The 70,242-nt window shown below is 48.9% G+C and overlaps 2 protein-coding genes across 7 annotated transcripts in view; both read left to right on the forward strand.

Annotated features, from left to right (window-relative positions):
- ASCC1 (activating signal cointegrator 1 complex subunit 1) overlaps positions 1-21,902 on the forward strand; it is a 116,711-nt gene extending 94,809 nt beyond the window's left edge. For 2 of the 3 annotated variants that reach the window (XM_025395767.1, XM_025395768.1), the window contains exon 10: positions 21,008-21,902. In XM_025395767.1, coding sequence (XP_025251552.1) covers positions 21,008-21,124 — 117 coding nt within the window. In that variant the 3' untranslated portion in view covers positions 21,125-21,902. The remainder of the gene's footprint in view (positions 1-21,007) is intronic. The other variant, XM_025395769.1, reaches the window with a different exon arrangement.
- A 7,384-nt stretch (positions 21,903-29,286) lies between these two features.
- SPOCK2 (SPARC (osteonectin), cwcv and kazal like domains proteoglycan 2) lies at positions 29,287-59,220 on the forward strand. Of its 4 annotated transcripts, none has more exons than XM_025396511.1 (12): positions 29,287-29,373; positions 29,755-30,227; positions 45,467-45,475; positions 45,825-45,870; positions 46,115-46,229; positions 48,242-48,356; positions 50,359-50,473; positions 50,928-51,047; positions 51,541-51,759; positions 54,150-54,212; positions 55,104-55,241; positions 55,374-59,220. In XM_025396511.1, the coding sequence occupies exons 2-12, from the start codon at positions 30,039-30,041 to the stop codon at positions 55,517-55,519; spliced, it is 1,275 nt and encodes a 424-aa protein (XP_025252296.1). In that variant the 5' UTR covers positions 29,287-29,373; positions 29,755-30,038; the 3' UTR covers positions 55,520-59,220. The 4 variants fall into 4 exon arrangements, with proteins under 4 accessions (XP_025252296.1, XP_025252298.1, XP_025252297.1 ...); XM_025396512.1 differs by having other exon boundaries at positions 29,368-29,754; positions 29,844-30,227; XM_025396510.1 differs by lacking the exon at positions 29,287-29,373 and having other exon boundaries at positions 29,374-30,227.
- Positions 59,221-70,242: the final 11,022 nt, after the last annotated feature.

Here is a 70,242-nt window from a genome sequence, read left to right on the forward strand (position 1 = left end):
TATTATGTACTGTTTTTGAAAATTATTTCTTTGTCACTTGGCTCTTCTTTAGATTTTTTTCTCAAAACTCAAATTTCTCAGAAAGTCTTTCCTTGATTGTCTATTGCTGAATGTCTCATTGCACTATTATAGCAGGATATATAACAGCAAATGGAATTTAGGATAAAGTTATTGTCCCTTGATTTTCACCATGGCTCTTGTGCCTTTTTTACTTAGTTATATTTCTATGACTGGACATTTTAATATTGTTTAAGTAAAATCACTAGCAGATGTCACTTCTTCTCCAGGCTTTTAATGCTAACATACAAACTACAGTTCAGTTGGCCATACTAATATTTTATAATAGCGTTTACATATAGCATTGAAAGCAATTACATTATTCTTGACAATCATGTGAAGTAGATAATTGTTAGTGAAACAAAATACAACTTTCTGAAGAATCATTTGGAAAGTAAAAATGTTATTTAAAAGGATCAATTAGAGAATGAGAGAGTCCTTGGAGATTACATATATGCACTCACATACACATATATTCAATCAAAGATTGGAAGAAAGAGTCAAGGAAATCTCTGGCAAATGGCAAAGAGAAAATGTGAGGGGAAAATATGACAAAGAGGGTTCTCAATCAGTGCAAAAATTAACTATTAGGGTTCTAAAAGAAGGAAGTAGACCCTAAGGTCTTGAATTTGGATGAAAAAGGCTCTGAACTGGTAGTGCTCCCAGGCATATGGCAGTAGCAAACAGAAATCTCTGGAAGAGGGTACCATCGTCCTCTGTCTAAAAATATTCCTCCAGGGAACTTTTTCTCCAAAAGTGACCAGTACACAGTCAAAGGTGATTAGACATAAGAGGAAACCAGTCACAATAAGCAAACAGACTTATAAAACTCATAAATATATGATATACTAGAGTTATCAGACTTGTACTAAAAACAACTATGCTTACTGTGTTCGAAGAAATCAAAGCCAAGCTTAAATTTGTTTTTTAATTCTTAAAATTTAAAAAGCCAAACATGGTGGCTCACGCCTGTAATCCCAGCGCTTTGGGAGGCTGAGGCAGGAGAATCGCTTGAAACTGGGAGGTGGAGGTTGCAGTGACCTGAGATCATACCACTGCACTCCAGCCTGGGCAACAGAGTGAGACTCCATCTCAGAAAATAAAAAAATTAAAATACGGAGATGAGGTCTTAACTATGTTGCCCAGACTGGTTTCGAACTTCTGGGCTTAAGTGATCCTCCTTCCTTGGCCTCCCAAGTGCTAGGATTATAGGCGTGAGTCACTGTGTCTGGCTGGCAAGCTTAAAATTTTTATTAGAGAATTGGGAACTATTAAAAAGAAAAACCAATATAACAGTTCTGAAAAAGAACCAAATAGAAATGCTAGAACTGTAAAAGGCAATAACTGAAATAAAGAGCTCAATGTATGGGTTTAGCAGCAAATAAAACATAGCTGAAGAGGGAAATAGTGAACCAGAACATCAGGAGAAATTATCTAGAATGATGCATAGACAGAGATAAAAATTACAGAAAGAGAACAAGACATTCAGGATAGTAAGTGAGAAGATCTAACATATATTTAATTGGAACCTCAGAAGGAGAGAATGGGGCATAGTTGGTGAAAAACATCAATCTAAAGATTAAAGAAACCCGATGAATTTTAAACAGGAACTCTGTTAAGTGAGCTTATATTGTACTTTGCTTTCTTACAACTTGTGGCTCAATCATGGACAACATTAACTAAACTACTTGAGTCCTAACAGTATTTAAACTGATGGCCAAAATTTAATGGCAATATCTACATTACAAAGAATAAAAAGCAGGAAATTCAGCCAAATAATGCATTTCTTAAAGTAGATTATTAAAAAAGAAAGAAGAATAAAAGTATTCAGGATTCCTTTTACTATTCTTATTACATTTCAGTAAGTCTAAAACTATGTTGAAATAAAAAGTTTTATAAAGAAAGAAGGACAGACAGACATGCACTTAGGAGCTTAGTAGGACATTTAACCATTTGGGGTGGGTATGTGTTTATATAGCACCTTCCAGAAAAGTTTGTTGATTCTTGGCTATATCTTTTTGCAATGTTTACAATAGATGAACCTTTTATTAACTGTTGATCTTACCACATAAATTGGGCCATTTGACTTCAAAGAGTGTAAGAATTTAATTGGTATAAAGAACAACTTTCTGATTAGAGTGTTTCATATTAGAGCAATTTACTAAAAAGGTAGCTGCATCTTTCATGGGAGTGTTTTTGTTTTAAGAGAGGATAACCCATTTCTCTAGTCTGAGTAAGCACTATAAAGCCATTCTTCCTACCACCATCCCTTTCAGACTAGTCCCTATTTATTCTCCCCAACCTGTCTGTCACCTCTATCATTATACCAAAATAGCACTGTAAAAAGTCATTGATAGCCCCTATTTGTTCAGTGCCTTGATCTACTTTTACTTTTTCCCCAGTATCCGCATGGAAAGTGTTAAGCCCTTTTCTCCTTCAAATGCTTTCTTCTCTTGGCTTCAGGGGCAATTGGCTCTCCTGGTTTTCTTCCTGACTCTGGAGCTGCTTTTTAAAAAATTCACTCCATAATATGTCTATTCCCTAAGGTTTTGTCCTTATCTCTGTGTTTTTCTTTTACTTCAGTCTTCGTGTATTCAAATGATACTTGTTCTTCAAAGTCTAATACAGATATTACCTTTTCCTTAATGGTAAGAGCCGTCCAAATCAATGGAGCTCTCTCCATCTCTCAGCGCCCCGCCTCTCCCTACTTTGATTGTTCAGAGACCTCTTAGGTGCCTCTCAGTGCTTAGCAGTGTGTCTTGTACCTGGCAGGCACTCAGGAAACTTTTTTGGAAGTGTTTTCTACAGACATCAGATTTTGGAAGGAGAGGAGAAAAAGATTTTTTCTTATGCATCAATAGAACACTGGATTTGCCAGAGAGGATATTTTTTGCCTTGTACTTCATATAATAAACTCTTAAAGCAGGACTTGGCAAACTGCTGTTTGAAGGCCAAATGTGGCGCACCACCTGTTTTTTTTATGGCCCTCAAAGCAAGATTAGTTTTTACATTTTTTAATGATAATAAAACATCAAAAGAAGAATACTGTAATACTTCATGATGTGAAAATTATGTGAAATCCAAATAAGTAAAACTTTATTGAAACACAGCTTAGCTCATTTATTTACACACCGTTTGGCACAGTTGAGTAGTTGTGGTGGAATCCATGTGGCCTCCTGGCCTTTTAAAGAAAAAGTTTGCTGACTCCTGTCTTAGAGGTTAGAGTTTAGTTTTTCTTTTATTTCATCAAACACAATTTTGCTTTATGATTAAATATGATGCACTTATTTAATAGGCCTTCAAGATAAACTAATTATGTCATAAAGATTTAGTTAATAATAGTCAATCCCATTGAATTTCTGTTTATTTTCATTTCTAGCAAATGTTTATTTCTTTTCTTTTTTTTGAGATGGAGTCTCACTCTGTGGCCCAGGCTGGAGTGCAGTGGTGTGATCCCTGCTCACTGTAAGCTCCGCCTCCCGGGTTCACACCATTCTCCTGCCTCAGCCTCCCAGGTAGCTGGGATTACAGGTGCCAGCCACCACGCCCAGCTAATTTTTTGTATTTCTAGTAGAGACGGGGTTTCACCGTGTTAGCAAGGATGGTCTCCATCTCCTGACCTCATGATCCGCCTGCCTCAGCCTCCCAAAGTGCTGGGATTATAGGCATAAGCCACCGCTCCCATCCGTTTATTTCTTTTTTAAAGTGAGGTTACTCAACTCAAGAAAAGAGAGCCACAAACTGAATATACCTATAGCTCATACTCACAATGTTTCAAGTTCATTTCTCAATTAAATTTGATTGCAACTTTATTATTACACATAGCAACACTCAGCTGATAAAGATAATAATGAGCTTAAATTTACATTTAACTTTCTTTTATTTCAAAATACATCCAAAACTAATTGTGTGCTTCTCTGTGGTGTGCACTAATTAACTTGAAACATGGACAGTGATTTTGTTTGCAGCTTCATTTATGCCTTATTACAGAAGCTATTAATAAAAAATACTGAATGAAAAATAAAGTGCACTGAACTTGCAAGTGAATGGTGCTAATTTTACAATTAACATGAATGTCAGAAAAATGTGAAAGCTTAGGAAGGAGATTGTGATGAGACATCTTGCTAGAATATGGTGCTTTGTTAGTGATAAGATAGGGCTCTGCCTCCCTTCTTTGATGGTGAAAAATGAAACTCATAAAAATAGGAGATTGCAGAAGATTATTAGGGGCTTTTCATATTTTGCCAGCAATAGAAAAACAATAGACCATGTTTTAAAGGATCTGAAAGACTTCTGACAGGTGATTGGGCAGTTCCTTAGAGCATCAGATTTATAAGGAAAAAGTACAGTTTGAAATGCTTCAGTTTGGTGTCGTAGCTTCTTATTTCAGTCTGTTTAGGGGGTGAGGGAAAGGAAAATTCAAATCTAAGCTGTGTTTCACCATAACTTTTCCTCGGAATTTTTTAATGTGTTTTATGTGTTACTTTGCCTGGACAGTGAAGTCTAATGAGAGCATCTGAAGATATGGCTGTCAGTGAGGTGAAACCATTGTTAACATGGAACTGAAAAACAAGAAATTGGCTGGTTTTCGGCAAAAGCCAGCATTTATTCCAGGAAGATGTACCTTCCCTGGTCTGTGGCTATCTGTTTCTATGTGATGTTTTTTGCTCTCTTTTGAATTCATGTTCACAGGTTATTCCTCTTTGCAGTGGAACTGGAATACTTCCATGTGTTGTTTTGGCTCAGGCAGGAAATGATGCAGGGTTTTTGAAAGGGCCCAGCCAGCACAGTAACAAGAAATAGGCCATGGTTTGGCAAAGGCAGGGAAAATAGAAAAAAATTAAGAGGTTAGCATTGCCTTTCTTAAAATCATCTCTTGTTCTTATCAGAATGAAAATAAATATTGGGTAATGTTTATTGAATACCTACTAAATATGAAACACTAAGCTACATGCTTGCTTGGTGCATTTGAGGGAGGGGGAATAAATATTCAATTGTCTGTGGCTCCTGTGATGTCATTCTTATGAACTCTTTGAATGGGATGTCTGTTCTTATAGAAAATACTCATCTCTTTTATGTGTTCATTTCTAGGACTGTTCATATTATTTTGGATGTAGTTCACTGATGAAATGAGTTGTATGTTGGTTTTTTTTTTGAGACAGAATCTGGCTCTGTTGCCCAGGCTGGAGTGCAGTGGAGGATCTCAGCTCACTGCAACCTCCGCCACTTGGGTTCAAGCGATTCTCATGCTTCAACCTCCTGAGTAGCTGGGATACAGGCGCATGCCACCATGCGCAGGAAATTTTTGTATTTTTAGTAGAGATGGGGTTTCATGTTGGCCAGGCTGGTCTCGAACTCCTGACCGCAAGTGATCCATCCACCTCAGCCTCCCAAAGTGCTATGCTTACAGGTGTAAGCCACTGCGCCTGGCCGTTGTTTTTTTAAATTGTGGTAAAATATACATAAGATTGGCTATTTTAACCATTTTTAAGTGTACAATTCAGTGGCATTAAGTACATTCACATTGTTGTGCAACCATCATCACTATCCATCTCCAGAACTTTTTCATCATTCCAAATTAAAACTCATTTTAATGAACAACAACCCCCCATTTCCCCTTCCCCTTGGTAACCACCACTCTAGTTTCTGTCTCTATGAATTTGACTACTGTAGGTACCTCATGTAAGTGGAATTGTACATTTGTCCTTTTGTGTCCAGTTTATTTCACTCAGCATAACGTTTTCCAGGTTCACCTATGTTGTAGCATGTGTCAGGATTTCATTCCTGATTGAGTCTGAATATTATTCCGTTGTACATATATTCTGCATTGTGTGTTTTTAGCTACAGTATAAGCAAACCAGTAGCAGAATATAAATCTGAACGCAGAGATGGTGACAGGGCACTGTCTTCTTTGAAGCAGCCCTTTGTTAGAGACCAGACCAAATGAAACTATGTTCTGTAATCCCAGCACTTTGGGAGGCCGAGGAGGGCGGATCACGAGGTCAGGAGATCGAGACCATCCTGGCTAACACAGTGAAACCCCGTCTCTACTAAAAATACAAAAAAATTAGCCGGGCGTGGTGGCAGGCACCTGTAGTCCCAGCTACTCAGGAGACTGAGGCAGGAGAATGGTGTGAACCCAGGAGGTGGAGCTTGCAGTGAGCTGAGATCGCACCATTGCACTCCAGCCTGGGCTACAGAGAGAGACTCCATCTCAAAAAAAAAAAAACAAAAAATGCTCTCTTCCCCCATATCCCAGGGATGAAACAATTTTAGAATTAATACTCAAATGTGAACGTTATTATTACAAATTAAAAGTGAGAAAACGGTATAAATCAACCAGAAATCCAATTCAGAGTTTACTCTCTCAATTGTAGGTTAAAACTTTGATTTTTTTTTTTTTTTTTTTCTGAGACAGGGTCTTGCTCTGTCACCCAAGGCTGGAGTGCAGTGGCGTCATCTTGGCTCACTGCAGCCCCAATCTCCCAGGCTCAAGTGACCCTCCCACTTCAGCCTCCTGAGTAGATGGGACTAGAAGTGTGTGCTGCCACACCCAACTAGTTTTTGTATTTTTTTGTAGAGATGTCTTGCCATGTTGCCCAGGCTGGTCTCAAACTCCTGGGCTCAAATTATCTACCCACCTTGGCCCCCCAAAGTGCTGGGATTGCAGGCATGAGCCACCACGCCTGGCTTGATAGCAATTTCTTAAATTGTAGTGGCCTTATCACTGTGACATGCGTGGAGACAACCCTCTCTCTCTTCCAAGGCATTTTGCTTGTTTGACATCTAGCCCACACCTTTGCAGAGGGCAAGGAGGGCCATCTGAATTAGATTATAGAAAAGTGTGTGTTGTAGTTTATAAAGTTACAGTGATGCTACTCAAGGTGTGTTTCCTTTGGTTCTAACAGAGGATGCAGTATTTCATGTCTTCCAGTCTAATGAGGTAACTTAGTTGAAAATAACTTAGATGATAACATGTGGCAGCCTTTCTCCCCTCTTCTAGGGAGCCATTCCAAGGCCAGCCGTTATTTGGACTGCTGTTATTTATATGTATGTGTACTCTTTGCATTGTCTGATGTTGCCTAGGGACGTCTGATTTGCTTTTTTTTTGAGACAATAGAGTCTCGCTCTGTTGCCCAGGCTGCAGTGCAATGGTGCGATCTCAGCTCACTGCAACCTCCACCTCCCCGGTTCAAGCGATTCTCCTGCCTCAGCCTCCTGAGTAGCTGGGATTACAGGCAGGTGCCACCACGCCCAGCTAATTTTTGTGTTTTTAGTAGAGACGGGGTTTCACCATGTTGGTTAGGCTGGTCTCGAACTCTTGACCTCATGATCCACTCGCCTCGGCCTCCCAAAGTACTAGGATTACAGGCGTGAGCCGCTGCACCCGGTGTGATTGGCTCTTTAACTTCTGGATGCTGCCTTGTTGGTGGAGAAGTTGGAGTAGAGATGGGCTGAGGCTGGTGACTGGTTTCCTCCATGCTGCTCCTGAATCTGTTGCCTTGGCACTATAGTCAGCCCCTTTGTGCCCAGCCTCCCAAAAGCGGGGGACCAGGAAGAAACCCTGTTGTTGTCTCCTGTGTATTCCCCTCTAAGGATTCATTTCTGTTGACTTGATCTTCCTTTCTACTGTGTGATATGGAGACCAAATATTTATCTTCTATTGCATTTGTTTGAGGGACCATTATGAATAATACCCGAGGGAAGATGACCACACCAGAAATAAGAGCAATAAGAAGAGGCATTTTTCTAAGGGAGATAATTTATCTGCAGAAACATCATCTAGGTTAGTTCTGAAAGGGCGCCTGCCCTTAGGGTTGCTGGTCACAGGCTTGAAGAGTCTCTGCTAGCCATCAGCCCCAGGGGCAGTTTTGTCCGGTAAAGCAGTAATATTCATGCCCTGTGGCAAGGCTTCCTTGGGAATAAATCATGCAGCAAGTTGAACTTTCAACTCTCATCTCTGAGGCTAATTCTGCGAGGTAATGTGGAAACGGGCAGAGTGTGCCTAGCCTGTGCGGAGATTAGGTATGGGTTCTCCAGCCGTGTCAGTGTAGCCTCTTTTCTCCTCCACCTCCTACCCCCACTCATGTTTTTTTTCTTGCTACTTTTCAAAATTGAAAGACTGCAGAGAGGGGAAATCCCTTGGCATTTTGAATATTGAGGTGCTCAGCAGAACTGCCTGGCATCCTGTTTGTATATAGCGGTTTTAATTTGCCCTTTAATAAGTCATTTGGCCTTACTAGCAGTCTTAAACTTGATAATCCTTACATCAGCAGTGAGCCTCAGGCCAAATTCCCAAAGTGCATCCCTGAGTGATTATTTGAAGGAAGTTTTCAAACCTTCCCTCCCTGGCTCTGTTTGTCTGCCTTCTGCCAGCACATCCTTAGGTCAGGCTAATGCTCATTTGAGCATCCCTCTTGCTCACTGCAGCAAGACAGGCAGGTGATTTGAGAGCAGGATGAGTGAGGGAAGTTCCTGTTCCCATTCTGTGCAAGGAATGCCATCTCAGTCAGTGGAGAGGGGATTTGGGCTCTGGGGAAACACAAGCCTTTTGGTACTATTTTAATGGAGACAAAAACAGGAGTGGCCTGCTGATGGGTTGAAAAATCACAGCTGTTCTACTGACTTGACAGCCTTTTTGCTGCTCTCCTCACAGGGGCCACGATGATGATAAGAATTGCTCCTCTCACAGACTGCCCTTGACCTTGTTCCTTGCATCTGAGGTGCCCAGGCCTTCTGGAAGTGCATTATGTCCTCTCTTTTATTGGCTATTATTAGATACTATAATATTATTGGCTCTCACACCACTGATCACTGCAGTCTGATGTTTCAGATTAAAAGTGGCATCTTGGGCAGAGTTAAGGCTGTATTTGGAGATGACTCTAGGATAGTCACTACCTGCCAATCTCGTTGTCTTTTATTCTGAAGTAGATGTTCCTATTTTGATCTTTAAAAATATTACAGCCCTATGAGACCAGATAATGATTGCAGAGCCTGTAAGCTGTCAGAGTACCTGATAAACCTTCTCCTTTTTTCTTTTAAGGATACTCTGCATTTTGGTTCCTGCAGTGATGCATTAGAGATTATAGTCAGTGAGTGACAATAATAATCAGAGCTCAAAATTTCATCTTACAATTTATCTTACTGTAACTGCAGAACATCCTTGTAAAGGATCATCCCTGTTTAAAGATGGAGAAATTGAGGGGAGGGAGTGGGTCTGTAGTCATTGATAATGTCGACCAACAATAATGGAAAGGATCAGAACTCAGCTTTTAAAAGTTTGTTCAAGTGAAAAGCTGGGAATGGCCATTCGGGAAACAGGGACTTCCGAAAAATGAGGTCAGTGCTTAAAGTTAAAAGTTAAGGTCCTGCTTATATAGGCAGAAAACAAAGAAATTTAGTAGGTTTGTAACATTTTCTATACAAGGTTGGTTTATGAGCTATAATTTCGTTAATTACAGTTTGTTTTCTTTTCTGTACAGCTTGTTTTCACTTCCTTTCCAACTGAAGAGTGTAGGACCTGGCATGGTGGCTCACGCCTGTAATCCCAGCACCTTGGGAGGCAGGGGTGGGAGGATCACTTGAGCCCAGGAGTTTGAGACCAGCCTGGGCAACGTGGAAAAACCCTGTCTCTACAAAAAATACAAAAATTAGCCAGGCATGGTGGCACGCACCTGTAGTCTCAGCTACTCAGGAGGCTGAGGAGGGAGGATCACTTGCACCTGGGAGGCAGAGGCTGCAGTGAGCTGTGATCATGCCACTGCACTGCAGCCTGGCTGACAGAGTAAGACCTTGTTTCAAAAAAAAAAAAGAAAAGAGTGTATGTAACATACCATCCTAGATGACGTGACAGTCTTTTAAGTCTCTGTATGAGAAGTGTAAGAGGGAAGTTTAATCTGTTATGAAGACCAACAGTTAAAAGGGAAGGGGTCTTCTCTGGCACCCTTTATTCATTTACAACAATTTACAAAACAGTGTAGGTGAGGCAAAAGGCTAATCTATAATCAGAAAAACAACACTTACAGCTGCCCAGGTTACAGCTACAAGTTTAAGTGACCCACATAATCACATTCCCTTAAGTCTTACAATATGTCAAGATTCCAACAGCTTAGATTTTGAATTACATATTTTCACAATAGGAAAGCATTAAAGTCTAGTCCGCCCCAAGAAACTTTTTGTCCCCTTTCTTCAGTAGAAAAGAAATTTCTATTTTTTGTACCTAGGTGAACGTATGTGTGTCTGTGTGTAGAGGAGCATGACTTACCTTAGGATAAACAGGCTCAGTTACATTCTTTTGTGATGATATTTAGAAAGAATCCACTTGGGCAGAGCCCATATGAATATTTTTAAAGTAGATGGAAGGTTTTTTTGTACCCCGGATGTGGTGGATCTCCATTTCCTTGTTGCCTCTTCGTACCTCCCACGTTTGGTCTCCTCAGAAGTAATCTCACAGGTGGCCCAGAAGACAAATGCATTGTATTTGGCAGAAACTCAGAATCTTTTTTTTTTAGGTTTGAGGAATTTTAATAAGCATAACTGAAACAAAATTTTTTTTTGGAGGGTGAAACTTATTTGTGAACTTAATTCTTTTTGATGACTTAACTCCCAATAAAGTGATCTTAATTCTAAGTGAGATTAGTAACATAACATATGAAGAACCTTGATTTTTTTTTTTCAAAATCGATTATATTTTTAGTCTGTTATTTATATATTTCTGTTTGCTCTCTGAAGTCATACTAGTCCTGTACCTCGATGCCTCTTTTATGAGGAATGCATCTGAAATATACCATTATTTGTTTTGATGTTTTGCAATTGGGATCTTCCAAGGGCTGTGATGATAGCTTTTCACATCATTTGCTTCTCATTCTTCGCTATCTTTTTGTATATGCACAGCCTAAGGATGGACCTGCTTCCCCTCTTGGCATTCTTTGGTACATGCTTGTTAGTGGAATTGAGAGGCACATACACAGTGCCTTGTGGACATGGCCTTCTACTGGCCTGTCTCCTAGGCCTCATCCCAGGAACTCTTAAATTTCTCTCACAGTATTAGTGGTCCTAGCTTGTCCCTGTTTCTTATATAAATGGCGATAATAATGCTTAGCTCTGGTTTATATCATAGCAATTTTTTGCAGTTAATGAGCTGGGCTTTGTAAGACACTTTTAGATCCTTAGATGAAAGGTGTTATTTAACCACAGCAAGGCTTCACACTGGGAGTGCCTTCCCAAAGAGCTCAAAGTACTTGTCAGCCTGTCTTCTATTCATCCTCATACCATCCCTGGTAGGGAGGTAGGTGGTTAAGCATTATTATTAAGTACAAAATAGTGTTGTTACTGTTACTTTTATCTATAAGTGGGATAATTGTGAGAAATAGAAGTTGGTAAAACAGACTATGGAAGAAAAACACTGGGAAAACCTCAAAGTAGCATGCATTTGCTATTCCTATTCACTCTGCTTTGAGTTTCAAAAGTCTGATTGCCATACATGATAACAATAGCATCCTTTCCTAGAGAGAAATATGACCTAGTACATCCTTCTAAATACTTGAATTAATTGAACCCCCTGCACTTACTTTTAGTTGCTCCAGATTACATCCTAAGGGTTGGTTTATCTCATGTATGTCAAAAATGATTATAAATAGCGTAAGACTTGAATATTTTGAATTTTCGTTTTTAACTTCAAAACGGAATTTCTTCTTATTCAAGTAGTATTGAGACAGCAAATAGTTCACCGAGACCACCAGCACAAGAAGTAGATTTTCTTAAGAGGGATCTTGGAAGAGAGTAACCATAGCTTTGTCTAAGATTGAAGAAAAACAGTGAGCCTCATTTGGGGAAGCCAAGTGAGCAGGGATCCCCAGCAGATTGTCACTGTGCTGTTGCAGACTGGTCATTCGTTCGGTTTTGTAGCCCAAGGTCACAGATATGAGAAGAGAACGCCCCTCTCCACCTTCCTCCCCACCTGTGTTTGAGATTGCCGATTTCATTTTGGCAGCCTTGTTGAATTTGGAGTTATTTCTGGTCTTTGATGGCTGTGTCACAGGGCAGTGGGGAAGGAGTAGAAGGTTTGAAACGAATGCAAGGAAAAATAACCACAGTGAGCCCTTAAATCTTGCTATTTGTTTTCTTTCAGTGTATACCACAACATTACCAGAAATCAATAATTCCGTCTGTGTTCTCCCTAGGAAAGAAACATGTACAAACTGAAAATGGTAGGCTTTACAGATCATGTGAGCAGGGGACAGCAGGATGGTTGGATTTTATCTTGCCATTCTTTGTCAGGGAAACCTTTATTTTGACCAAAAACCTTTCATCAAAGGTCCACATTTCTCTCTTACTTGGTGATAGGAAAAGTTTGTTTAATTTTCTAAAGATATTATTGATGCAGGATTTTTCTTGACCAGTTCGTCAAACTTGTGATGGGGGTGGCCCAATTTATTTGGCTCTCTGTGCTCAACCCTTGTGGGAGGGAGCATGTGAGCGAGTGAGTATGGATCTGGCCGGCCATTTTGGGTGCTGACAGAAGCAGGCTCCGTGTGGGCCCTGTGGCAGTGCCCAGGTGAGGGTGCCAGCGACCTCCAAAGCCCCAGAGGGCGTGTTAGAATGCTCTTTTAGTCCCACTGTCCATGGACAGCAGTGTGTGATCAGCTCAGTGGTACCCTTGCCTCGTCATGTGGGGTGGCTGCCCTCTGCCAGTGAGGGCAAAGGGCCAGTGTGACAGCCTTTTCTGGGTACCCGCACCCAATGGGTCCTGAACTCTTGTCCGGAATCCAAGAAGAATGAGGTTGCCCAGACACTTGAAGGATATTGAAGGTGGAGAATTTTATTAAGCGATGGAAATGGCTCTCAGCAGACATGGGAGCTGGAGAAGGGACAGGATGGGCAGGTAATCTTACCCCAAAGTCTGCCTGTTTCTGGCTGGCTATTCCCGCAAGTCCAGTCATCTCTCTTCCGGAGTCCAGCCATCCCTCTGAAGTCAAGTCGCCTCTCTCCAGTCAAGCCGCTTCTTTCCCTCTACCAACTGAATCTGGGGTCTTTATAGGCACAGGATGGGGGGCGGGGTGAGCTGTAGGCAGTTTTGGAAAAGGCAACATTCAATTGGTAAAAAGACGTGATTTATGAAGAACCAATCGGGAGAGAGTGGGCAAACAGGGATAGAAGTTCTCACTTTGGTCTGCGGGTTTCAGGCTTCTCAGCTTGAAGGTGGGGTTTTGCTGGGGACCTGCCCCTGTCTGCCTAGAATTTCTCAGCCTCCTGTCTCCGTCATTATGAGTACTCAATAGAGGATAGCAGCTGTGTGCATAACAGTTTTCAAATGTCATACTTACACTTACTTAGGTTTTACATTTCTTTTTTTTTGAGATAGGGTCTCACTGACTGCAACCTCTGCCCCCACCACTCGCTCAAGTGATCCTCCCACCACAGATGCACACCATCACGCACGGCTAATTTTTGTATTTTTTTGTAGAGACTGGGTTTTGCCATGTTGTCCAGGCTCGTCTTGAACACCTGGGCTAAAGTTATCATCCCATCTCCGCCCTGCAAAGTACTGGAATTAAAGACATAAGTCACCATGCCTGGCCTGGTTTTAAATTTTTTTTAAATCGTCCAAGTCAGTACTTATTATTTACCAATTATATCACAGCGATTGGCAGTTTTAATCCTATTTCCATTTCCTCATTAAATATTTGTAGTTTTGTGTACTGTTCGTTGTTATGTTCCTTTATAGCAGGTTTTAAAAAATACTGACTTCCATAACAACAGGGCTGTGTGTGTGTACATGTCAGGGAAAAATGTTTTCAGAAAGAAAATGGTTTAGGTTTCAAAATCCCCAAGGGAATTGTTATAAAACAACAGGAAAAAAAATTCAATGTGATTCAGACACCTTAACTAGATGCTTTTTCAACTTAAATTTTTCCTGTTAGGTCTGTTATTTTCCAAACAATACAACACTTTGCTCTTCATGTTTAGTTCAGGTTCAAAAGAGCAACCAAGTTTCTTTTTTAAACTTGTAGTTTAAGCTTTTTCTTCTTTCCCCATTCAAATACCAAATTAAATATAGTCTTTTAGTTGACTCGTGCTTATTTTCATCTAGAATTCAATTAAAATGCTTCCAGCTGAGCTAGAGCCATCCGATTCTTAAACCAGGTCCAGGAAAAGCAGTGGCAGTGAATATAGGAACAGCAAGGGAAAGAACATGTTCATTTCAGTCTTTGGGAGTTGTCTGGGTCAGCGTTCCTCACCGTGGCTATTTAATGGGGCTGTGTTTCAAGGGGAGCCACCCACAGTAAGGGGCAGTAGAGTAGAGGAATCAAAGGGCTCAGACTCTAGAGTGAGGCTGTTTGGGTGTGAATCTCAGTTTTTTACCTTTATTTTGTAGGAGAGGAAAGATTTCTTCTCTCGCCCATCACTTGGTTCATGGCTGAGGCCCCTGTAACAAAAGTCAGATTAATAAGAGAAAAGCATACAAATTTATTTAATACAAGCTTTATATGACACGGGAGCCTTCAGAAATAAAGATCCAAAGGAAGAGGTAACTTGTGTATTTTTATAAGTAGGTTTGATAAAGGTTTTATAAGTAGGTTTGATTTTTATAAGTAAGTTTGACTGTCATGGAGAAGTATGGTTGGAGAACAAAGGGTATGGTCTAATGGTAATAAACTGAAAGGAGGCTTAGTAAGGCCTGTTTGTTCAGATTCTTCTCTATGCCCTATATCTTCACAGATAAGGATATTTCTTTCCTCTGGGTAAAGGGAGGGTACCTGTCGAATGAGGGTCTTATGACCTGCTTCAGAGGAGAAGAGCAGGAGGTCACAGGACGGCCTTCGTAGGTTTTATCATCTGCTTTAGGGAAGAAGGGCTGTGGAAGGTAAGAGAGACTTTCCTGCTTCTGCTGTTTGCTCAAACGCCAAGGTGCCATATTTTGGGAAGTCCTGAACACCATCAACTTTGTGTGTGTTTTTAGGCAAGTGACTTAAGCCATCTAAACCTAAGGCTCAACTGTAAATGAGAATTAATCATAGGATCTATTTCCTGGGGTTGTGAGGATGCAATGAGATAATGCTTGGCACAAGTGTTTACTTAATAAATGTCGACTGTTGCGATCTTTATTAGTGTTGTTGTCAATACCTACATACTTTTGGTTCACTTTGATCTTTTTTTGTTTTGTTTTGAGATGGAGCTTTGCCTTGTTGCCCAGGCTGGAGTGCAATGATGCAATCTTCGCTCACTGCAACCTCTGCCTCCCAGGTTCAAGTGATTCTCCTGCCTCAGCCTCCCAAGTAGCTGGGATTACAGGCGACCGCCACCACGCCTGGTAAATTTTTGTATTTTTAGTGGAGACGGGGTTTCACCATGTTGGCCAGGCTGGTCTTGAACTCCCGACCTCAGGTGATCCTCCCACCTCGGCCTCCCAAAGTGCTAGGATTACAGGTGTGAGTCACCACGCCCAGCCAATCTTTTAATATATAACTGTTGGCATTAGGTAACTTTGTTTTTAAAATCTGTTATGATAAATGTGGGTTCATAAAAATTAAAGTTGACATGGTAAATACCATCATAAGCAGAGTCAAAAGACAAGTTACAAACTAGAGGAAATATATGTATGTTTGCAACTTGTGACATAGACAAAAAGTGTTCATTTCCCTAATATAAAAAGAACTACAACTCAATAAAGAAGGGATGATCGTAAAGCCTTTTATGGTGATCTGTTTCCACTTAACTGTGCTACAGATGTCTCTGATGTGTATTCTCAGAGCCTACCAGGAAAATCCTAGAATCGAGAAGGGCTTGGGACACAGAGAGCTAGTGGGTGTGATACAGCCGTGAGTATGCAAACACACCTGAACTTGTTGTTGTTTTCCCCATGAAATAGCTCCCTCTCAAAAGTGTTCTGTTACTATCAATGGCAGCCTCATACACACCCATTTGACCCATCATCACTGATTTTTCCATCTCCTTCTCATCCAGAAAGTCACCAAGGCATTTCTATGTTTCTTTTGTAATTTTTATTTTAGGTTTGGGGGTACTACATGTGAAGGTTTGTTACACAGATAAACATGTCACGGGGGTTTGTTGTACAGATTATTACATCACTCAGGTATTAAGCTCAGTACCCAGTAGTTATCTTTTCTGCTCCTTTCACTCCTCCCACCCTCCACCCTCAAGGAGGCCCCAGTGTCTATTGTTTCCTTCTTTGTGTTCGTAAGTTCTCATCATTTAGCTCTGGTCTGTTTCATTCATAGTTTCATTCATGGCTTCATTTATTCATTCACATCTGCTCCAGTCTTTCCAACTATTGCCTGTTTGTAGTTGAGACACTCAACATCATCCTCATGACTGAATGACTACCATGGTCTCCTTTCTTTTCTTTCTCTTGTTCCCTTCTCCAGTCAGCACAACACATCATACCCAGGTTCATCTCCCTAAAACATGGTTTTCATCTTGCGCCACCAACCTACCCTAAAGCCTTCAGTGGTTCCCTACCGTGTAGGATGAAGTATAACTTGTGAACTTGAGCCTCAGGTCTCCCAGACACCCTTAATCTGATTCTCCTTCCTTCTGTCTTTCTCACTGCTTAAGTCTAGGAACCTTCCAAACATCTAAACTGTTTGCCTGGCCCAGCCCACCATGCCCATTTCTGCCTTCGTGCTGCCTTCCCTCCTCTGTGTTACACCCTATACTTGCCACAAGGCCCAGCTCAGGTCTGGTCTCCTCCAGATGGCTTTCCTAGGTCCGCAGCCCTCAGCATCCCTTGTTTCCTTACCTCCTGCTTTGTTTATTGATGGCCTATACCTCTCATCTCACACACTTAACCTTTACTGCCTATATTGTTTTAGGTAAACTTTTTTCGTTAAAGTAGAACATACATACAGAAAGCTACACAGATCACAGAGTAAAGGACTCAGTGACTTTTCGTAAGGTGGACACACCCAGGTCATCAGCATTTCTCTCTTCTGATATGCACTCTCCCTAACGAGATGGTAAGCACTTGGGAAACAGAACTACTTTCCTGTGCCTCTTTGCATGAAAATGTATAACATCAGGTGCTCAGCAGTATTCCAGATCAGGAACTGAAGCTAAGAAAGAGATCCAGGTTTTTTACAAATAAGAAACATGTAGAAATGTCCCCTGCCCCCTTGATTTGAAGTAATACAATTTGGCAAGTCCTGTTCAGAAATTCCTTGGTGGGAATCTATACATTAGACCTTTAAATCCAGTCTAGACAACTGCATGTCATAGTTTTCTCTTTCCAGACTTGGGGATGTACATAGACATCTGCAGCATTCGTTTTCATTGTCATTTTGTCCAACAGATATTTATTGATCAGATGCAGTCTACTAGATAATGTTTGTTACAGTACAGTAGGATCCAGCTTCTTCCTCTGTAGGGCTTATATTTTAGTGAGTCATTAGAAATAATTGATAGAACTAAAAGAAAGACTTAAGAACAAAGATACGGCCAGGCGCGGTGGCTCATGTCTGTAATCCCAGCACTTTGGGAGGCCGAGGCGGGTGGATCATGAGGTCAGGAGATCGAGACCATCCTGGCTAACACAGTGAAACCCCGTCTCTACTAAAAATACAAAAAAATTAGCCGGACGTGGTGGTGGGCGCCTGTAGTCCCAGCTACTCGGGAGGCTGAGGCGAGAGAATGGCGTGAACCCGGGAGGTGGAGCTTGTAGTGAGCCGAGATTGTGCCACTGCACTCCAGCCTGGGCGACAGAGTGAGACTCCGTCTCAAAAAAAAAAAAAAAAAAAAAAAGTTACATTGGCGGGATGTGGTGTCTCATGCCTATAATCCCAGCACTATGGGAGGCCAAGGAAAGAGGATCACTTGAGCCCAGGATTTCAAGAGCAGCTTGGACAACATAGCAAGACCCTGTCTCTATTAAGAAAATAAATAAAAAGGGGGAAAAAAAAAACAAAGAATAAAGATATAACAGGCCGGGCATGGTGGCTCATTCTTGTAATCCCAGCACTTTGAGAGGCCAAGGCAGGCGGATCACCTGAGGTCAGGAGTTCGAGACCAGTCTGGCCAACATGGTGAAACCCTGTCTCTACTGAAAAATACAGAAATTTTCTGGGTGTGGTGGTATATGCCTGTAATCCCAGCTACTTGGGAGGCTGAGGGAGGAGAATCAATTGAACCTGGGAGGCAGAGGTTGTGTTGAGCTGAGATCGTGCCACTGCACTCCAACCTGGGTGACAGAGAGAGAATTATCCGTTACTAAATAATTGTAAACATATAGAGAGGACAAGAACAGAGGTAGGAAGGGTGACATGAAGATTGGCACTGGCACTAGGGTCATCTGGATGAAAAATCCATTTGTTGTGATATTATCAAAAGGTATGAAAGAACATGGCAACTTACGAAGGTGAAATAAATACAAGGGTAATGATGGCAGAGAGATATTTTAAAACATCATAAGAAATACCATACGGAAATACCATATTGCTACGAAAATACCAATTTTCCATAGCACTTTACAGTTTACAAGGTACTTAAAACCCTGCTCAGTGAGCACACAAGGTACTTGTACTGGCTCTTTTTTTTGGTTTGTTTTTTGGTTTGTTTTTTTGAGACGGAGTTTCTCTCTTGTTGCCCAGGCTAGAGTGCATTAGTGCAATCTCGGCTCACTGCAACCTCCGCCTCCCAGATTCAAGCAATTCTCCTCCCTTAGTCTCCTGAGTAGCTGGGATTACAGGCATGTGGCACCACGCCCGGCTAATTTTGTATTTTTAGTAGAGACGGGGTTTCTCCATGTTGGTCAGGCTGGTCTCAAACTCCTGACCTCAGGTGATCCGGCTGCCTCAGAGTGCTGGGATTAAAGGCGTGAGCCACTGCGCCTGGACTTGTACTTGCTCTTATGAGGTCTTTGCCCATTATGATCTTTTGCCCCTGTTGTGGTTGGTGCAGTGGGTGGTGTCTTCTACCCACAGTCACACAGCTTACACGTCTGGGCATACATTTAGAATCCAGCAGTCTTTCCACAGCCTGCTCTTGCCTTAGTGGACGTGAAAATTTATGTTCAGTTATCTCTCTCAATTTTTCTGTTACTGCATTGCAGTCACATCCCAGCTAACTTCATGATTGCTACATTTGCTGTTTCCTTAAACCTGGAGCAGGAGACTATCCCTGGCAGATTGATGCTGTCTGTAGGCCATCTGCATAAGGCAAAGTTAAGTCATGGGTGGGTCACTTGCAGCTCCTCACGGCGGCCTCCCCACTACTTGAAAACATGGGCACAAAGAGAGGAAGGTAGAGAACCCACAGGCTGCCAATCCTTAAAAAGTAACTTGTTGAAAGTATTATGAGTTTCCTTTTAGTTTTCTTTTGTATTGTCTTTTATTGCCTCTTTGGTTATATGCTTTTCTGTACCTAGAAGGCTTCAGTTTGCAGAGCTATAAATCTGTCAGTCTTAGTGACGTGTCTTTCACTTCAAATTAATGTTCAGCAAAGGGATTAGCAGATAACCATTTCAGGCCGAATTTCTTTACATAAAAGGGTGGAAATGGTTTGAGTAGGCTGCCAAAGCCAGGAAGAGAAGTTAATTGTGTAAATCAATGCAGGCAAGAGCTGATCACCTTTCTGAAACACAAGACAATGCAGCACACAACCTCTAAATAGATCTTTGGGGTCAAGTTGATGTCATGTTGAAGAATCAATATTTACTGGACTTTGTAAAGTTAACCTTTAATGAACCCTCAGGCGTTTTGCTAGGCCATTAATTGCAGGAAGAGGAAAAGCAATGGTGGCCAAGGTCCGTGTGTGGAGGTTGTATAAAAATAAGTGAAAAGACAATCACTTGCCCATGTGCAAAGGTCCCCTCAAGCATCGTTGGGGACGTGTATCGCAAGGCTTTCTTGGGACCAGGTATGGTGGCTAATGCCTGTAATCTCCGTACTTTGGGAGGCTGAGATGGGAGGATTGCCTGAGTTCAGGAGTTGAGGCTACAGTGAGCCATGATTACACTACTGCAGTCCAAGGTACTCCAGCCTGGGCACCAGAGCGAGAGACCCTATCTCTAAAAATCAAGCAAAGGCTTTCTTGGGATTGTACTGGCATTTTAAGAAAGAGCAATTCCTACATCCTAACAGAGGAAGGTACATTCTTTACTCTTTGACAGTCCTTATTCAGGCAGTATGGCTGCATTTTCCTGGGATGAATTATGATGTCATTTTGGGTCCTGCCTTATAAATGTGGTAATCACAAAGTCCAGTCCCTCTTGAAGTATGTGTGGTTCATCCCTCCCTCTGACACACTTGACAGCTTTTATAAAGTACAGGATCATAGTAAAAAGTGTTTATTTTAGGTTGCTGGCTTGAATCCAAGTCTAATAAAGGTATTTGATAAGTAATCACTTGTACTTGTTCTGTTGGCAAGTAAAAGTGTCCCTCGGGTTGTTCTGTGTGTGTGTGCATGTTCTGTGCCCCTCAGTGGCTAGTCTAAATCACTTGTGAGTCAAGAGCCTTATCTTCTATTTATTTTAGTCAGCGCTCCTAACAAATGGCGTTGATTAGGCATATGTTATGTCAAATTTAACCCTGGTGCAACAAAGCCGGGATCCCTGCATGGTCAGTCACTGGAAGTCAGAAGCAGCCTGGTCAGGCTCTGTGAGTCAGGGTGTGGCCACGGGGCGTTTGCTACAAATTCTTGGTCATATCTGGTCAATAGATGAATATTGGATTTGACTTTTCAGAACGTCTTTCTCTGGTGCATTTGTTAGGGGAGACTTTAGAATTAATCAGAGAGAAGAGCTGGCTGTTCTTTTCTCACTCCCACCCCCATCCCTCCTCTCCTGGATCATTATTCAGAGTAAACACTGAAAAGAAAAAGCATGAGAGGTTTGTTGGGAGTGTTGTGGTTTGGTGTTTTTACAAGAGAATCTGATGTTTAATACTTTCATCTATACTTTAAATATTCATTCTGGGTTTTTATTCTTTCTTTTTAGTTGTTTGAGAACTTCTACTTTGGCTCCCTGAAGCTGAATTCAATTCACATCTCTCAGAGGTTCACCATAGACAGCTTTGGAAACTACGCTTCCTGTGGACAAATTGACTTCTCCTGAGGTAGATCTTGGAAAGCACTAGAAACTGAACATCCTCACCAGGTGCTGAAGAAAAGTCTCTTCATTTTAATTGCCAAGCAGAGATGTGCACATTTGGATGGTGACTTTCCTGGGTGGTGCCTCTAATGGTGTCTACAGCCATCAAACTACCAGCCGAGATGGTGGTGGGCATAAAGAGAATTTGTGCCTATAACCCTTAGTGTGTTCTGGTTTTTTTTCTTTTAATTTTTAAATTGTGGTAAAATACTCATAAAACATACTGTCTTCACCATTTTTAAGTGCACAGTTCAATAACATTAACTGTTAATACGTTCATATTGCTGTGCGGCCATCACCACCGTCAATCTACATAGGCTTCTCAGCTTGTAAAAAGGAAACTACCCATTAAACAGTCATTCCCACTGCTCCCAGCCCCTGCAGCCACCATTCTGCTTTCTGTCTCTCTGGTTTTGACTATTCTCAGTATCTCATATAAGTGGAATCATACAGTGACTTGTCTTTTGTGACTGGCTTATTTCACTTAGCATAATGTCCTCAAGGTTCATCCATGTTGTGTCAGGTGACAGGATTTCCTTCCTGTATTATACATATAATGGAATGTTCCATTACATGTGTGTACCACACTCTGTTTCTCTATCAGTGAGCACTTGGCTTGCTTCCTCTTGACCATTGGGAGTAGTGCTAATACAGACAAGGGTGTCTCTGCCTTTAATTCCTTTACCACCCAGAGTTTTATCTTTAGCAAAATAACTATTAAAGTTTTTTGCCTTTTACTTTGCTTGATCTATCATTTTCCTACCAAAGTTTGTCCTCTTTATATTTGTTGGATTCCTGTTCCTTCACCCCGTCCCCACCCTCATCTTCCCATGCCCCTGATGGAGTTGCAGTGTTGTAGCCCTTTTGTGTTTACTTTTCAAGGCAGCAGCAAAAGAAACTTATGATATCAGCAGGACTGTGCAGAGTTCCCTGGAAGAATGTCAGCCACAGGAGGCACTCACTCCTCCCTCACCACGGACCAGCAGAGGGAGAGGAGAATGCTGGGGAGCCCCAGCTTCCCACTCCTCCGTCCTCACATTCTTCCTCCTTCCACGCCCTCTCCTCCTCCTTCCACGCCCTCTCCTCCTTCTCCTTCCTTATTCTTACCTTGATTCTTTCTTTCTTTCTATTCTTTAAGTCCACTTCTGAACTCTGTGTTAAGTCGCTACATTGTGAGGACTGTGTCTAACACTGAGATTTATTATTGGGACTGCACAAATCACTTCTGAATAAAATGTTTGACGGTTTTTCTGTTAGTATAATCACATAGTTTGAATTTGACCCCCTTCCTGTGTTGGAATACAATGTTGCCCTCACTTATTTACCAGCATAGCTGTGTCATTCATGGAGGACTTACATATTAGTACCTGCAAGGTTGATTTTTTTTTTGAGACAGAGTCGCTTTGTCGCCCAGGCTGGAGTGCAGTGGCGTGATCTCAGCTCACTACAAGCTCCACCTCCTGGGTTCACGCCATTTTCCTGCCTCAGCCTCCCAAGTAGCTGGGACTACAAGCGGCTGCCACCATGCCCAGCTAATTTGTGTGTGTGTGTGTATTTTTAGTAGAGATGGGGTTTCACCGTGTTAGCCAGGATGGTCTCGATTTCCTGACCTCGTGATCCGCCCATCTCGGCTCCCAAAGTGCTGGGATTACAGGCGTGAACCACCGTGCCCGGCGCAAGGTTAATTTTTTCCCCAGAAGGCCTCCTCTTTCTACGGATATTCATTTTCTATATAAATTGAGATGTTACCTCACCTCAGATTGTTGTTAGATGGCACTTGGGAATGAGTGCTCCAGGGACAGTGCTGAATTCTGAAGCTGACTGTGGAGTTAATGCCCCATCTCCTCTTGGTGTGCCTCTGTCTCGTTGGTTTCTTTCTGACAAGCCATTGGGCAACCTCAGCCAGGAAGTAAATGCCACTTCTTTTGGGTGTCTGAGACTTATGACTAACATTTGTAGGAATTTTTTTTTTTTAAGTTTTTTGTCTTTGGAAAATTTAGCTTTATAAATTAAATACCAATTTTTTTTAATTTTTTTTTTTTTGAGACAGGGTCTCACTCTGGCACCCAGTCTGAAGTGCAGTGGCACAATCACGGCTCACTGCAGCCTTGACCTCTTGGGCTCAAGCTATCCTCCCGCCTCAGCCTACCAAGCAGCCGGGACTACAGGTGTGCCCCACCATGCCTGGCTACTTTAAAAAAAAAAAATTGCAGAGATGGGGTCTCACTGTGTTGCCCAGGCTGATCTCGAACTGCTAGGCTCAAGCCATCTTCCTGCCTTGGCCTCCCAAAGTGTTAGGATTACTGGTGTGAGCCACCACACTGGGCCCAAATACCAAATTCTAAATAGAATTGGAAATTGTGTTATTGAGAATTTAGTGATTACTCTTCCCTATATCTTGTTAAGTAATTCTTCTCAAGTTGTTTGCCTTTTTCCCTCTCTTTCTCTCACAAGTTATAAAGTGAGGTTTTCCACAGGCTCTGTGACACGACAGCATCGTCACTCTGGTGGTTAATGGAATGTGTGTTTGTGTATTTCTGTGTTCTCTAGAGTTTTGTAAGTTGGTAGGTATTGGTAGAATTGGAAAGTTTTTTAAATTTAAATTTTAAAAAATTCCTTTTTTTCGCGTGCTGTGGTAGGCAGACATAAAATGTTCTTTCATGAGGTCTGTATTCCAATTTGGGGGACAGTGTAGCTCTAAGGAAATACAGTTTTCAGGGCTGTGGTGGAAGAGGGAGTAACAGTTTTGATGTAGAACTTTTATGAAAAAGCAAAATGGTAGAGAGCAACAACAGTAAAAGGGTTAGAGTTAGGGTTAGAAAAGAATTTTTCTAGATTCAGGCCCCCTCTCACCAAATGATAATGGGGTAAATGTTGGAGGATTTGCTGCTGCTGTGCTTACAATCAAACCTTCCTTCATATTACTGTTTTGTAATTCATTCTACACTGAAATAGTTCATTGTACCTAACACTGCTCCAGCCAGCTTTTGAGGCACTGACTTCACCCTCAATTCCTCTAAGAGGAAGAGGGGAAAAAAATCTCTCACTTGCTACTTCACAGAATCTGTGTTGTTATACATGGAACTTTGTTATGGAGAGTAATTTTTATTTTAGAAACATTATAAATGTTTCTTGTAATGATTATTTTTAAAGTGAGCTCTAGAGTTTCCAAAACTGGGCGTTGAGTAGAATCCAGCATTGTAATAATTCAGATTTGGTTCCTGTTTTCCCTTGCACTGTGCTGGAACTCACTGTCCTGGAGCTCAAGGGAACCCAGTGGCACTGGAGGTGTATTGAGTCAATGGAACACCTGTCAGCTTCCATCTTGATACCATAGGGAGCATGAACGTTCAAGCCTATGCTGCTAGAAGTGAGGAAAGTGGCTGCCATTATGGTTTTTATTACGGCTTTTTTTTTTTTTTTTTTGGTAAAATGTCCTTTTAAATGAAGACAAGTTTACTTTATGAAAAATAACCAAGTTTATGCATTGTGCTTTTGTCAGTGTGTGTTATACTTCAATTTAAATCGGAGGCTGAAACCAGACGTTTGCTTGAGGCCAGGAATTCAAGACCAGCGTCGGCAAACTAGCAAGACCCTGTCTCTACAAAAAAAATAAATAAATGAAAATAAATTTTAGCTTCCAGAGGTAACTACTCCCTATACATTTAGACATATATAAACTATGAGAAGTTAAGAAATTTTTTCACAAATAATAACTAATATTAGTGGAGTGCTCACGTATGTTATTTTTTGTACATTAATTCAATCTTTACAATAGCCCACTTAAGTAGGTAATATTATCCCCATTTTACAAACTGAGGCTTAACAAGGTTAAGAAGTTTTCCTTAAAGTTGGGGGCAGTGGCTCACACCTGTAATCCCAGCACTTTGGGAGGCAAGAGGATTGCTTAAGCCTAGGAGTTCAAGACCAGGCTGGGCAACATGGTGAAACCCTGTCTCTACCAAAATAAAAGTACAAAAGAAAATTAGCCAGGCATAGTGGTATGTGACTAGTCCCAGCTACTTCAGAAGCTGAGGTGGGATCAATTGAGCCCAGGAGGGCAAGGCTGTAGTGAGCTATGATCACATCACTGCACACCAGCCTGGGTGACAGTGAGACCCTATCTCAAAAAAACAAAATTGCCTTAAGTCATATAGATTGTACCAGCAGCTCTCAAAGTGTGGACTTTGGACTTCTAGGAGTCCCCAGGAACCTTTTAGGGGATGTCTATGAGGAGGTCCAAACTGTCTTCATAAGAATACTAAGGTGCTATGTGCCTTTTAAACTCATTCTCTCACGAGTGTTCAGTGGAGTTTTCCAGAGGGTCTGTGACATGGTGACATCACTCTGACGGTTAGTAGAATGTGTGCGTGTGTACTTTTGTTTTCTAGAATATTGTAAATTGATAGGTGTAGGGTATAAATGTATGTGTTTTTAGAGATTAACTCAGTTTGCTGCCAGTGCTTCTACCACAGTAGAAGCTCTTACTAGCTATTTTCATTTATACCTGCTGCTGAGTCATGACCACCCAAAATCTACATGTTGAAGCTCTAACTCCCAGTTACTCAGAATGTGACTGTTTATTTGGGGATTGGGCTTTTAGTGGGGTGATTAGGTTAAAATGAGGCTGTTAGGGTCAGCCCTAATCCAGTCTGTCTGGTGTCTTTACAAAAAGAGGGAATTTGGACACACAGAGACACCAGACTAGTATGTGCACAGAGGAAACGAGGACACAGCAAGAAGGCGGCCATCCTGCAGGCCAAGAAGAGAGGGCTTAGAGAAACCAGACCTACCAACAGTTTGATCTTGAACTCTGAGCCTCCAGAACTGTGAGAAAATAATTGTCTATTGTTGAAGCTACCCAGTCTGTGGTACTTTGTTACGGCAGCCCCAGCGACGGATACGCTTGCTGTAATGCAGAAGCTTATGTGTGACTCTTGTCTTCCTCTGAGCCAGACACTAAAGAGATTTGTAAAACTGTAAAACAGTGCCACTCTCTTACTAATTTGGGGGAGGGGTGGAGACTGTTGTTTTTCATAAAATATTCTGTTTATATGAAATGGGTACATTTATTTTAAAGTAAAAAAAATTTAATTCTTTGATTTTCAAATACAGTAAATATCACTATATATATAACTCACCTAAACAAAAGTTCTTTGGGGTCCTCAGTAATTTTTTAGTGTTAAGCGCTCCGGATGCCAGAAAGTTTGAGAATGGCTACACTATACTGTACTTCCAAATGGGATCCTATTATATATGATCTTATATAATGAGCTTTTCTCACCCAGCAATACATAGTGGATCACACTGGTCTTTAATAGATACAGATCTACATCATTATTTTTAATGTCTGGACCAGTAGTCTGTTATAGGTATGTTTTATCCTTTAATGGCTAATGGGCATTGAATTGGTTTCCAGGATGGGCTATTATGAACAATTATCTTTGTGAATTTATCTTTTTGTGCTTGTGGGGTCATCTAGAAATGGAATTAAATGGGTTTTAAGATGTATTCAGGCCAGGCATGGTGGCTCACGCCGGTAATTCCAGCACTTTGGGAGGCCAAGGCGGGTGGATCACATGAGATCAGGAGTTTGAGACCAGCCAGACCAACATGGAGAAACCCCATCTCTACTAAAATACAAAATTAGCCGGGTGTGGTGCTGCATGCCTGTAATCCCAGCTACTCAGGAGGCTGAGGCAGGAGATTTGCTTTGGAACCTGGGAGGCAGAGGTTGCAGTGAGCTGAGATCGCGCCATTGCACTCCAGCAAGGGCAACAAGAACGAAACTCCGTCTCAAAAAAAAAAAAAAAGATGTATTCAATTTGGATTTCTTATTAGGAAACTAAGGTTTCTCTTCTCCGTTCTAGAACTGCTAAATATTAAGTGCAAACAGAAAAATGTGTAAAATATATGTACCAATTAGCACATATACTTAGCAGCTCCTCGTGTTTGGGGCCACTGTCTTGAAAAGGCTGACCTGCCAGTAATTCTTTCAAACATTAGGAAAACCAAGCTGGGTGTGGTGGCTCATGCCTGTAATCCCAGCACTTTGGGAGACCGAGGAGGGCAGATCACCTGAAGCCAGGAGTTCGAGACCAGCTTGGCCAACATGGTGAAACCCCGTTTCTACTAAAAACACAAAAATTAGCTGAGCATGGTGGTGGGCACCTGTAATCCCAGGTACTCAGGAGGCTGAGGCAGGAGAATCGCTTGAACTTGGGAGGCGGAGGTTGCAATGAGCTGAGATCCACACCACTGCACTCCAGCCTGGGTGACAGAGCAAGACTCCGTCTAAAAAAAAAAAGAAAGGAAAACCTTTTCTTTTTCTTCTTTTCTGTTTTCTTTTGAGAAAGAGTCTCACTCTGTTTCTCCAGCTGGAGTGCAGTGACATGATCCTAGCCCAGTGCAGCCTTAGCTTCCAGGCTCAAACAATTCTTTCGCCTTAGCCTCCGAGTATCTGGGACCACAGGCATGTGCAACCTGGCTCATTTTTAAAATTTTGAATAGAGATAGGGTCTCGCTATGTTGCCCACGCTGGTCTGGAACTCCTAGGCTCAAGCCATCCTCCTGCCTCTAGTCCTCCTAAAGTGCTGGGATTACAGGTGTGAATCAGCACACGTGGCCCTTTTTTTCTTCCTTGTAAACTAAGACTATTGGCCGTTTCCTACAAGTTTTACATCAGTCATCTGGAAATTTGGGTTCTTCTTCCTAAATAGCATTACTATTGGCTTCACTAATGGGACTGGACTAGTATTGACCCAGCTTGAAGGTGCTACAGAAGGCGAGTCCCACTGGAGAAGCTACCTGGGACTGTGGGAGCCATTTTAACCCTGAGAGTCTGGAGACAGCTATTGTCATATTGATGGGCATCTTGACAGCACCTTTCCAAACTCTTCATTTAGCAACTTTGGTAACTCTGGAAGCCCCTAAGATAGCACAGGAATGGGAGAGCTGTGGTATCTGGTACCTATCTCCTAAGTGCCTTAGAGATATATAGTTAGCTTTGCTAAAACACACACACACACACACACACACACACACACACACACACAAGGATTGTAGGATTGAGATAGTGGAAAAGATGGCAAATTTTCATAAATTTTCAGAACTATGGGACACCGTAGCCTTCTCTTCCCAACCAGAGGGAAGACTAACTTTTTAAAAAATGCCTATTATGCCCAGACACTTAGTATGTAATTTTGCTTGCACTTTACAGCAATTTTAATGGTGGTATTACCATTAATTTTAGTTAGAAAATAGGTAATTGCTCAAGAATCTAGCCAGTAAGTGGGATTCTGTCCCCCAGTCTCCATGACAGCAAGCCGTGCTCTCCCACTGTACAGCGCCAGGACACACCCAGGAAGAATGCTTTATTACTGTGAGATGAAGACGTCAATGGCCAGGGCCTCACTGCAGCACCACCAATAAATCCAACAGCAAAGGAAACAAGAAAACACGGAAAGGGAGCTATTGTTTTCTGTTTTCCCAAGGAGACTCCAGCCTGAGCCACTGAGGCATTCAGAGTTCCCAGAGAGGCCAGATTCAGGGTGAGGAGGAACCTTGTAAGCTATGTTTTTTCCTACTGATTAAGATCATGTTTTTCATTGCCTTTTAAAATTTTATTTTTTAGATCACAGCAGCTAAGTCTTTTTAAAAACACAGTCTAGGCCTTGGGTCACAAAAGTTCACTAGGTTTTGTCCCATTAGATGATGTTTCCTCTTTAATGTATTTGTAATGTAAACCTCTCCCCATTTCTGCTGTGATCTTGGAACTGTGGCCAGCCTCCAACCTTTCACCGCTGGTATGTCAACATTTAAATCTACAGCCAATAAGGAGGTTCACAGTTTCAACAAAACACCTTAAACAAAACCAGCACCCCACCCCATCCCCGCACGTCCCAGCTTCCCCAGTGGCTCATTCAAACTAACTTAAAGTCAAAAAACCATAAGCAAATATGCCTTTTCCAAATTTGCAGCCTCCAAGGCAGATGAAATGGTCAGACATTTGCCTTTTAGGGTTGTCCTAGGAAGAGCTAACAAAAAGGGTGACAGCCCCTAAACAGCTGCTTGGGGAGGAGGACATCTGCCTCTGTTTCACCAGCCACTCAGTGCTCAGGCCTTGCCTCGCGCAACGCGGTGCCGCTGGGGAGCAATGGTTCTGAGCAGCCAGTTGTTATACGGCTTTTGTTTTAACGAAGCCACCCATTACGGTAGAGCCATAACTCCAGGAAGCCAGCTGTCAGGGTTGTGGCGCAGGCCCCTGCGGGTGGGAGGCAAGGGGAGAAAAACGGTGTCTGGCCAAATTCCCTTTCTGACACCTGAGCCTGGCTGGCTTTGTAACCGGAGAGTTTTGCGCCCTTTCCCCCATCCCATCTTCCCCGGGGAGATCCTGGGGCCCTTCTTGCTCTCCATCCTTGGAGGGAGCTCAGGGACATTTCGGGATTCTGATTTCTTGGTCTGCAACTCCCTGTGTGCCAGGCTGGGCTGGGCCCCGCTGCGGCTGGCTGGCGTTTGGCGCTCTCATCCAGAGAGCGCTTCGCTTTGAAATCTACCCACTCTTTTTTTTTTTTTTTTTTTTTTTTTTAAACCAGGTATGATGATGTCAAACGTGATGCTGATGCTACAGTTACAGCCCCTGCTGGCGCAGCCTCTCTGATTCTGTCTTCCTCTCCGCGTCCAGTGCTGGGCTTTTTCAGACAAGTGCATCTCCTAACCAGGTCACATTTCAGCCGCGACCCACTCTCCGCCAGTCACCGGACGCAGACCGCGGGAGGAGGGCTGAGGACAGCCGCGTGCTCTTCACCAGCAGCGGGGTGGGAGGAAGGACATTAAAATACTGCAGAAGTCAAGACCCCCAGGTAGAACCCGGACCACGATGCGCGCCCCGGGCTGCGGGCGACTGGTGCTGCCGTTGCTGCTCCTGACCGCGGCAGCCCTGGCCGAAGGTGACGCCAAGGGTCTCAAGGAGGGCGAGACCCCTGGCAATTTCATGGAGGACGAGCAATGGCTGTCGTCCATCTCTCAGTACAGCGGCAAGATCAAGCACTGGAACCGCTTCCGAGACGTGAGTCCGCAGGGCCACCCGGGCAGAGGCCCGGGGTTGCAGGTTAGGGGAGTGAGCTCCGGTTGCGGGTTAGGGGAGTGAGCTCCAGGATCTGCGGGAGTGGCCGCCGCACGTCGCAGCCCAAGGCTCTGCAGCCCGGCCGGCTAATTACATGGAGAGTAAACAGTATGGGGGGGTCACAGCCTGGCGCCCCTCCCCTGTCCCTGTGGCCCTGGCCGGCGGCCCTGGGACCCCCCAGCCCCGGGGCTCTCAGCCCCACACCCGCCCGACAATCCGGGGGCGCGCTCTCCGGGGTCGCCCCTGCGGGCCGGGAGCGGGAAGGGGTGCGGGGCCGGGGGAACCCGGGCTCTGGCTGCTGCTGGACCCCGACCCGCTCCCCCGCTGCGTTGTGCGAGCCGCCCCCGGGCCTGTCCCAGCCACGGGGATGCTGCAGGCTGCACATACGGGGCACTGCAGCACCGGCAGGTCTGGGTGGGGCCGGCAGTGAGGGTGGCATCGGCTCGCGCGGTGCCCTCTGTTCCCACCGTGGGCTTTGCGGGAGGGGGCAGCAGGGGACGGGAGTGTGGCCGGGGCTCTGGGTCTGGGGTCCCAGCAGCCTTCCTAGGCGAGATGATGGAAGGCGTGTCTATACGGGGGTGGGCTGGGGTTCCCGTGCAGAAGGGCGCGCGAGGACCCAGGAGGGTTTTCCTGGACCAATCTTTCAGGGGGGAACCCAGCTCGGAGCGAGGGGAGCAGCTCGGAGCCGCAGGAAGGCTCCCGACCCGGTGGGCTTGAGAAGCCCGGGAGAGCCCAGAAGCTGGGTCTGGGGGCCCCCGGCGGGCGCCGCCCGAACCCCTGCGTAACCTTGGGCCGAACTCCGCGGGGTGGGGGCGGGGGGGGGCGGCTGCGGCACTTTTGTTTACCGGCACCTGTGGATCGGAGGGGAAGTCGCAGGCGGCGGCCTGGCGGGCCAGGTCCTTCCTCCGGGCCGGGCCGGGTTGTGGGCTGGGGAAGCAGGGGTGAGGCAGGGCGGGCGGAGGGTGTGGCTGGACCCCGAGATCGTTGGGGGTGCTGTGGGGGGATGGGCCCGGATGCGCCAGAGGCGACGCCGGCTGCTCCTGGCGACCTGGTGCTCACCATCGCCCTGACCCCAGAAAACCTCTTCTAGGACCCCGGTCCTTACTCCTGCTTCCCCAGATTCCGTCGTCCGACCCACCCAGTACAACGCAGGCCACACCATGACCTCTCCGGTTTTCTCTTAAACTGTGTGCATCCACAAGTTCCTTGGAAATTTGTTTAAAACACACTTGCTTCATAGGCTGTCCAGCCAAGCAATGGGAAGAGGCAGAGATTTGGATCTTTTTGTTACCGTCAGACAAGTGACTGTTTCTCCCCAAAGTCAAACTGGCAGGTTGTAATTCACAGAGGACAGCAGGAACCACGGGTAGCCAGGTCTCCAGGCTGAGTGGCCGGGCCCCCGATGGGCTGCTGATCTCCGCCTTCGCCCCACTTGCGACCTGTTCAGCCGCAGGAGCCTTGAGCCCCGCGAGGCCTTCCCGAGGCACCTGCAGGCCTGGCGCAGATGAGCCGCAGTCTCCTGCCGCCTCCTGGGCAGCAGCCTGGCCGCAGCAGCGAGGGGGTGGCAGCAGGCCGGCCCATCCGGAATCCATGTGTCACTGGCCTGGGCCTCCCTCCGACTCACTGGCTGTTTGATCTGCCAAAATGAGACCAGTGAAGGTCAGAGGGAAAAGAGATGCTTAATCAGAATAGGAAAGGTTTAAAATAAAAGATTCCTCCCCACCTCCCTTCTTCCACCTGCTTCTAATAGCCAGCTCAGTGGGTGAGAATAAATGACTTACTGCTTGACCCCATGGCACTGGGCTGCCCACCTGTCTCCCTGTATTGGTGCCAACCACTTCCCCCTTCCTCCCATGCTCATCAGAAGAAGGGCACTAGATTTGAAAGTCTTCAGGACTTGCACATATAAGATTTATGGGAAAGCTTTAGGCGTGTGTTGATTTTGGTAGCCTCAGGCTTTTGTAGGGCAGATGTCCTCTAAAACCCCATTGAAGGTAGTCCTGGCTGCAGGAGGACAGGGTCAGGGAGAGAAGTAGGACAAAGAAGGCTGGGCAGGAGGGCCTGGCCCTGGGGATCTGTTGACAGCCTCTGCAGAAAGGCAGGAAGGAGGCTGCTAGCTCAGAGCCACTGCATTGCATAACTCTAGGGGTGTCACAATAGAAATGTCGCCCCCTGAAGTTGTGCAGTGCACAGACAGTATACAGGGTCCCCACCAGCACTAGAAACGTATTCCTCTTCTGCCAGAAGAAGCCCTACTTCCTGCCTAAGGGCTGAAGGCACTCTAACTGGGCCCAGTAGCAATGGGCTTTATATTTCCATTAGGCCAGCTCTTTGGAAAATATGCTCCTTGGTTCCTCAAAGGAGAGATGGGAATTTCATTTGAACCCCTTAAGGGGTTGCAAGGTTGAACTGGGACTTTGTTCATAACCCCATAATGGTACAGGGCCCCTCATTTGCCCTAGTAGGGTGGAGGCAAGCAGGAGGAGTGGGATACTCTCAGGCAACAGGATTGGGAGGGAAATGCCTCATTAAATGATGTGGACAGAACTGAAGGGGGAAGTTGAGGGAATCATGTTGAAAGGGTCAGGAGAATAAAGAAGAGCAAGAAAACTTGAGGAGTTGCTCCACTTTGGAATTGGCCAGAGCTGGTTGAGAGGGAGCGCAGCTTAGCATCTTTCTCTGAGCACCAGGATTATAGGGAAGGCAGGATTTACCAGTTGAGTAATCCTCCCCTCCAGTGGGCTCAGGGCTTTCACAGCCTGCGCCTGGCTAGATCTCTTCTAATGCTAGGTGCCCAACTGCCAGGGAGGAGGGGATTCTGGCAGAGGAGCAGGGAGGTTGTGGACTCCACCTGGCTCCCTGGCCCACAGATCTAGCCATGCCCTGCCCTGGGCAGTCCTGGGCTTTTCCAAGCCCTGCTGCCCGATGCTCCTACCTCCCAATTCACTCCCTGCACAACTGGGTGGAATTTAATGCAGGTCTTTGGAACAAAGCATCTAGGGCCTAGAGGGATGGACACTTGGAGGAGACAGGTCCATTACACAGCATTCTTCAGGGCAGGCTCCACAGAGCTTGGCTATGAAGAACTGACTATTCTCTTTCTTCTTGGTTCTTCTCTACTTTGTACTCCACTTCTACGAAGTTTTCATTATATTTATGAGTGTCTTGCACAGTGCTTGGCACCCAGGAGGCGCACAGTTCATAAAAGTTGAGTCTCTGGTGCAGTGAGCACTCATGTCTGCCAGTCCCTACGGAAAGCACTTTAATTTGAGTGGTCTCTTGTGCCTGTCGACGACCTGGGAGATAGTTATTGTTACTTTACAGACTACCATTTTATGGTTGTAGAAACTGAGGCACACAGAAGTAACTTACCCAAAGGTCAAATAGCTAGTAAGTAGCAGAGCTGAGATTTGAATCCAAGTCATCTCACTTAATTTTGCTTTTCAGGGAATTCTAGGGCTCACCCTTAGAAAAAGTGAGAAGGAAGGGTCTATCCTGAAGAACAAAGTCTACCCTGGCTCGTGTCCTCTGAGTCTTCAAGGATACCCTGAGTAGGAGTGTCACCTCCTAGGAAGGTGGGCCAAAGCCCCCAGTGTCTCCAGCAGCCTTCCCATAGCCTGCTCCCCACCCAGGCCTAGCAACACTCCAGAGGCAGCTCTCCACCCAGGAGGGGCTGGGGTGCAGTGTGCTGGGACAGCTCTGGCCTGGGTGCAGGTTCAGACTCTGCCACTGACTGGCCCCAGGATACCGGGCACATCACATAACCCCTCTGAGCTTCGGTTTCAGACTAGGAAACTAAAAGGGACGCATAAGCCTGAAGGCACTTTGTCAGGGGGCTGGAGGGCTTCCAGGGCAGGTACTATGCTCCTTCCCGATGTAAAAACCACCAGATGGGTCCTCATTTCTGGGGCTGGCCCACACCATGCCTGTCCCTGTGAGAAAGACGTTACTGCACGTTCACTGTCACTCATTCACTGCAGATCTGAGCACTTCCTGGATGCCAGGGACTTCATCATGATCCTGGAGTCTGGTCCAGGGATATTGTTACCTGCTGGCTACATATGAGTCTCATGTGTTTAGGAACACCAAAAAGGCAAGTAGCAAGTAGCCACAAAGGGGCTCCCTCCTGACCACCCCTCCCTGCTTCCCACCCCACACACCTAAACCAGCGTGAGTGTGGGGATGTGCTGCGCCAATGTCTGTGGGTAAGTGTGGGTGTGTGAGAAGAACCCAAAAGTGGGTCAGGATGGATTTCATAATTGGGGTTTGGGTCCTCTGCCAGATAAAGTGACTAAAAACAAAACAAAACATATAACAACAACAACAATTGGGATTTGAGAATGGAAGGGTGGGCCTTTCCCTGACCTCCCCTCCACCCCGGCTTCTAATTGGAGCAGTGTCAGCAGAGCGATGGGCTCTTGAACACCCAGCCAGACTCCAAGCCTGGGAAGAGAGGGAGAGAAGAGCCCTCTTTGCCTGGAGAGGCTGTCGTATGCTACTCCAGTCTTGCAGCAGCCTGAGAGGATGGGAAGCCAGCACCCTCCCCTCCCCTTCTCGAAGAGGTCAGAAGGCTACCTGGAGCACAGAAGAGCTCTGTCCTACCCTGAGTCCCAAGGGCCAGAGAGAGTGCTCTGCTCATCTTCCCAGTGAGGGGATAGAACTAGTTGTGACCTTAGGGCAGCCACTTCACCTTTCTGGGCCTTGATTTTCCTGGTGGTTTAGTGGGGAGGCGAAACCAAATCATCTACAGAGGCTTTAGCATGCTGTGACTCCAGGAAGAGCCTGGAAATGGCCTGGCCACCCACAGGTATACCCTGCCTATCCTACCACACCACCGCCACAGGCTGGGCAGCAAGTCTTTGGGTTTAAGGAAGAGATTCTCTTTTTTTTTCCAGAGAAAGTACCTGTGACCAGATTAGGGGAGGGTGTATATTAGCTGGAGACCAAGAAACCTGAGAAATGGGGCCTAATGGCATCTTGGGGCAAGCACCAGGCTGAGGACGCACGTATCATCTCTCTTAGTTAGCTAGTTAGCGTGGGCTGCTGTAACAAGATACCAGAGATGGGGTGGCTTAAACAACAGAGATTTATTTTATCCTCACACTTCTGGAGGCCAGGAAGTCTAAGATCAGGATGCTGGCAGACTTGGTGTTTGATGAGGGCCCTCTTCCTGGCTTACACTTTTCTCATTATAGCCTCACATGGCAGAGAGAGAGAGAGCATGAGCTCTATGTAGCCTCTTCCTTTTTTTTTTTTTGAGACAGGGTCTCACTCTGTCACCCAGGTTGGAGTGCAGTGATGCAGTCCTGGCTCACTGCAACCTCCACCTCCTAGACTCAAGCGATCCTCCCACCTCAGCCTCCCAAGTAGCTGGGATCACAGGCACACACCACCACGCCTGGCTAATTTTTGTATTTTTTGTAGATAGGGGGTTTCACCATGTTGCCCAGGCTGGTCTTGAACTCCTGGACTCAAGCAATCCACCCCCTTCCACCTCCCAAAGTGCTAGGATTACAGACATGAGCCACCATGCCAGCCTCTAGCCTCTTAAACAGACCCCGATGAGGGCCCTACCCTGATGGCTTACCTAGACTGAATCTACCCCCCCAAGACCCCGCCTCCTAATCAACTCCCATTGGAGGTCAGGATTTCAGCATTTGGGTTTGGGGGAACACAAACATGCAGTCTACAACGCCATCTCTGCGTCTCCTTGCAGGAGCAATGTGGGTCTTCTTAGAGTTGCGGATGGGAAAAATGTATGCCCAGGCCTAGGCCTGGATACAGAATTTAGATACCACTGTGCCCAGCCTCAGTGTGCAGACCTGGCCCGGCTGTGGCTCTTGAAGTGTGCCAGCCTCTGACCGCCCAAGGGCTTGGCCAGCATCCAGTTGCAGGTGTGGCTCCTTCCTTGGGGTTCCTGCAGCATTTATTGGCCATAACTCATTTGGCACAGGTTTAGATGCCACCTCATAGCATCACTTAAACTGCGGGCTGTATCTTCCGAGTCCTTCTGCTGGTATTTGTAATGTATGTTTGTCACATTCCTCCCATCGTAATCCCCTGAGGACAGGGTCTGGGAACAGACTGCCTTGCGTAGCTTACCACCCCATCCCCAGAGCATTGCATGGGGTGTTTGGCACACAGTAGGTGCTCAATGTAAACGTGTGCACTGTGGCATGTTAGAGCCAGACAGGATCTCATCCAGCACATTCTCTGCACCCCTCCCTCTCCTCTCCAACTAGCAGTGCTGTGGGTTCAAATAAAGAGGGGCTGGGGTGCTGGTCTGACTGTGCTGGTGATTTGGGGAGATCTCTTCCTCTTCCTGAACCCCAAAACATTGGGACAAACACAGCAACACGCTCAGCTCCCTGAATTTCAGTGATTCATTTGTGGGATAAGGGAGTGAATGATAAATGAAGGACGACTGTCCCCGGGTCTCCCTGTCCTTCAGCCCTCTGTGCCTGTCCCTGGCTGCAGCCAGTCTCCTGTGGAGAGGGTGCTCTGAGCCTCTTCCCCACTCCCACACCTTATTATGCCCAAAGAGTGTGCCAGTCACCTATCAGACATGTGGATGGTGGGGACAGGGCTCCCTTGGGTAGAGAACAGCTTCTGTAGGGCGGGGTGTGCAGCCCCTTCCTGCTCTCTGCCCTGACACCTGCCAATCTGTCAAGGCTGCCCTGTACAGAAGGGTAAGCCAGACCCCGCTGGTGTCTTACCTCTGCCTGGATGCAAACAGCTCGCTCCTTCCCTGACCCCTTGTCCCCTGGCATAGGGCAGAGGACGCAAAGAGTCTGAAATCATTCAGGCTCCTATTCTACTAATCTCCAAGTTCTCAGTTTGGAAGAACTGGGGGAGCAGAATCCTGGAGGCTCAGAAGCACTGAGCCCCACATTTCACAGGTAAAGAAACAGGGCCAGCCGGGCGCGGTGGCTCAAGCCTGTAATCCCAGCACTTTGGGAGGCTGAGACGGGCAGATCACGAGGTCGGGAGATGGAGACCATCCTGGCTAACACGGTGAAACCCCGTCTCTACTAAAAAATACAAAAAACTAGCTGGGCGAGGTGGCGGGCGCCTGTAGTCCCAGCTACTCAGGAGGCTGAGGCAGGAGAATGGCGTAAACCCGGGAGGTGGAGCTTGCAGTGAGCTGAGATCTGGCCACTGCACTCCAGCCTGGGTGACTGAGCGAGACTCCGTCTCAAAAAAAAAAAAAAAAAAAAGAGAAACAGGGCCAGAGAAAGGGCAGAAAAAAAAAAAAAAAGAAACAGGGCCAGAGAAAGGGCAGGCACCTGCGACACCGCTCCTCTTGCGGCCCGGGGCTCTTCCCCTGCACCATGGCCTGTGGCTCAGCTCCAGCCCTGGGGTCTCCCTCAGACCTCCCTGGGGCTTGAATTCTGACCCCCATCCCCATGTTCCAGAAGGGAAGCCAGGGTCCTGAGGCAGCTCAGAACACAGCCCCGGGCCTCTCACTCCTCCCACTGTTCTCTGCCCTTTATGGACTATTGGGGCAGGGACCAAGGACTAGGGCAACCACCAAAATGCCACTGGACCAGCAGGGAGGTCAGGCCCCGGGCATCAGGTGGGTGTTGGCACAGGCATACCTGAGCCCAGGCCCAGCCCGGCTCCTGGCATGCGGGGAGTGATGATAAGCACATTTTTGCCCTCCAAGGAAATTCCTCTGAGGGCAGAGGAGGTGGGAGGCTGGAGTCTTCTAGATGCCTGTCTCCTTCTGTTTATCCAGGCCTAACACAGCCTCTGCCGCCGCCTCCAAGAGAGGGGCAAGTATTTATATCTGGCCCCTCTGCCCCCCACCCCCCTGCCCAGCCACCCCCACCCCCTCGCAGGGACGCTGCCTCCCCAAGTGCCCTCTCCCGGGTGTGTGATGGAGTGTTAATCCTCAGCAGGGGAGGATCCCAGGTGTCGCCACTGGGCCCCGCCTCGCTCTTTTCTGGGTCCTTCTCTCTGTGCCCTGTGGCTGTTTCCAGGGAGGGCAGGAGAAGGCCACAGAGGCCAGCTTCTTTCCAGTCCTGGGCCTTCTTCGGTGGACTGGCCTCCATCACAGGCTCCCTTGCCTGAGGAATGAGGTCAAAATAATGGCAGGTACAGGGCCTCTCAGATGCTGAGCCAGGCCTGGCCCACTTCCATTTTTAGAGATTCTTGGTCTATTAAAAAATGAAGAAATGCCGTAACAAGGTTAGGGAAGTTGTAGTGTATTCAGTCTTATGATGACCGTCTTCTTTCCGTCCTCTTGCTGTGCTTCTGGCTGTGTGGCAAGTGGAGACAATGTCAGACATCCATATTGAGGCCCCTTGTAACACTGAGATTCTACAGAGCCTCTGCCCAGCCCTGCCCCTACGCTCCCCGTGTGTGTGCCAGAGAACCCGGGGTTCAGGTGTCCTGTCTTGTGTGTTTTGAAAGTACAGAGCTTCAGTTCACAAAGTGCCCTTGCAGACATGATTGCTCGGGTTCTTCTGTAGCTCAGAGGGGAAGGCAAGGGGGTCTTCCTTATTTTGCAGCCAAGGAAGCCAGTCCAGCAAGGGAAGCAACTCACTTGCTGGCAGTCAGTGGCAAGACCAAGCAGGAGCCCAGGCCCCCGAGTCCTTGGTGGTGAGGGGCGTAGGGGGTAAGGTCTCCCTGTCACACTGTGCTGCAAAGAAGCAGGTGGATCTTGACCCCATAAGCCAGGGTCTGGAGGGCTGCTCTTCTTTGCTGATGCGCTGCTGGGCCCCAAGCTTCCCACCAGATGGAGAAGCTGGGAGAGATTGGGTTAATTCAAGCTGTGAAGTGAGCGGGTGATTTGGGTGCTAATTAAAATGACAGGAAGTAAACAGCACTTGGAAACACCCAGCATGTGCCCCCTAAGCCTGACTAGGCTTGCGCACTCACTGCTGTCTCCCCCAGCTTGGCGCAGTGGGCACCGTCTCCATGGCAACTGAGCTGAGCTGCAGAGATCAAAGCTGGAGATGGGTTAGCTCCAAACCAGTCAAACCAGGGGTCGTGTGAAGGGGTTTCTGAAAAATGCCTGGAGAACGGGGGCCCCCAGGTGTCTTCCTCTTCCACCGCCAGACCCTCCCCTCCTAACTGCAAAACTCCCTGCCTAGGGCTTGAAGCTGAGTTGGTGTGGTAGGAGAAACCACCTGTGGGCTGGGATTGGGCCTCCTGGGACCCGCCCCTGGCCTGGAACTTTTTTCATCAGCTAACATTCATGGAGTACTGGTTAGAGGCATGGATTCTGGAATCACAGTTCTGGGTGCAGCACTCTTCTCCTTTGCAATTGCTGTGTGACCCTGCATAAGTCACTTAACCTCTCTGAGCCTCAATTTTATCATCTGAGACATGGAGATAATAATAGTAATGTTTCTTAGAGTTGTTGTGAAGAGGAAACAAGCCAATGAAAGTAAAATGTTTAGCATAATGCTTGCCACGTGGTAATTGCTGTAAAGATGTCAGCCAGTGTTAGGAGTGTGTATTACTAGATGCTGGGCATAGAGAGAAGAAATTTACATGATCTCTGCCCTCAAGGAGGGCATCCAAGGAACTGGCCATCTAACTAGGGCGGAGTGAGGCAGAGGCGACATTGCCTGGTGTCACTGGAGCAATGGTAGACTTCTGTGAGGCGCAGCTGGCCTGAAGGATAAGGAGTGGGGCTCGGGAAGATGATGGCCGAGCTGGGTTTTGGGAGATGAGTAGAAATTCTGGGGCTGACATGAACTGGCATTCCAGATGGCGAAGGCTGTGCTGGCCATGCTGGAACCTTGCAGGAGGGACCTGGAGCCGGGGTAGCCAGGGAGAGATCAAGAGAAGATGGAATTTCTTCTGTAGGTGACAGGGAACCCGTGAAGGGCTTTCAAAATATAATACTTATGATATTTTTTATTATTTTTAGAATTTATTTTATTTTATTATTTATATTTATTATGATTATGATTATGTTTTTTCCCTTTATTACAAAGTAATATATGTTCATTGCAGAAATTTTGGGGAAAGTTGGGGAAAAGCAGAAAGATGTCAGAATTCTCTGTATTCCTACCCAGCAGAGGAAATGACTATTACCATTTTGGTGTAAATCCTTTTCACCTACTCACTTTCTTTTTCCCCAAAATGAGATCAAACTGTATATTCAGTTTCAAGGAGGGAGAGACCGGGTCAGAATTGTGTTCTGGAAGGATCTGGGTGGCCACAGCCATGTGGAAGATCGTGGGAGGAGGGAGACCCTCAGGAGGCGCTGCAGTTGTTCGGGTTGGGGTGGTCCAGGCCAGTGGGTGGAGGGCAGGGAGGGCAGGCAAGAGGGATTTGGGAGGGGAAGGGGCAGGACAGTCTTTGGGTTGGCAAGGGTGGCACTGTGAGCCTGCTGCAGGAACAGGCCTGGAATGGGAAGCAGGAGCCTGGGTTCTCCCCGGACCAGCCTGTTCCTCAGCGCACCTTGTATTGCTTTGTGTGAGGCACCCTCGGAGGGAGGAAGAACGGCTGCTCTTTTTCATCCCAGAGGCCCCGTGTTTGGGGTGAAGGCACCCAAGAACATCAGCAAAGTGTTAGACATAAGCACAGAGCGGGAGGGACCTGAGGCCTCATGGCTGGCTCAGTGGTCTCTAAGCTGCCTGCCTAGAGCCAGCGCAGAAGCCTGGCCCAAGCTGGGTCTTGCCCATGGGATTCCAGAAGTCTCAGGTAGCACGTGGGTGCTGGAAGATTTAAAAAGCTCCTCGGGGAAGGGCACGGTGGCTCATGCCTGTAACCCCAGTGCTTTGGGGGGCTGAGGCAGGAGGATCACTTGAGCCCAGGAGTTGGAGATCAGCCTGGGCAGCATATCAAGACCCTATCTTTATGAAAAAAACCACACCAAAAGTTAGACAGGCATGGTGGCACATGCCCGTGGTCCCAGGTACTTGCAAGGCAGGAGGATCGCTTGAGCCTGGGAGTTTGAGGCTACAGTGAGCTATGATCGTGCCACTGCACTCCTGCCTGGGTGACAGAGCAAGACCCTGTCTCAATAAATAAATAAAAATAAAGAGCTCCTCGGCTGATTCTAAGGCACAGTCACCACTGAGGTCCTCATGGCACAGTAAGGAAGTGACTTGTTTGAGGACACGCCGTGGGCCAGGCTGAAAGTGGACTCCTGGTCCAATGCCCCTTCTATGTCCTCTCTCTACCTCCTCCTCCTCAGTTCAGACACTGATCCTCTCTCAAGGAGAGATACTCTAACTTATGGGGTGGGAGTAGGGGATGGGGAACCCTGGCTCAGTTTCTCTTTTGTCTTGCAATCTCTGGCCAGTTGCTGTTCCTCTCTGAACCTTCATTTTCTCCTTTCTTCTGGTGTTGATCCTGTTGGCTCTGACCACTTCATAGGACTGTGAAGACAAAAGGCAGACCCATCCAAATTCCTGGAGAGAACTTACTCTAAAAGCACCATGCAGGCTGGGCACAGTGGTTCACGCATGTAATCTCAGCACTGTGGGAGGCTAAGGCAGGAGGATTGCCTGAGCGCAGGAGTTCAAGACCAGCCTGGGCAACATGGCAAGACCCCCATCTCTATTAAAAAAAATGTTTTTAAATTAAAAGCTTTACTCATATAGATAGGTAGATAGATAAGCATATCTAAGCACCATGCAATACAAGCCATGGGCTCTTCCAAATCCCCATTTTCCAGGTGAGGTTGGCAGCAGAGCCACCTGCCAGCACTCTCAGGTGTAGAACGGGGCCTCTGTTTCCTGAGAAGCCCCAGGTGCCCTGATGAGACTATTTCTCACAACTGCTAATGAGCCCACTGGGGTGCCAGAAATAGACACCCAACGCTGCACTGAAAGGCATTATTCGCACTTGCCAACAAACACCTTCTTATCAGCTTAAAGGTGGCACCAGCCCACACCTGGCCTCAGGGGCCCTCAGTGTGTCCCTGGGTTTTGCCCTCAAAGTGGCCACTCCCAAGTTGCCCACAGGACTTCCTCATCCTTCCTCCCTGCAAGACCACCTAGGGGACTCTCCTCACACCGCCTATGGTCTCTGCTGTCCCCGTGGTGGCCTCTCCCTCTCCACTTTTACGGGGTTCCTCATGTGGCATCTCTATCCCCCATTTCCCCACCCACAGTCCGGGGCCTTTTCAGCTTTGATTTGTTAAGTGCTTCTTGGATCCCAGGCACCCCACAGGTGCCATCTGCTTTAATCTCTTGAGTAGTGCCGTGAGGCACTGAGCCCCTTGAGGTCGGATGCTTGCCCAAGGTGCACTGGTCAGGGGAAGCCTGGGGATCTGCAGGACCCCAGGGCCCTGCTCTCCTCGTCCCTCTTTGGCTGGCTGTCTTTGCTCTCCTGAGAGTGAGGGTCCTGGAATCCAGATCCACCGGGGCCCCTCCATCCCTCCCACCCAGCCTGGCCACAGCAGAGGCAAAAAGCCGAGGCTGGAACCTGGGGCAGTGCTTTGCACAGAAGGGGCTGCCTCCCTGCCAACTGAGTCAGGAGGGGAGTGGGGGATGGTGGAGCTGCTGGGGAAGTCCCTTTCTTAGAACTCCCACCCCATCCCCACTTTCCCCCAAATTTCTAATCAGAAATTCTTGGTCTTGATCTTTGAGAATCCACTTTGTGTACTGAGTCCCAAAGATTCCACTCACAGCCTGGCTGGAGGTTAAGGCAGCAGGGTTGGGCCAGAGGATGGAAGTATCAGGGGCCTCAGATGATGCCCAGGGGCTGGAGGTGCCTTCCGTACTCCCACTCTGGGCAGGTGGGTTATGGGCACACAGATCTTGTTGGTTGAGGGCAGGTATGGTTGAGGGCTCATACCTCCCTCCCAGAACCCAGCCATTTCCTGTCACCTGCACAGTCTTGTCCCCACCCTTGCCCCAGGGGATGATGGGTACAGATGGGAAGACCCCAGCTGATGGAGACCAGTTGCCACTTTTGCCCCAACGCTTGTCATCATGGCCTCAGCAGCTGCACCTCTCTTGGCCTCCCTCTATCTTCTGTGGGGTGGACCCCCAGTAGAGGACCCCTGCACCCCGAGGAGCTCCTGGAGAAGGCTTCGTTGGTTTTAGCAAATGAGGGAAGTGGTACCTCCGCGGAAGCTTGCCTAGGGGCTCAGGAGTGCTCAGGTCAAGCCCCAGGGATGGGGTGGGTGTGAGGCCAGGTGCCCCGCAGGCTCCCAGGAAGCACCTCTGCAGCCATCCTCTGTCTGCTCCTGGGCCCAGGGGCTGCGGGACTCTTGGCTGCTGGGACAGGTATGTGTGGGCCAGGTGTGGGCCGAGCAGAGGGGTGGGGAAGAGGCTCAGTGAGAGAGACAGAGGAGAAAGGGACACAGGAACACACGGGGATGCAGGTGAAAGCAAGAGAAAGGAGAGAGAGGGAGAGAGCCGGCCTGGGCCCTCATGGGAGCAGTTTGTGGTCCTCCCACCCTCTCCCTCCTTCCCGTCTCCTGCTGCCTCCCTCTCGCACTGCGGAAGAGGCAGGAAGGCCAGCCTGAGGGAGAGCCTCGAGTGCGAAACTGGAGGCTGCTCACAGAGTGGGTCTTGTCACCTCGTTTCTGGATAAAAACCATCTGGCACTGGGTGAACAGTGTCCTTGTTAGTGTCCTTGTTTTCCTACTGTAGCTACACACGTGTGTGCATATGTCCACCTGTGCATAAATGAGGATGTGCATACACACAAACGCACCTGCACACACACGCTACATAGTACAGACCTGTGAGTTTGCATGAGTGCACCTGGGTCTGCATAAATGCACACACGCACAGAAGCATGCACTTGGGTCTATGCCTGTGCACACCGCGTCTTTCTTGGTGGTGATGCCAACTGCTTGCTCGGGTCTGGCCCCTTCTGGCCTTTGTCCAGGAGGCCTCACCCTGCCTGCTCTGATGCTTGCCAGCTTCCAGGGGAGGCTTCAGAAGCCTGAAGGCCTTGGGATTTCAAAGCCCTTTAGGCACGGTTCTGTGTGCCCACTGCTGCATGCATGTGGGTGCCCTTTGGTGCCATGGCCCCGTGCGCTTTTCCCCTAGACCTGACAGCTCTGCTCACCCCTGCACATCTCCGTTCCTTTGGGCTAGGGCAGAACTCAGGATGAAGGGGGCAGCTGCGCATGACTTCTCATGCCCTTCTCCCCCCCAGCTCCCAGAGCCCCTCCTGGAGCCCCATGCAGAGGAAGTGGGCAGCTGGTCCTTGTAACTGCCAGCCTCCAGGCCTGGGAAGCCCCCTCCTTGCCTGCCTGGCAGAGCTTCCACTAGGAGTGCCCTGGGACTGTTTGGTGTTTTTTAGCAACTGTCTCTGCCCTGTAGGGGAAAGGGAGGAAGCCAGATACGTTGAGTGTTCTTACCAGGGAGCTGGGTTGGGTGGGAGGTGCTCTGCCTCTGGCCACTCTGTGGTCCATGGCCCGAGAGGCCTCTGCAGCCAGAGCAGGGTGAGAAGGTCTCCCTTGTGTCTTAGGCCTCAGAGAGTGTGTTGTAGCAAGAAGAGTGGCCTGTGCTGGGTGTCAGGACATCTGGGTTCTGTGACAGGAGGACCTGGGTCAGGTCATCTCCTGTCTCTGGGCTTTCTCCTGCACAAAGAGGGGGCTGGACCAGGTGACCTCTTAGGACCCTTTCTGGGTCCTCTGCCTCAGGATTTGAAGCTGACTGTGATAACTGGGGAAGCCTCATCACAGGCATGGCCTCCCCACTCACTCCGTGCACCAGCTGAGCTCTGTAGAGAAGTGAGACCTTGAGCAAAAAGCATCCCTTTGCAGCCTGGATGAGAGGGCCTTTTCCCCGCCTCACTCACATGGTGGGCAGAGGTCAGGAGAGCGGACTGACAAGGAAGAGGCCTTGGCAGGAGACAGACAGTGCACCGTTTCTCAGGCAGTTTCTGGGACACCCAGGGCACAGGCATGAGAAGCTCTGTTCCCGTCCAGTGTGGGCCCCTCGGACATCTGTCCTGGTGGTGGGGCTGGGAATGGAGTGGGGGTGCCCCACCCTCTCAAAGAAAAAGCCTCTTCTTCTCCTAAGGCCAGTCTTAAGCTCTGTGGTGAAGACGTAAGAATACTGGCCTCCTATTGGGGTTCCTGGGGGGTCAGAGGAACACAGCCATCAAAGGCCATTGCTCAGCACCCATGGCCACATGACGAGGCGGGGGACCCCAGAAACACCAGAGGGCCTCACACTGATATCCCCATCTTTCTCCCTTTCTCCTCCTGCTCCGTTTTCCATGGCTTGCGGCTGTTCCCTGATCTCCAGGAAGTGGAGGTGAGTACTGCCGGGGGCCCAGTCTGTGTGGTCTCTGCAGAGCACACCCCCTCCCCTCCTGTCCCTCCACACCCTCACTCTGACTTGCCTTCCCTGCCAGCCTCCAGTGTGGCGTGGGGGCAATAAGGAGCTCACGGGAGAGGCTGGAAAGGACTCTAGACATGGGTTTACAGGTATAGAGGTGTGGGGAAGGCAGCTGGCAGGGCCTGGGTGGACAGGAGTCAGCCACCAGGATGACGGCCATTGGCACATGGCATTGCTGGCCCGGCCTCTCCTTGGCCCCGCAGTTGAACCTCTGGGATATGGATCTTAGCCCTTCCCTTCTCCGTTGTCCCTCTCTGTCCTCTAGGACGACTACATCAAGAGCTGGGAGGACAATCAGCAAGGAGATGAAGGTAACATGACTCTCCCGGTGGGGGAAGGTGACTGACAAGTGTGAAGACTTGAGACCAGAGGGCAAGCCCTGACCCCACTTGGAGGCTCCTTGAGCAGCCAGGCCCTGGTAGGGGTGGGACTCCTGAGCTCAGGAGCTCTGGTTATCAAGGGCTGCTGGAGGGAGAGGCCTCCCAGCTCAGAAGCGGGGCTGGAGGTTCTTGGGTTCTCCCAGGTGACCTGTGTCCTGACTCTGTGCCCCTGTAGCCCTGGACACCACCAAGGACCCCTGCCAGAAGGTGAAGTGCAGCCGCCACAAAGTGTGCATCGCCCAGGGCTACCAGCGGGCTATGTGCATCAGTCGCAAGAAGCTGGAGCACAGGTGAGGGGTTTGGGGAGGTGGGAGCCCTGGAGGGGGTGTGTTCAAAGAGCAAGGGCTCAACTGACCCTCTCCTTATGAATTAGCCATCTACTGCTGTGAAATAAATTATAAAACTTAGTGCTTAAAACAGCAAATATGTATTATCTCACATCATTTCTGAGGGTTGGAATCCAGAAGTTGTTCTCTTAGATGGTTCTGGCTCGGGGTCTGTCTTGAGGTTATAATCAAGGTGCTGGCTGGGGCTGTTTCATCTGAAAGCTTGTCAGGGGCTGGAGGATCCACTTCCAAGCTCACTCTTATGCTCTTGGTGGGAGGCCTCAGTTCCTGGTCATGTGGACCCCTCCATAGGGATGCTTGAGTGTCCTTACAACATGGCGGCTGCCTTCACCTAAAGTAAGTCATTCAAGAGATGAGTGAGGAGAAAGCCACACCATATAAGAACAATTACCAGGCCGGGCGCGGTGGCTCAAGCCTGTAATCCCAGCACTTTGGGAGGCCGAGACGGGCGGATTACGAGGTCAGGAGATCAAGACCATCCTGGCTAACACGGTGAAACCCCGTCTCTACCAAAAAAGACAAAAAACTAGCCGGGCGAGGTGGCGGGCGCCTGTAGTCCCAGCTACCCGGGAGGCTGAGGCAGGAGAATGGCGGGAACCCGGGAGGCGGAGCTTGCAGTGAGCTGAGGTCCGGCCACTGCACTCCAGCCTGGGCGACAGAGCAAGACTCCGTCTCAAAAAAAAAAAAAAAAAAAAAAGAACAATTACCAAACACTGTGGGATCCAGGGAAGGTCACATCTCCTTTTTGGGCCTTGATGTAGTATCTCTAAGACAAATAGGTTAGACTAGATAATTTGAGGTTCCTTTCAGCTTTGACATGCAGTGACTTCATGAAATATTTAAGGTGGTAGCTTGTGAGAGGTTGTAGCTTGCAGAGGAGAAAGGAGTGAGGGACATTTAAGGAAGCCTTAGCTCCAGCTGGGTGCGGTGACTCACGCCTGTAATCCCAACACTTTGGGAAACCAAGGTGGGTGGATCACCTAAGGTCAGGAGTTCGAGACCAGCCTGACCAATATGATGAAATCCTGCCTCTACTAAAAATACAAAATTAGCCAGGCATGGTCGCTTGTGCCTATAGTCCCAGCTACTTGGGAGGCTGAGACAGGAGAATTGCTTGAACCTGGGAGGCTGAGGTTGCAGTGATCCAAGATCACGCCACTGCACTCCAGCCTGGGTGACAGAGTGAGACTCCATCTCGGGAAAAAAAAATAAAGAAAAAAGGAAGTCTTAGCTCCAGCCCAAGGACAAGGCCCTGTCTGGCTTCAAGACCCTGGAAAAGGTTCCAGTTCCCTCCCTTCTCTCCTGAACCACAGAAGATGAAAGATGGAGTTGCAGTCTTAGAAGGCTGCAGGGGCGTGGCCAGTAATGTAATGCACGAAGAGCGGTTTTTTCACGGGCCGCTCTGTGGAGCACAGGCCTGGCAGCTCCCTCTTGGCCCTGGCCCATTATGTGGGAATGCAGGTCCAGGACTCCCACGTCTTCCATTTTTCAAAGAAAGGCCAAGAATCCAGGTATTTATGTGAACTCTCCCATTTGGTAAATGTTAGTGCATAAATAACTCAATTTAAAAAAAAAAAAAACCCTTGGTGGCCAAATATGGCCCAGAGGTCATCAGTTTGCAACCTCAGATTTGGTCTGACCCCTTAAGTGAAGTGTGACTCCCTTTTACCTCTGGCTGTCAGACCTGGAGTTGCTACCTGAAGGCCCCATGGGACTCAGTGAAGCCTAGAAGAAGCGAAGCTGGAGGAATTTATGCCTTGCCCAGTTGGTTCAACCCTCTGAGCGGGAGGAAGGTCTGGCAGCAGTGTGGGGAGGGTGGGCAGGGGCAGGAAGGGGCTGATCTGCTGGAGGTTGCTGCTGCCTTCCTGTTGGAACAGGTCTCCTCAGCCCTCCCTTCCCCTGCTCCTTCCTCATTGTCACCTCCACCCTGGTGTGCTCCCCACCCTCTCCTGTAGGATCAAGCAGCCGACCGTGAAACTCCATGGAAACAAAGACTCCATCTGCAAGCCCTGCCACATGGCCCAGCTTGCCTCTGTCTGCGGATCAGATGGCCACACATACAGCTCTGTGGTGAGGAGCCCTGGCCCCAGGTAGGGTGGGGGTGGAGTCACCCGAGCCCACAGGAAGCAGAAAGGATGACCCAGCTGGGGCCTCCCAAGGGGTTTCCAGGACTGAGGTGGGGCCAGATGGCAAGGTCAGTGCGTTCAATGCAGCCAGCCATACTGGGGCCACCTGCAGCCCTGGCTGGGACTACCTGAGAGTTGGAGCCAGACCCTGTCTGTCCCTGACCTCGGACAGGTGCAGGTAGGGAGTGGGGCCTGGAAGAGACTCTGCGGTCAGGTAACTGCAAGTCAAAGGAACTGAGGGAAGCCTCAGCCAAGTGTCCATGGCTGTGGAAGAAGGAGCTCTGGCATCCAATTGTTAGAGGGCGAAGAAAGAAGGATTTCCACAGGGAGGCGCCAGTGTTCACCAGTGAGCAGGAGCCTTCTGGGGCAGCAGGAAATAATCCGCCATAAGAAGGCGATGGAAGAAGGAACTGACTGGGAGAATGAATTCGCACCTTATGGGGATTTTTGTGAGGATTTCAGGAGACAATATTTGAGAAAGCATTTAAAAATTTTTAGGCTGGTCATGGTGGCTCACGCCTGTAATCTCAGCACTTTGGGAGGTTGAGACGGGTGGATTGCTTGAGTCCAGGAGTGTGAGACCAGCCTGAGCAACATAGTGAGACCCTGTCTCTACAAAAAATATAAAAATTAGCTGGGTGTGGTGGCATATGCCTGTGATTCCAGCTATTTCAGAGGCTGAGGTGGAGGCCAGGAGTTCGAGGCTGCAGTGAGCCATGATTGCACCAGCCTGGGCGACAGAGTGAGACCTTGTCTCAAAAAAAAAAAAGTAACATAGAAATACAGATGCTGATTATGAATGTTTTTACTGGCAACAAGGAGTCAGGAATTGCTTGGTTTGGGAGGGCACTGACAGCTGGCTCGGGGTGGATGCCAGGGCTGAGGGGCCTTCCTGGAGTGAGATGCAGATTTCAGTCACCCGCTGTGGGTGATGATTGACGTTGCTGTGGGGATGAGGTCACCAGGGAGAAGAAAGGGAGGAGAGAGAGAGAGAATGAGGAAGAGGCCAAGGCAGAGGCTGTATTTAGGAGGTGGGAGGGGTGCAGAGGAGCTGGCAGAGCTGGCAGAGGGAGGAGGAGAAGAAGAGGAGCTAGTGTCCCACGACCCAAGGCCAGGGCAAGGTCTGGGCAGGACGCTGCAGTGTGGCCCGGTTCGGGGATCATGCTGTCCTTTAGGGAGGTGGAGTCAGCAGGAAATCTGGCTTTCACCCTGGCCCATGGCCTTGGGCAAGTCACTGGACCTCTCTGCGCCTTGCTGTTCTCTGCTGAGCAGGAGAAACCCAAGCCTCCCAAGTGAGACAATGTTATCGAGTGCTGTGATGACCCGCTTCCCATTAGCAGCCGCCTCATGAGAAGAAAGAGATATGACCAGGAGAAAAGGCTTTCATGACGAGGAGTGCATGAGCCCCTCTTAGAACCTGGCTTTAGCAGGCAGCTGTGGCAGAAGCAGTTCTCAGTGAAGGCCAAGGAATTGTTAGATGCTCCATAGGCGGTGCTGTGTCTTCTCAGGAGAGCTGAGAAAAGCCCACTGGGGTGACTGTGGGGAGATCACTGAGGGAAGGGCTGATGGCTGATTACACAGGGACCAAGGAACAGGCCATGAGAACCAGGGGGAGCGATAGACAGCTAACACAGGGGAGGGGTGACGGGGCAGGGAGGGAAGGGGAGATGGGTGTCCTGGGAGGGACAAATCCTCAGAGAGGGCCGCGCAGGTTCATGGGAGCCTGCATGGCTAGGACCAGCTCTGGACTCTGCTTCCCGGGCCCTGCCACTCTCCACCGTGCACCTTGGTCTGCAGAGGGACCAAGAGGGGCCCTTCCGGCTGTTCATGGGCGCTCCATGGGGGGAGGCAGATGTGGCTGCCATGGGAGACTTGAGGGTGACCCCAGTTGTGGGGACCCCTGGGGTAAGCCCTCAGTCCCCTGTCCCACCTTTCCCTGTGTGCAGTGTAAGCTGGAGCAACAGGCGTGCCTGAGCAACAAGCAGCTGGCCGTGAGATGCGAGGGCCCCTGCCCCTGCCCCACGGAGCAGGCGGCCACCTCCACTGCCGATGGCAAACCAGGTGAGGAGAGCACTGGGCCACCAGGCTGGGGGCGCTGCAGGGCCTCCTGGCACCTCCTTCAGGGCTCTAGGATGGTAGAAGAGGTGTGCAGAGCAAGAGGGAAGTGGCAAAAATGCAGAAAGGCTTCAGGGAGCTGTGAGGTTAGAGGTCCAGGTTAACACAGAGCAGGAGGCTTGGGCTCAGCCCTCATTTCCCCCCCTGGGTGCCTGGAAGATGGGCGGAGGGAGGGACTCAGCCACGGGGAATCTGGGCTGTGTGTTTTTCATGCTAGGAAGGAGTGGGTGGTGGGAGATGGGAGAGGACTCAAGAGGAAGTCCGATTTCCACCTTCCCTTCTGCTGCTGCCTCCCTGACCCCTGCTCAGCCTCCTGGCCTGTAGGGCAGGATCCCAGACTGAGATCGAGCCTGCTGCTCCACTGCACATTCACCCTCCATGCCTTCTCTCTGTTCTGCAGAGACTTGCACCGGTCAGGACCTGGCTGACCTGGGAGATCGGCTGCGGGACTGGTTCCAGCTCCTTCATGAGAACTCCAAGCAGAATGGCTCAGCCAGCAGTGCAGCCAGTCCGGCCAGCGGTAGGAAGCTTGCTGCTCCGCCTGGAGGAGGGAGGGAGATAGGGAAGGGGCTGAGGACACAGGTGTATGCTGAGCCAGCCCACCCTTGCTCCTTCCTGCTGGACTCTGGATCCTACAATCTGGGCCCCAAAAGAACCTTCACCCCAAAGAGGCCGACTTCCACCAGAGCAGGAAGGATACTAGTTAGCTAGTAGGAAGAACTTAACATGGGTGGAGGGAGCTTAAACCCTGACATGGGTAGCCCAGGGAAAGCAGGAATTCTTTTCCCTGAAGGGCTTTCAGAACAGGGTTTTGAATGGTTCAGGCATAGTCCTATGTGGAGGTGAAAGGAAGGACCCCTGGCCATTCTCGAGTTTGTCAATGCCATGGTTAGATTCCAAGCTGCCCAGACCCAGAACAGAGGGCTGGGGCTGATGGTGAGGTGGAGGGCTGGAGGGCTGGAGAAACGACTGAAGAGCTAGATGAATCATGCCTGAACCTGGTCTTTTCCCAGGGCTGGACAAGAGCCTGGGGGCCAGCTGCAAGGACTCCATTGGCTGGATGTTCTCCAAGTTGGACACCAGTGCCGACCTCTTCCTGGACCAGACGGAGCTGGCTGCCATCAACCTGGACAAGTACGAGGTCTGCATCCGTCCCTTCTTCAACTCCTGTGACACCTACAAGGATGGCCGGGTCTCCACTGCTGAGTGGTGCTTCTGCTTCTGGAGGGAGAGTGAGTGTGACCCCTCTCCCAGGCCCCTGCCTCACCCGTGTGGGCTCTGCCTGAAGTTCCAGGCTCTCTTGGGAAGTCAGAGTGGCTCTTTCTTGGCTACGTCCCCAGACTCAGCACTTTCCCAGCTTGCCCACTTCCTGCACTCCCTCAGGGCTTCATCCTTTAAGGCCCGGGGAAGCCAACACTTTCAGCTCCCTTACTTGGCAGGCTCCCAGGCGGATCCAGATTTTGTGGGTCCTGACGCTTATATACTTTTGGAGGTCTTCTTTAAGAAAGAGTTAAAAAAAAATCCCAGCATTTTGGGAGGTCAAGGTGGGAGGATCATGTGACCCTGGGAGTTGGAGACCAGCCCAAACAATACGGGGAGACCTCATCTCTATGAAGAAGAAGAAAAAAAAATAGCCAGGCGTGGTGGCATGTGTTTGTGGTCCCTGCCACTTGAGAGGCCGAGGTGGCAGGATCACTTGAGTCTAGGAGGTTGAGGCTACAGTGAGCTGAGATTGTGCCACTGCACTCCAGTCTGAGCAACAGAGCAAGAACCTGTCTCAAAAAAAAAAAAAAGGAAAGAAAGGGTATGAAAAATTACAAATGTAAACTTTCTGGGGCCCCTTGGGAGGGCTTGGGAAAGGGCTGTATACGTGAGGGTCTTAGAGCTGAAGATGCATTTGCTTCTCAGTGATTCTTCTTTTGGGCACATCTTACGTTTTGTGCCGCCAATAAGTGATTACATACGTTGTCATCAACCTTAGAGATGTGATGAAATTTCTCAGCTGAATATACCTGAAGCCAGAGCTTTCGAACCAGAGTCCTCTCTGGGGAGACTGAGGTCCCCAGGGCTCACCTGACCTGTGCGGCCGGAGCTGGGGAAGCCCTGGTGTTCCTCGCTGGATGCTTCTCCCCATCTTGGTGGGGGATCGGCAGTCAGGGCCCAAAGCTTCAGCCCGAGCCCCACCATACACTAGTCAGGGATCCCCGGCAAGTGACCAAATCTTTCTAAGTTCTGCTTCTTCATCTGCATCAGGAAATAACAATACCTATCTTGGAGCCTGTTGTGAGGATGTGCCAAGAAAATCTGTGCAGAGCACCGTGTAATTCACAAATCCCTCTGCAAATGCGTGGTATTGTGATCTGTTTCAACACTCTGACTGCCCAGCCCTCCTGTGACCTGTGTCACTCCAGCACTTTGACTTTCCAGGCCTTTGAAGGCCATTCCATCCATTCTGTACAGCAGCTTTCTTGGGCAGGAGGCTGGGAACTGTCCTCATTTTACAACCAGGCAGGCTTCCAGCTTGGAGAGGTGGGGACTTCCCAAGGTCGCAGACAAGTTAGAGGCTGGCTGCCAGTTACAGTCATGCGTCACTTAGTGAGGGGGATACATTCTGAGAAATGCATCATGAGGTGATCTCCTCAATGTGCAAGCATCACAGGAGTGCTTCCACAGACCCCAGTGGTGCGGCCTCCTGTGCACCTGGCCCATTGCTCCCAGGCTACAGCCTGTGCAGCATGTTATGTGCTGAATACTGCAGACACATAACATGTAACACATAAATGCTTACCATTGTTACAATGGTGTTACAATGGTAAGCATTTGTGCATCTAAACATAGCTAAACATAGACTGGGCGTGGTGGCTCATTTCTGTAATCCCAGCACTTTGGGAGGCCGAGGAAGATGGATCACCTGAGGTCAGGAGTTTGAGACCAGCCTGGCCAACAAGGTGAAATCCCGTCTCTATTAAAAAGACAAAAATTAGCCAGGCATGGTGGCAGGCGCCTGTAATCCCAGCTATTTGGGAGGCTGAGGCAGGAGAATCACTTGAACCTGGGAGGCAGAGGTTGCAGTGAGCCGAGATTGCGCCGTTGCACCCCAGCCTGGAAGACAAGAGCAAAAGTCCATCAAAAAAAATAAAATAAAATAAACAGCTAAAAACAGAAAAGGTGCGGTAAAAATAGTGTTGTAATCTTATGGGACCACCATCCATTATTGACTGAAATGTTGTCATGTAGCATGTGGCTGTATTTTCAGGCCTGGGAGTTCTTTCTAACATTCCCTCTAGCATTACGTTCCCCTGGGGTCTCTCACCCTTGGGTGTCTATGTGTTCACCCCACCTCCTCTTCTGAATCCCGTTACTCCTCTCATGGGTCCCTAGGACTTCTCGGGGACCTCAGGTCATCCACAGCTGTGGGATGAGCTCCCCTAATTAGAGACTTGGTGTTTTCATGCCACAGAGCTCCTGTGCTTCCCACCCCTGCTGTGGGGTGGCCCTGTGTCAGAAACGGGGTGTTTTCATCTTGCAGAGCCCCTGCCTGGGTCTCTAAGCCTTGAAGGGCTCAGTGCGTCCCCCCAGCACCAGGGGACAGCCCCATCAGAGACTGCTTCTCTCCCCACAGAGCCCCCCTGCCTGGCGGAGCTGGAGCGCGTCCAGATCCAGGAGGCTGCCAAGAAGAAGCCAGGTGAGGGGCCAGACTAGGCACTCAGAGGAGGAGGTGGGGACGGCTTCCTGGGTTCGTCTGAGACCCAGTGGCTCAAGCCTTGGGCCTCATGGCAGACATGGAGCCCACAGGAGGCCCTGGCCTAGGAAGACAGGAGAGGGATGCCCCCTTCCTGTGTCTATCCTTGTGGGGGGCAGGGCCTCCCAATCTGCCCCAGAAAAGCGTGTTCTAGGCACTAATTTTATGCCCATCCATGCCGGAGCTAGAGTTTGGGATACAGAAGGACGCTGGAACCCTTGAGTTCAGTTTCCTTCAGCAAGCGTGTGACTAGTGTTTGAGTGAGGTGGCTCCCTGAGAGACACTCCCTCACATACTCCATAAACACCTGGGGGCCTTCTCCAGAGATACAACAGCAACAGACCCAGCTCAGAGCGGGTGGCAAGACAGACGCACTCCTCGGCCTCATAACCCTTTAGCTTGGGCCAGTCAGGAGACACACAACACACAAATGGACACACCAAAAAGATAGAACCAGCAGTGTGACCTGTACACAGGCGCCCAGGACCTTCAGCTGCAGGGCCTACAGGAAAGCGAGTGGGCCCTGGAGGCAGGTCAGACTCCGAGTGGCTGGGAGGAGAAGGCTGGGCTTTCCTGGCAGGGGACAGCCAGGCTGGAGGAACTGTGGGAGGGTGGAGAGTGTCGAACCTGGTGAAGTCAGACTGGCTGTCCTAGAAGATCTGGGCCACAGAGTCAGGGAAACCGATGGGGTGGCCGGGAGCTGGCACAGGGGCCTGAGCAGTGGTTCAAGGAAACTGGTGTCCTCATCTCCAGCGAGTAGAGCCGGAGGTCACCTCTCTGAGGGGCCCACAGCCCAGGTCCCTGCTCTGACCTGCCTGGCCCCATCTCATTCAGGCATCTTCATCCCGAGCTGCGACGAGGATGGCTACTACCGGAAGATGCAGTGTGACCAGAGCAGCGGCGACTGCTGGTGTGTGGACCAGCTGGGCCTGGAGCTGACTGGCACCCGCACGCATGGGAGCCCCGACTGCGGTACGGGCTGGGCGGCTCGGGGCCTGCTGGGGGCCCGCTGGGGGCCCGGGCCTTGGGGGCCCTTGTCATAGGATGCCAGGTGGGGGCGTACCAGAAGCTCCCTCACCCCCTGTTGGCTTGGTCCCCTCACAGATGACATCGTGGGCTTCTCTGGTGACTTTGGGAGTGGCGTTGGCTGGGAGGACGAGGAGGAGAAGGAGACAGAGGAAGCAGGCGAGGAGGCCGAGGAGGAGGAGGGCGAGGCAGGCGAGGCTGACGACGGCGGCTACATCTGGTAGATGCCCTCAGGAGCCGGCGGCCAGGGGGACTCAACAGCAGAGCTCTGAGCAGCAGCAGGCAGCTTCGAGAACGGATCCGGAAATGCAGTCAGAAGGACCCTGCTCTACCCGGGGGGACTGGGAGTGTGAGTGTGCATGGCATGAGTGTGGCACAGATGGCTGGGATGGGTGACAGTGTGAGTGCGTGTGTGCGTGCGTGTGTATGTGTGCGTGTGTGTGTGGCATGTGCTGACAAATGTGTCCTTGATCCACACTGCTCCTGGCAGAGTGAGTCACCCAAAGGCCGCTTCGGCCTCCTTGTAGCTGTTTTCTTTCCTTTTGTTGTTGGTTTTAAAATACATTCACACACAAATACAAATTGACAGGTCAAAATCCATGAAATGAGATGCCCCCAGCCGCGTCCCCCAGCCTAGCCCTGACCCCTTGGGTTCCTACCCTGGCTCGACCGGCCCTTGCCTGCCCTTCTGCCTCTTGCTTCTGAAGTCAAGCTCTGGCCTTCGAGCCTGTCCCCATTGCAAAGGGGAGGGAGGGCAGGGAGCTGTCTGCCGGCTGAGGTCCTCCCAAAACTGGGCCGATGTGGTGTGACTTCCCCACCAGCCTCAGATGAGATGGGCCAGGACGCCCAGCCACAGCAAGCCCTGTCCCTTTGCTGATCCCCAAGCACTGGAGAAACTCTCCTGACCCAAGGCAGAGTGATGAAGGTGGCGGCGGCGGAGGAGGAGGGCAGCAGCTGAGAGGCCGGGGACAGGGTGCCTTGCCAGGCTGTCCAAGGTCTGTCCCAGGGGGCCCAGGTGGTGCGGGTAGAACAGGGTGGGGAGAGGGGTCGGCTCAGCAGGAGGAGGCTGTGGCTGCAGAGACTGGAGGAGCTTTTAGGAGTTGAGAAGGGGCAGCTCTGAATCCCAGACCCTGGAATAGCCTGTCCCTTTTCTCTGGGTCTCGTGGTGGAGCCATGGTCTGGGCTGCTCTCCTGGGGACACTGGGCGGTGGTTACACAGTTGACCTCTGCCTGGCTCCCCCTTGGTGCAGCCCATCCCATGGGGTGCTGCTCCTGCCTTCATCCCCTTGCTGGGGTCCCCTCGTCCACTTGAGGGCGCCTGAGGGCCAGCAGCAGCAGGCGAAGAGCCTGGGTCTAGGCTAGGGGTGTGTGTGCCCACCTCCTCCCTGACCCTTAACACCGTCCTGACCAGACCAACAGAGAGACCTGTCCCTGAGACCCCAGAGAGAAGCAGCTGTCGAAGGCTGCAGGCTTCCCGCGCTCTGAGACCATGATCTTCCTCCTGCCAGGGGAGAGCCACCCACAGGCCATGTCCAGCCCCACTCCCCACAGCCCCCCGGGGTTTCCTTCTGGCCCCTCTGAAGATCCCCTAGGGTTGCCCCAGCAGAGGGGCTTCCCCAAGCTCTGTTTCGAAGCCTGCAGTACGGAAAAGTGAGAAGTCAGAGGGGACAGGACAGGTGCAGCTAGGCTCTGTGGCCACACCTCACACCTCGCTGTTCCCAACATCCCCTGAGCAGTGTAAGCTCATCTCACCAGATGAGAAAAGGCCCCGTGCATTTCTTTTGCTTGTTTGTTGCTGTTTTCCCCCACCCGTCAAGTTCTCCCCATGGAAGCAAATTCCTTAACACCTTTGGTGGAGAATTTCTTACCCAGACTTGGGGCTGTGATGCCCTTCAGTGCGTGAGAGCAGCGTGCGTGTGTGTGCCTGTGTGTGAACCTGGGGGCCGTCTTGGTGGCCTGGGAGTGTGAGGAGGGGCCTCCTGTGTGCTGGGTGGGCGGTGGGTGTGGGGTCAATGCGGTGAGGCTCTCTGGGTGAAGCTCCCAACCTGGCAGTCCCCAGCCTCCCAGCATCTGCGAGTGTCTGTTGGACTTTACAGAAGAGCCTCACCCTGTCTGCCCCTCACTCTGCCCTGGAATCAACATCTTCCGAGTCCTTCTTGGGGGAAATAGCAGAGCCCCACTTAGCCCCATAAACCGCTTTCCATTCCGCAGCCCAGTTCTGATTGTTGAGGTGTCGTGCCATTCCAGGTCCCCCAGCCCCTTCTTCCTCCTGTCCTCTCTCTGTCCTCCACCTCCCCCTCCAGCCCCGGCTCAGTTCAGGGAAATGCTGTTCCACATCAGCCCTCTGCTCTCTGAGGCAGCCGCGCCTCTGACTCGGAGCTACTTGAAACTTCGCTCTTGCTAGGATTGAAGTCTACCTGTCTCTTCCCTCTGCCCCAGCTGGAGTTCTGGAACTTTCCTACTGGGGGAGAGGTTGTTAAGGATGCTGGGGGGCCTGGGAAGGGAAGGAATTCAGAGGAAGGGTGTTCCCTGTCCTCTTGTTGTCGCCCTCTGCTCCTGGGGCACGTGCTCCCTCTGTCTCTGGGTCTTCTGACTGTACACATTTGTGTGTCCTTGTAAATATGTTTTAGGAAGAAAGCAAAAGGGATTGAACTAGCCTCTGGCAGGATTGCAGGGGTCCAGCCTTGCCTGTCTCAGAAGCCTCTACACTGCTTTTTGCCCCACTGAGACTGGGCCCCTCAAAAGGTAGACAGAACAGCAGCTCCCAGTGGGGCTGAAGGTCGGCCTCCAAGTGGCTTCTTGTTAGACAAGGTTAAGATTTCCTCATGATCAATGTTGCAGATTGGTCCTTCCTCAGCTCCTTGATTCATGCCCTTGACCAAGGGGCCTGCCACCCAGCCCCTCCAGCACCCTCTCCTCGATGCCTTGCTTCTTCCTGCCCCCACTCCCCTGGCTTAGGCAGGTAAGGGAATTAGGGCCATGCTGGAAGAAGCTTAACCATGTGTTCAAAGAACGGTTTCTTGCTTGCTTGGTCCTGGAACTCCCCTTGGCTGCCCCAGGCCTCCTTGGCCCGTGGGTGCTGGGGGAGGTGGATGTCAGATCTGGTAGGTTGGAGCACAGAAAATAAATGTGCCTTGAGAGACCACTCAGAGAAGGTCCAAGGGTGATGGAGAAGGAAGCATGGCCTGGGAGCTTGGAAGGGAGGGGCGGTGGGTGGTGGCATCTTGACTGCCCCCTGTTGTCCCACACGGGGGTGGTCACACCTCTTCACTCCAGCCCGCCTGGCTTCAGCCTTCCATGAGCTCCACCTGCTTCCAACTTCACCTTGGAGGTGGGATCTGTTGGCATCAACACGGGACCCCCTGCTTCACCAAAGCCCGAGCCCTCAGCCCTTGGGGAGAACAAATGGCTGAGCTTTGATTCCCGGGGTCCTTGAGAGGCTGCAGGCTGGTGGCAGTCCCAGGGGAGAGACACCACGGGTGTAGAAGGAGACCCAGACATCCCGAGGAAGTTCCCAGCGAGCAAACTGCTTTCCAGCCTGAAGCCTGCTTAAACTGTGTGATGTGCAATAACCGAGCTTAGAGTTAGGAATTGTGTTCAAGTGCTTGGATTTCCGTCTGTAGATTTAAGTGCTGAAATTGTATCTCTCAGTAATTTTAGATGTCTTTAAAAAATCGAAAAACCAAGTGTTAGACTGTGTGTGTGCGTTGATGGGCACTCAAGCGTCCCGTGAGTCATCCAGCCATCCCTTTCCCCTGCACCCGATCCTCTCACGTCCCGCCCCGCCTCCACTTGGGGACGCTGCCTCGTGTCGTCTTTATCTGCCTATTACTCAGCCTAAGGAAACAAGTACACTCCACACATGCATAAAGGAAATCAAATGTTATTTTTAAGAAAATGGAAAATAAAAACTTTATAAACACCATCTGCTGGCAATACTCGGATTATTCTTACCCTTGGTATTATTTTTCACAAAAACAGCATTTATGGCTGGGCGCGGTGGCTCACACCTATAATCCCAGCACTTTGGGAGGCTGAGGCAGGACGATCCCTTGAGCCCAGGAGTTTGAGACCGGCCTAGGCAACATAGCGAGACTCTGTATCTATCCAAAAAAAAAAAAAAAAAATGTTTTAAAAATTAGGCTGGGAAGAGGGGGCAATGTGTGAGGCTAAGGATTGCTTGAACTTAGGAGGTTGAGGCTGCAGTGAGCTATGGTCGTGCCACTGCACTCCAGCCTGGGCAACAGAGGGAGACCATATCTCTAAAAAGATAAAAATACAGTACAGTCCAGTTCAGTGGCATTTAGTACATTCGCATGTCGTACAGCCATCACCACAATCCAGCTCCAGAGCATTTTCATCCAGGGTGGGGGCTTTTCAGAGACTTCAACCACCTCTTAGCAAATGGCTTGTGAGAATGGTAAAACCAACTGAGACAGCGCCGTCAGTGGAGTACGTGAGTATCGGGCCCTTACGTGCTTGTCAGCGTTATGATTCTATTTTTTAAATTTTTTTTTGAGACGGAGTCTCACTCTGTCGCCCAGGCTGGAGTGCAGTGACACGATCTTGGCTCACTGCACCCTCCACCTCCCAGGTTCAAGTGATTCTCCTGCCTCAGCCTCCCAAGTAGCTGGGACTATAGGCACCTGCCACCATGCCTGACTAATTTTGTAATTTTAGTAGAGATGGGGTTCCACCATGTTAGCCAGACTGGTCTCAAACTCTTGACCTGTAGTGATCCTCCCACGTCGGCCTCCCAAAGTGCTGGGATTACAGGCATGAGCTGCCACGCCCAGCCCATGATTCTATTTATTTATTTATTTATTTTAATTTTTTGAGACAGAGTCTCTGTTGCTCAGGCTGGAGTGCAGAGGTGCAGTCTCGGCTCACTGCAACCTCCGTCTCCCGGCTTCAAGCGATTCTCCTGCCTCAGCCTCCCGAGTAGCTGGGACTACAGGTGTGTGCCACCATACCCGGCTAATTTCTGTATTTTTAGTAGAGACAGGGTTTTACTCTGTTGGCCAGGCTGATCTGCCAACCCAAAGTCCTGGGATTATAGGCGTGAGCCACCACGCCCAGCCAGAGCAGCAGAAGAATAACCATGTGTCTTACTTTTATTTCTGGGATTATCTGAGCTGGGGGACTGTCATCATTATTCTGTGCCTTTTCTTCTCTTAGGCCTTGCCCGCTTGTCACTAGACGTGTCTTTTAACAAATCCTTTTGTGGTGTGGAGAGGGATGGAATCTGGGCACAGGAGCTCTAAGCTCTAGCCCTGGAGCTTGCTAACTGTGACCTTAGGCCAGGATCTGATGGATGGATCACCTGTGGTAGTAACCAGCCCCTGTGCTTTCCAAGGTGACAGCCTGCAGCCAGGGCAGGCTCTGCCCGTCTGGCTGCAGTGGCTCCTTAGGAAGGGGAGCTTTTCTGCTATTCATTGTGTCTCGCTGCCACCAGCAGGCTCAGACTTGGAGGCTCAGGAGCTTTCTGGAAGGTAGTGTGAGGAGCGATGGGGTTTGCCAAAGGGCTGCTCCCAGCATGTAGGATGAAAGGGGTGGCGATGAGAACAGCGGTTTCGGATTCGGAGTGGCTAGGAGGAGCCTGCAGCCTGCTGAGGGGGAGCCTTCTGAATGAGTGTCTTCAATCGTCAGGGAAATGTTGGCTTTTGTACCTGGTGGATCGACATTTGCTCAGATGACGGGAAACCAGAGGCCAGCCAGGGCCCCAGCTTCTGGAACAATCCTTCCATTGTCACCATGTCCTGTCAACCTGGGTTCTCAGGGTTCCTTGGCCCAGCAGCAAACAGCATTGCCGGGGACAGGCCCACGTGCTGACCTGCAGTGCAGACGTGGCTGAGGCCGTTCGGGAAGCTGTCACCGGAGCCCAAATGCGTGGGCACCTCGCTTTCCCTCAGCATTTAGCCTCCTGGGAACAGGGTCTATGTACTGACTTCTCTCCAGTGAATAACTGGGACCTGGGAACAAATCTGAAAGAAAAAACCCAAACTGCACACAGAGGCCTACAGGAGCCTTTCCCTCCCACCCGCCACCTTTGTGCAGAGCGCAGATAAGGGAGGGGGTGCATTTGACCAAAAACAAACAAAAACCAGAACTTTTTATATTTGAGCAAAATAGATGAGGGAGAGGAGAGGAAAAAAAATGTTTTTATGTTCCCTTCAATGCCCTATGTCCTTTACATCATCATCATCATCATTATTATTATTATTACTATTCGGAGCAGGTTTCACACTCTGTTACCTAGGCTGGAGTGCAGTGGTGAGATCATAGCTCACAGTAACCTCAGACTTCTGGGCACAAGTAATCCTCCCACCTCAGCCTCCCTAGTAGCTGGAACTACAGACGTGTGCGACCATGCCCGGCTAGTTGTTAAACTTTTTGTAGAGATGGGGGTTGCCCAGGCTGGTCCTGCACTCCTGGGCTCAGCCTCCCAAAGTGCTGGGATCACAGGTGTGAGCCAGTGCAGGCCGCATCTGCTGTTGAATCCCCTCAGCAACTCCACGAGGCAGGGATCACCAGCCACTCAGACCCATTTATGGATGAGAAGACTCCGTTTCCCAGGGCTGACCTTGGCTCAGGCAGGGGTGTGCGGTGGAGCCTTGGTGTTGCTCCAGGCCTGGCTCACTGCAAGGTCAGCTGCCCAGGGCTGTAGCCACTCCTGGCGTGCCTCCCGCACTGAGATAATGCCCATGGTGGAAAATCCTGTGTTTTCATCAATAAGTCATGGTTGACTGTGGATGGGAGCGTGGGTACTGGGGAAGTACAGAAGAAGGTAGGATATAGAGATTCTGCCAGGCTCTGCTTCTGAACTTGGGTCAGCACCTCTCCATGGGCCTCATCTGTAAGATGAGGGGATTGGACTCAATTGTCCAGTGTTGTGAGTCTGTGAAAACGTGCACAGGTGAAAAAACAAACAAACAAACAAACAAAAAACATGCACAGGTACGAGTCCAGAAAATGTCTTGTTAGGTTCAGGATTGTCTTGCTTTCTCTCTCTATCTCTCACATTGCACATTTGGTGTGACTCTGCCACTGTTTCCCTGGAAGGATGGGCATCCTTGATGCACCCCTGTGGGATGAGTCAGCCTCTAGAGAAAGCTGGGCTGACCCTTGAGGTGGAGCTGCTGCTCCGGCTGCCCGTCCTCTTCTGGTTCCCGCCATGCCAGTAGAGGAGAGGGTGGATGCCTTCCAAATCTCCCAGGAACATTTGCTTCCCCGGCCCTGGTGGGGAAGGAGGCCTCTCCCTGCATTATCTCCTCTCAATCTCCTTAATTAAATTAATTAATTAAATTAATTTTTGAGATGGAGTCTCACTCTGTCACCCAGGCTGGAGTGCAATGGCATGATCTCGGCTCACTGCAACCTCTGCCTCCCGGGTTTAAGCGATTCTCCTGCTTCAGCCTCCCGAGTAGCTTGGATTATAGGTGCACACCACAATGCCCAGCTAATTTTTTTTTTTCGTATTTTTAGTAGAGATGGGTTTTCACTATGTTGTCCAGGCTGGTCTAGAATTCCTGACCTCGAGTGATCCACCCACCTTGGCCTCCCAAAGTGCTGGCATTACAGGCATGAGCCACCGTGCCTGGCCTCAATCTCCTTTACAGTCTGTCTGAAGGGGAAAAAAAGCAAAACTATTTTTCTCTCTTCTACTCTCACTCTGTCAACACAGAAGGCTTCCCCTTTGGTCACCAAAATGTGTGGGGATTTTTCTCTACACACCAAGTTGTTCTCCAGGGGACACCACCTAGGTGTCCCACATTCAATTCAATTCCCACAGTGCCTGGAGACAGTGACACATCCTGCAGGTCAGGGCTCAGTCCCACCAGGCGCAGTGGCGAACTGGGAGGCCAAAGTGGGAGGATGACTTGAGGCCAGGAATTTGAGACCAGTCTGGGCAACATAATAAGACCCAATCTCTACAAAAAAAGCAAAACAATTAGCCAGATGAGGTGGCATGCACCTATAGTCCCAGTTACTTGGGAGGCTGAGGGTGGAGGATCTCTTGAGCCTGGGAGGTCAAGACTGCAGTAAGCCATGATTGCACCACTCCACTCCAGCCTGGGCAAGAGAGTGGGACCCTATCTAAAAAAATTAAAATTAATGAATTTAACAATTTTAAAAAGGGCTCAGTCCCACAAGGCTGCCCCCACCTCAGATGCCAGTCACAAGCCCCAGGTTCTGACCTGTGCTTCTGACCTATGGGCTATAGATCAGGGTTCTCAACTCCCTCCTCAGGTTCAGTTAATTCGCTAGAGTGGCTTGCAGAACTGAGGGAAACACCTTTACCCATTTATGGTGAATGATATTACAGAGGACACAGATGAACAGCCAGATGGAAGAGACACATAGGGTGAGGTGGGTGGGAAGGATGTGGAGCCTCCATGCCCTCCATGGGCACCACCCTCCGGGAGCCGCCGTGTGCTCAGCTGTCAGGAAGCTCTCCAAACCCTGTCTTTTTGGGTTTCTGTGGAGGCTTCATTACGTAGGCATGACTGATGAAATCACTGGCCACTGGTGATCGCCTCAACCTTTGGCCCCTCTCCCTTCCCCAGCGGTTGGGGAGTTGGTTCCCCTGGCAGCCAGCCCTCATCACAAGGCTATCCAGGAGCCCCCCAGGAGTCACCTCATTGGAACAATAGATGCTTATATCACTCCGGAAATTCCAAGGGATTTCAGAGCTCTGCGTCAGTAGTTCCTATTACTCAGGAAATTACAAAGGTTTTGAACTCTGGGTCAGGAACTGGGACAAAGACCAAATACATATTTCTTCTTATATCACGATATCAGTCAGTGACACCAACAGAGACTGCATTCTCTCCTCCGCAGCCCCAGCCTCCTCCCCAAATCTGCCAGGCAGCTGGCTCCAGCCGGGTCCTCCAACACTCCCCTTGTCCCGGAGGGCCAGCCTGGGGCCTGGCAACGCCCAGTTGTTCAACATGAAGGAGATCTGCCCCAGGGCCCCTAGGACCACCCTGGAGGGGCCCCCATCAGGCGAGGCAAGACCCCTGGGCCAGGGCTGAGGGGGCCTGTTCACTTGCTGAGGTGCTGATGGGCAGGTGATGGCCTGTCCTGCAGCAGTGACAGGGCAGCGAGGGAGACGCGGGCTCCTACCTTTCTCTCCCTGCACCCCTTTCCAGCATTGTTTCCAGCAGGCTCGGGACTCCACTGAAGCTGGGTCTCTTTGGTTTTTCTCCTTGTCCTCTCCCTCTGCTCACACACTGGGCTCCAAGGAGCCCATTCAACCCCAGATTCTTGGATTCAGAATCCTGGGATCATCAAATCCCAGAGATGTCAAAGCTCGTTCGGTCTGCCCCTTCCTTAGAGCTACACCATCTGCCCTTGACCCTTGGAGATGGGATGTCAACTTGGATGAGTTTATTGAACCCTTGCTGTATGCAAGGCTCTTTGCTTATCAGGCTTGGAGAAATTGAGTTAGGTGGTGCAAAAGAGGATACAGAGGGAAATAGTGCCTGGCCTGCCTTAGGAAGCCCACAGTCCAATAAAAAAGACACAAGAACATGTGTCCCAGTGTGATTCTTCTCGGGGAGGAAGGTGCTTTCCCAGGGGTTGCAAACTCATTGTGAAGGGGTGACGGGGCCTGTGTGACAGTAGGGAGGGCTGGGAGCAGTGGCGGTCTGCTGGGTGCATACCCTGTGCAGAGGGGGCTGCAGACCTTGTGCATGCTGTGGCTGGGAGGCAGGAAAGGATTCAAATGAAGACTGGAGAAGTAGTTGGGGCCAAACTGTCCAGGCTAAAGTCTGCCTTCTAGTTGAGTATGGATGCATCATACCTGCTGAATGAATGCATTCCCCAGCTCAGCCCTGATCACCTGTCACTTGGACAGTTGCAGCAGCTGGCAAACTGGGCTTGTAGCCCCTTCCTTTCTAGCGCTCCTCGTCCATTTTTGTCATAACTACCATTGAGATGGGTGAGGTGGGGTCTTTCTTCTACATAAAACCCTCAATGACTCCCTACTACCCACAGGGTGAAAGCCAACTTCCTTCACCTTTTGAAAGCCAGGAGAATTGGTCCTTGCCCTTGTCACCAGCCTCATTGTCCTCCCTTTTCCCTCTACCCTCTGTGCCTTACAGCCTTTTGCTTAGGGCTGCACCCCCTGCCTGAAAATGTTCACCACTCCTTTCTCAACTTTCCTACACATCCTTCAAAATCCAGGCCAAGCCAGGTGCAGCGGTGCATGTCTGTAGTCCCAGTTATTTGGGAGGCTGAGGCCAGAGGATCACTTGAGCCCATGAGTTCCAGCCTAGACAACATAGGGAACCCTTGCTCTTAAAAAAAAGAAAATTGGCCTGGTGCAGTGGCTCATGCCTGTAATCCCAGCACTTTGGGAGACTGAGGCAGGTGGATCGCTTGAACCCAGGAGTTCAATACTGGGCAACATGGCGAAACCCCATCTCTACTAAAGATACAAAAAAGTTAGCTTGGCATGGTGGTGGGTGCCTGTAATCCCAGCTACACAGGAGGCTGAGGCAGGAGAATCGCTTGAACCCAGGAGGCAGAGGCTGCAGTGGGCCGAGATCGTGCCACTGCATTCCAGCCTGGGTGACAGAGTGAGATTCCGTCTTAAAAAAAAAAAAAAATTAACCCAGCTCAAATATCATGACTTCCCTGACCTCTGCAGGCAGAGAGAACCGGGCTGCCTCTGCTCCTGGATGGCCTTGCACAGGCCTCTACCCTCCCCTGACTAGATATGGGATATATCTATAAGGATATAGAACTGGGTCACATCTTCTTGACTCCCTGAAGCTCCTCCTGCCAAGCTCTTTAGGGCACAGATCATGTCTTGTCACATCTGTATCCCTGAGGCCTGGGCCTGGTGGGTAACCAGGACATACATTGAAATGAATGCATGAATGAATGATCTTGACCCAATTCAGCCCTGACATCACCCTTACGCTACCTTCTCTACCTGTCATTTGAATATCATCCATGTCTAAAACATCTACCAGCCTGGCCAATGTGGTGAAATCCCATCTCTACACAAATATTTAAAAAATTATCTGGAAGTTGTAGCACGTGCCTGTAATCCCAACTACTTGGGAGGCTGAGGCAGGAGAATCGCTTGAACCCGGGAGGCGGAGGTTGCAGTGAGCTGAGATCATGCCACTGCACTCCAGCCTGGGTGACAGAGCAGTACCCTGTCTCAATAAATAAATAAATAAATAAATAATTAAATAAAATAAAACATCTACAAGCACTCCTAGTACTTTTTCTCACCATTGGAAATTCATTTCTTTTCAGTTACTTTAAACAATTTTACTTTTCCCTTCAGAATCTTTCTGTAAATTTTTTCCAAGTCAATGTATCCGAGCTGCTTCTTGTTGGAAACCAAAATGTCAATACTTTACATGAATTTCTGAAAATGTTATACTGAGTTAAAAGAAACAAGTTTTTAGTAATTTTGATTTACAAAATTTGCACCAGTAAATTCGGTGGCTGCATCTAAGGCATTTTGGTATTTTGGAAAATTGGCCTACTTTCTACCTCCTGAGCTTTTGTCCTAGCTTATATTTCAAAGGGAGCCATAATCCAAAGGAATGACTGAGGGTGGACATGTGCGTCCTTTGGAGAGAGTCTGATTTGTTATCTTTTCTACCCTATTCATAATTGACTTCAGTTCACATCCCTGTGTTTTTTCAGTGTCACCTTTTTCAGCACCAAGCACCCACCAGAAAGTGCCCTGGAGTGACCTGTCTGAACCGGAGAGAGGGCTGCTGCCGGGATGGGCACCGTCTCCCTTTGCTTTCACTGGTTGCTTGGTCCGCAGGGGCAGGGTTTCAGAAACAGGACTGTACCAGCCAAGAGCCTTTGGTTGCAAGTGACAGACACCTACCTAACTCCGACTGGCTTAGACAGAGAAAGAATGTATTGGCTCTCATAGAATGTGGGGATCCTGCAGCAGGTCTTGGAATTGAAGGAAGAATTTGAGGAACCAGGTCTTCGGGGATGGTAACTGTGAGTTCAGCACCCCCTGGGCTTCTCCATGCTGACTGTCTTCGCTTTACTGTTTCTTTTCACCTGTTGGCCTCAGTCTGTCTGACTCCTGATGGGCTGTCTCCATGTGGCAGGGAACAAGACTGCCCCAGCAGACAGAGAGCTGGTTGCACCCAGAATCTGTATATTAATCCCAGGGAATGACCCTGATTGGATCCGTTACTGTTGCCAAGTGGATGGAATGCAGTGATTGGCCAGGTCTGGGCCAGTCATGTGCCCATGCTTGCCTCCAGGGCCTTGGTCTATTGCCAGGGGAAGGACCCTGGAAAGACACAAAACCAACAGCCCTCTCTATATAAGAGGTGAGTGAAATAGTTTAGCTTGAAGGAAAACCCCTGGGGAGGTGTGTAAATGTCAAATTCTTTACTTAGTATGCTTGGGGACCCAGGATTTTGTAAAGATTTAGACTCTGCTGTTTCATTTCAACCTACTGACCCCACTCAGCCACAGGGCTCCATCCAACTAAGCTCATTGCTCACTGCTTAGTGAAGAAACATTCATGGAAGGGATGGGTGGATGAATGTTACTGTGCATGACCCACACGTTCCTCCTCTGGGCCTTTCACTGCTTTATCGCCTGGAATATGCCTTGCACTCCCACCAGTTTCTGCTTGTCTTGTCATAGCCGTCCTTGAAGCCCAGTTCAGGCGCCACCTCTTCCATGAAGCCCTCCCTGATCCCACAACCAGCAGGATTTCTTTTCTTTTTATGATCTTGTTTCCACCCACTTTTTTTCAGTGTTTTCCAGATACCCTTCCCGCCATTTTTTATAGACTCTAGCCTGATTTTGTGTTGTTGGTGTTGTGTACTGGTTTAGCAGAAAGAACTTTCCAATGATTAGTCCATCACCCAGTGGGGAGATGTGAGCTCTCCCTCCCTTGAGGCTTTAGAGCAGAGGCCTGTTTGGGGGTTGTTGTAGAAGAGCAAGGGTTTCCTGGGGATTGCATGTTAGTTTTCTAGGGCTGTCATGAGAAATGACCATACACTGGGTGGTTTAAAACAACACAAATTTATTCTCCCACAGTTCTGGGAGCCAAAAGTTCAAAATCAAGGTGTTAGTGGGGTTGGCTCCTTCTTGAAGTTCTTGGGGAGGATCTGTGCCAGGCCTGTCCCCAGCTTCCGGTGTTTGCCAGCCATCCTTGCATTCCTTGACCTGCAGATGCCTCACTCCAGGCTGTCTCCATTTCCATATGGCCTTCTCCTCTGTGGCTCTCTATCTTCCTCCTCTTCTGATTCTTCTTCTTCTTCTCCTCTTTCTCCTTATCCTTCTTCTTGTCCTTCTCCTTCTTTTTTTCTTTCTTCTTCTTTTGTTTTTGAGACAGGGTCTTGCTCTGTGGCCCAGGCTGGAGTGCAGCAGTGTGATAATAACTCAGTGTAACCTCAAATTCCTGGGCTCAAGTGACCCTTCTGCCTCAGCCTCCTGAGCAGCTAGGACTACAGGTGTGAATCACCAAGCCTGGTTAATTTTTAAAAATTTCTGTAGAGATTGGGTCTTGCTATGCTGCCCAAGCTCATCTCAAACTCCTGGCCTCAAGCAATCCTCCTTCCTCAGCCTCCCAAAGCATTGGGATAACAGATGTGAGGCACTGCACCCAGCTGGTATCCTCCCTCTTCCTACAGGGACATAAGTTGTTGGATTTAGGGCCCACTCCAAATTCAGTATAATTTTATCTTCAGATGATTAACTAATTACATCTGCAAAGATCTTATTTCTAAATAAGGTCACATTCCAAGGTTCCTGGTGGACACAAATATTTGGGAGTTATTATTCCACGCACTACAGGGATCGTGTGCTGGAGAAACTGAACGTAAACCACAGAGGCCAGACAGGTAAATGGAGAGTACAGGCCTTGGCCTGTCATTGTCAGACCTGGCTTTCCAAAGAAGTCAGAAATCTCGATTTGTACGTAAAATATCTAGATTTTTAAATGCTGGTAACATATGAAGAACCTGGCCCCTATATGCATACTTTGTAGATAGCGCATCTATAGGTCTCTTTCCGCCTTTGGAGCAACCAATTTGTGATCTCTAGTGGAAGCTCTAAAACTTGGCTTCTGTGAGCTCAGAAAAAAAAAGCACGGATTTATGCACTTCTGCCAGTAGCCACCAGAGGGCGCGCCAGCCATTGCGTTAGAAAAGGCCTCTGGCAACCAGGACCGGGAGGTGTCCCGGGAAATCCAACGGAGGTTTTTCAAGTCTGGGAGTGGATGGGATCGGGGGAGGTCTCGGATTAGGCTAATGACCAAAATTCATTCTATTTAACACTTACTCTTCCATAATTGTCTCCTAATCTTTTATGCCTGGTACCTCTTGTCCACTAAAGATACCTGCTCCCTTGGCAGACAAAACAAGTTCAAAAACAGCAAAAACAAAACAAAACAAAAAACTACAGGGAAAAGAAAGTAATAGCCAACAATAATCATTTGATGATTTTTCTTGATTATGAATCAATCAATTAACTTAAGAAAATTGACGCATGGCTGGGTGCGGTGGCTCACACCTATAATCCCAGCACTTTGAGGGCCGAGGTGGGCGGATCACTTGAGGTCAGGAGTTTGAGATCAGCCATGGCCAAGATGGTGAAACCCCATCTCTGCTAAAAATTCAAAAATTAGCTGGGCGTGGTGGCAGGGGCCTGTAATCCCAGCTACTCTGGAGGCTGAGGCAGGAGAGTCGCTTGAACCTGGGAGGTGGAGGTTGCAGTGAGCTGAGATCACGCCACTGCACTCCAGCCTGGGCGACAGAGCAAGACTTCGTCTCAAAAAAACAAACAAAAACAAACAAACAAACAAACAAATGCCCGTTCATGTACCCACCCCTAACTTCAACAATTAGCAATTCATGACAAATCTTGGTCCCTCTATGTACTTTTTGTTACTTTGCTGGCGTATTTTAAAGCAAATCCCAGGCATTGTATAGTT

The sequence above is a fragment of the Theropithecus gelada genome, chromosome 9, assembly GCF_003255815.1.
Source record: "Theropithecus gelada isolate Dixy chromosome 9, Tgel_1.0, whole genome shotgun sequence".
Lineage (NCBI taxonomy): Eukaryota > Metazoa > Chordata > Mammalia > Primates > Cercopithecidae > Theropithecus > Theropithecus gelada.

Excerpts from the sequence above, each read along its gene's own strand:
- SPOCK2 (XM_025396511.1), top strand. The coding sequence starts at position 30,039 with ATGCGCGCCCCGGGCTGCGGGCGACTGGTGCTGCCGTTGCTGCTCCTG. Across the intron at positions 45,871-46,114 it reads CAATCAGCAAGGAGATGAAG|CCCTGGACACCACCAAGGAC; the intron begins GTAACATGACTC and ends GTGCCCCTGTAG. Across the intron at positions 48,357-50,358 it reads GCCACACATACAGCTCTGTG|TGTAAGCTGGAGCAACAGGC; the intron begins GTGAGGAGCCCT and ends CCCTGTGTGCAG.